This window comes from Heterodontus francisci, chromosome 9 (genome assembly GCF_036365525.1).
Source record: "Heterodontus francisci isolate sHetFra1 chromosome 9, sHetFra1.hap1, whole genome shotgun sequence".
In the NCBI taxonomy this organism is placed as follows: domain Eukaryota; kingdom Metazoa; phylum Chordata; class Chondrichthyes; order Heterodontiformes; family Heterodontidae; genus Heterodontus; species Heterodontus francisci.
The window spans coordinates 8,700,508-8,772,596 of record NC_090379.1 but is presented as its reverse complement, the minus strand read 5'-3'; the positions used below and the strand labels follow the sequence as shown (position 1 = coordinate 8,772,596).

General features: G+C 44.5%; 1 protein-coding gene across 2 annotated transcripts; it reads right to left on the bottom strand.

The window, feature by feature from the left end:
- Positions 1-16,176: 16,176 nt before the first annotated feature.
- LOC137373422 (protein TUNAR-like) lies at positions 16,177-49,855 on the bottom strand. 2 transcript variants are annotated; one of them, XM_068038243.1, is made up of 2 exons: positions 49,799-49,855; positions 16,177-17,675 (listed from the first exon to the last, which is right to left on the bottom strand). In XM_068038243.1, the coding sequence occupies exon 2, from the start codon at positions 17,633-17,635 to the stop codon at positions 17,486-17,488; it is 150 nt and encodes a 49-aa protein (XP_067894344.1). In that variant the 5' UTR covers positions 17,636-17,675; positions 49,799-49,855; the 3' UTR covers positions 16,177-17,485. The 2 variants fall into 2 exon arrangements, with proteins under 2 accessions (XP_067894344.1, XP_067894343.1); XM_068038242.1 differs by lacking the exon at positions 49,799-49,855 and adding an exon at positions 21,555-21,842.
- Positions 49,856-72,089: the final 22,234 nt, after the last annotated feature.

Sequence of the window (72,089 nt, the reverse complement as noted above, 5' to 3'; positions counted from 1 at the left end):
GGTGGAGAAAGATGAGCTGGATGTTTCTTTCATCAGGCTACAAACCCAACTGACTTTCAAAACAGTCCACAACACATCCAGAAAGTCAAAACCTCCTGACCACCATAAATCTTGACATGTCACTTCTCTGTAAAAACCTCCCCCAAGTCACCAAGGCTTCTGTTGTTTATTTAGCTTAAGGTATGTGACAGCCAGTAAAGGTTTGTTTTCAAACAAAAGCTCAAGTGTCTTGCCAGTGACCCTTGTAGAAAAAAATCACATCCATGGAATCTTTTCAGTTTTCCAAATGAACCAATGTCCACAATCTTTATCATAAGTCCTCAAAACATTTTAAGAATGGAGCACTTTCATAATACAGCATTGTAGAGTAACAAAGCCCTCCATTGCTCCTGCTGTGTCAACTTTGCCCCATCGAGATACAGGCCACTGCTGTCCTCAAACGAAATCCTCAAACTCTTCCAGCCATGCGGCCTATCGCGCACTCACTACTCTGGCTTCACCATTGGGATCAAATGGATTTACACCTCTAATTCCTGCAGATTCCAATCTACCAAAAGCCATATCCGACTGCAATGTCAGGAACCTAATCCAATATTTTAGACCTCATCGCCACTGTCAGATCCTCCAGTAATGACACTTAGCAAGTCTGAGATTTAACTTGCTTCACAGACTTTATTTAGCCATCTTCACTCTACAAATACAATCCTTCAACATGTGTTATATCTAATCTGAAAGTCCGCATAACACTTAGTTATCATCATGACAGGGAATGTCTATGAATGTTATCTATATGGACTTCCAGAAGGCATTTAATAAAGTCCTCGTAGGAGGCTGTTCACTAAAATTGAAGCCCATGGAATTGAAGACAAATTTTTGACCTGCTTAGAAAATTGGCTGAGTGGCAGGAGGCAGAGAGTATGGATAATTGGCAGGATGTGGCTAGTGGTGTCCCGCAAGGATCTGTGTTGGGGGTCTCAACTATTCACTATATTTATTAACGACTTAAATGATGGGATAGAAAACCACATATCCAAATTTTCTGTTGGCAAAAGGATAGGCCAGCATTGTAAGCAGTTGATGGAAGCATAAAATGACAAAAGTGAAGTCATCCAAACATGCACCGACACTCTTTGATTTGTTCTCGGCCCATCTACTCTACAAAACAGACATGAAAACCGCACTGACCCTGTTAGTCCACTTACCAGATTTAAGTATGGTGGCAGAAGAGCATGTGCTATTGGGCCTAGACAAACTCTTCTACCTCACCTCAATTCAGCTGCTCCTTGCTAATACCATGCCCTGAACTCCTGATTGCGTCTGTCCCCTGGCTGCCCTTTATGACAGACTGCCCTGTCTGATCCAATATGTTTTCACACTTTGCTGCTTGTTTTCACACTGCAAGGTCACCCCCATGAAACTATTGCAATCTCCCTGGGAAATCTAGCTGCTTTATATTAAAAGAGAGTTGTTCTGAAAGCACTTTGACACCTAACACAAATCGAATGCTACTGACTACACAGAGCAATAGAGACATGTGGGTTTTAATCACTTTAAATATTTTAATGGAATAATTAGATCTGATTTCTATTTAACTATTATTCTTCAACTGTCAACATCTTGAAGGTAGAATCTTAGACAGTAAAGATTAAAAGGGCCATTTTTTGTCAAACTGCTTCACCATTTCTAACTAATTTTTTAAAACATTACTTTGGACTCATTTCATCCTTGTTACATCTCCCTGAGCCAAATGCCGAACTCAGTTAAACATACTACCCAGTAACTTCCACTCCTGAACTCTGTGATAAACATGACAAATGAAATTTTCTATTGCTTTTTAAAATTTATTTTGTGAGCGGTGGGAGGCATACGAACATATGAATTAGGAGCAGGAGTAGGCCATTCGGCCCCTCGAGCCTGCTGCACTATTTGATAAGATCGTGGCTGATCTGATTGTGGTCTCAACTCTACTTTCCTGTCTACTTCCAAGAACCTTTGACTCCCTTGTCAATCAAGAATCTATCTAACTCCGCCTTAAATATATTCAATGACCCTGCCTCCATTGCTCTTTGGGGAAGAGAATTCCACAGCCTAGCAAACCTCTGAGAGAACAAATTTCTGCTCACCTCAGCCTTAAATGGGAGACCCCTTATTTTTAAACTGTGTCCCCTAGTTCTAGTCTCTCCCACAAGGGGAAACATCATCTCAGCATCCACCCTGTCAAATCCCCTTAGAATCTTATATGTTTCAATAAGATCACCCCTCATTCTTCTAAACTCTAATGGATACAGACCTAACCTGTCCAACCTTTCCTCATAAGATAAATTGAATCTCCTTCATTTGTGTGTATTGAGAACAAAGACTTGCATTTATATAACACCTTTCAGACCTCAGGACATCCCAAAGCGCTTTACAGCCAATGAAGCACTTTTGACGTGTGGTCACTGTTATATTGTAAGGAACATCGAGTGTTCCTGTTCCCAGACCCTGGGCTCTCCTACACCACTGGGCTTGTTTGGGGTCAATGGAGTGTCTGCCCCTTAGTAGGTTACACGGAGTCCATGATACAAGGCCAGGACCTGGTGGACTGGTCCCTGGGCTAACTCACGGCAGGTTCTGGCTCAAGTGTGCCAGAAGGTTGGCAACTCTGCTGTTTCGGAAATGTGCTCAGAGAAGGACAGGTATCTTCCTGAATGTTTGAAGTATTGATCTTGACCTTCCATCCCAATGGATTGGCCATTTTCTTCAATCCGTGAGGTATATTCAACTCAATGAAATTGCTTCAGTGGTGAATTGGAGCACACTCTGTCTAACTGGAGTGAAGACAGACCCCAAAGGAGGCTGATGAAAAACACAGAAGAGTATTGATTGGAAATAGCTAGTTGGAAAGTCTAAAGGGGGTAATTGTAACTTTGGGTGTTGGTGTAAGATCAATTCAGCCACCTGTTACAGCCAAAACAGCTCCTATCAAAGTCTCACATGACATCCTATTTGACTGTGACAAAAGTAAACTTTCCCTCCTCATCCTTCTCGACCTGCTTGCTGCCTTTGGCACGGTTGACCACACCATCCTTTTCCAACGCCTCTCCACTGTCGTCCAGCTGGGTGGGACTGCTCTCACCTGGTTCCATTCTTATTTATCTAATCAGAGCCAGAGAATCACTTGCAATGGCTTCTCTTCCTGCTCCCGTACCGTTACCTCTGGCGTCCCCCAAGGATCTATGCTTGGCCCCCTCCTATTTCTCATCTACATGCTGTCCCTGATGACATCATTCGAAAGCACGCCATTAGTTTTCATGTGTATGCTGATGACACCCAGTTCTACCTCAGCACCACCTCTCTTGACTCCTCCACTGTTGCTAAATTATCAGACTGCTTATCGGGCATCCAATACTGGATGAGCAGAAATTTCCTCCAATTAAATATTGGGAAGACTGTGCTACTGTTAGCAGCCCCACTCCAAACTCTGTTCCCTAGCTACTGACTCCATCCTTCTCCCTGGCAACAGTTTGAGATTAAGTCAGTTTGTTCGCAATCTTGGTGTCACATTTGACCCCGAGATGAGCTCCTGACTTCAAATTTGGACCATCACTAAGACTCCCTATTTTCACCTCCATAACATCATCCGACTTCACCCCTGTCTCAGCTCATCTGCTGCTGAAACCCTCATTCATGTCTTCGTTATCTCTAGACTTGACTATTCCAACACACTTCTGGCTGGTCTTCCGCATTCTACTCTCTGTAAAGTTGAGGTCACCCAAAACACTATTGTCCATGCTTTATGAATTGTAACATGATTATGTTTTATAGACTGTGACTTTTAATAGTTTAAGATGGAGTCAGAGAAGTCAGGTGACCTCAGATCCACTTTGCTTAACGACAAGACAAAAATCTTGGTTACCAAGATGACAGGGAACCCAGATCAAAGACCTATCTTTGGAAAACAGAGATTGCTAGGGTATAACACCTGAAGAACAATAGGTTTCACCTTTCCACGCTTCCGGATCGTAAACAAGGAGTCAGTGATTCTGAGGATGTAAATGTGCATGGTGGCTGCTAACAGCTGGAATCAATGGAATGCCTGGATGACTCTGCTGAAACCAGACTTGTGGACTTTGGAAAAGGACAATGAGCTATTGACTTTTGATTTCAGATAAGTCGGGGTAGGATGAAATTGATGTCACCTAACAGAATCATAGAATAGAATCATAGAATCACAGAATGGTTACAGTAAAGAAGGAGGCCATTCGGCCAGTTGAGCTTGTGCCAGCTCTCTGCAAGTCCCACTCCCCATTCCCCTTGAATACTGAGTAACTCTGCTTCTACAGTATCCCCTATTATAGACTCTACCCACCCTTTAAATCTCCTCTGTTAGCTCACGAACAAACTATCATGTATTCTACCCATGGATTTAATCTCCTTCCACAGCCATGTATGTGCTATCCCACTCGACGGTAACAATCCATCAGTACATTCAGAACAGTTCACGTACTAACCTTCTATCTAGGGCAGTTCCCTCCTCAGGAGATCCCTGGCTCATTCCGTTCCTATAAAAGGATAACGGAATTTTGATCCTGCTTCTAATTGGCTCCTCTGAAACCTCCTGGCTACATTAGCCAATGTAAATTTTAATGAACAAATAAAGCTGTCAGGAAATTGCTCAAATAACCTATTAACCTAGCATTTTAATATAAAAGTTGGCTCCTAGTCTGACTGTGCAAGAAACTTATCTCCACAGAGGCAGTATGGTGGCCTAGCACTGTTTTGCTGGGATGCCACCAGCGGCCTGTGGTGCAGTCCACTCCGCATGCCATTCTGAGAAGGGTGCCCACACGGAGGTCCCCAGTGTGGGCCCAACACCTGCGAAGCTGTGCGAACTTGACGTCACAAGGCCCAGGGATACCAAATTTGGGCCACGCAGGTCCAGACAACATAGTCACATAGTCACATAGGCAAGCTGCAAGATGGGCCCTGTACTCGAGTTCCTTAAAGGGCCAGGCACTTAAATTGCAGGTAAAGCAATTTTTAAGAACTTCTGTTATTGCAAAGTCTCTGGAAGTACTGTGGAGTGTTTTAGGGGGTGTTCCTGGATTTGCCAGGGAGTGTTGCTGCACCCTCACAGGGAGGGCAGATGATCTGGTGACCTGTCCACACAAAGGCTGCAATGGGTTTGGAGGAGGGCAGCAATAGCAGTGTGTCGGGGTCTGCAACATGTCAGGGAGATGGAGCAGAGGCTGCAGGGAGGGGAAGCTCTGCATGATGCCCTCTGCCAACTCGGTGCCAGACTCTTCCATGCTCCTTGACAGTACCAGGAAGCTGTCTGGCAGGCCAACCAATGCATCCAAGTTCTCAGTGTGCATCCTCATCAGCGTTCTCCTGTATGCTGCTTCATCAAGGTCCTCATTAGATTAGATTAGATTAGAGATACAGCACTGAAACAGGCCCTTCGGCCCACCGAGTCTGTGCCGACCATCAACCACCCAGTTATACTAATCCTACACTAATCCCATATTCCTACCCAACATCCCCACCTGACCCTATATTTCCCTACCACCTACCTATACTAGTGACAATTTATAAAGGCCAATTTACCTACCAACCTGCAAGTCTTTTGGCTTGTGGGAGGAAACCGGAGCACCCGGAGAAAACCCACGCAGACACAGGGAGAACTTGCAAACTCCACACAGGCAGTACCCAGAATCGAACCCGGGACCCTGGAGCTGTGAGGCGGCAGTGCTAACCACTGCGCCACTGTGCCGCCCAACTGACCCCCTGCAGCAGAACTCATCTGTGACCTCTCCCTCTTTTGAGCTGGCAAACATCTCAGCTTGCCCATCATGACAGGTAGCAGGAGGGTGATCTGGGAATTAAGGAGCATAAAGCAGAAACATACTGACATCCTCAATGCTCTCAGCAACACTGGATGACACAGCCTCTGACTTCAGCCCCATGATGCTGAGAGCCATCTCCTCCATCGGGCGCAGGAGATGCAGGAATCCTTGTCTCCCACTGGCTCTGCTCTGTTACCTTCCATTGTTTGCCATATTGTCCTACAAGAGAGGGCAGAATGCCAGTGATTGTGTAGCACTGTGTTTGGGTGTTGAACATGTCATTAGCCAAATGACTGGAGGTATGTGGAGACAGTGAGAGGTGGATGTGAGACATAGGTATGAGTCCTGGGTGCCAGGGAGTGGTGCTGGGTGAGTGGTTGGGATATGGTTCATTGAGCAATGTGTGAGGTCAGTGGTGTGGTAGGTTGGAGATGTCATGTGAAGATACATTCACTGACATTGACCGCCTGCATGAGCTTATTAGATATCGTGGCACTGCTTGGGTATTGATCTCCCTGGCTACCTGCTCCCACTTCTGCTCCCACTTCCCTCTGAGTGTTGTCCCTGAGGGCTCCTAGCCACTCTACATCCCATTCCCCCCCTCCACCCCACCCCACAGAACCATGAATAAAGCACCGCCTACATGACCCTGGAGCCCTCTCTCTGGCCAGGTGTCCCACATTCCATGTTTTAAATTCCATCAAAATTATTCAGTGCAACTTCCCGTTAAGAGGGACAGACTGCCTTTAAGAAGAGCAGGATGGCTGGACCATTTGCTCTCAGCACAACGCTACTCGGCCACTTGCTGAGCACGGAGGCAGATGGTGATACGAAGAAGACAGCAGCAGTGAGGAACCCGCTTGGCCCCAGGCCACAATCAGGAAAATGAGGTGGGATCACTGAGTTTCCATCCTGCCCACTTTCACCTGAACCAGTGGGGGCAGGTGCAAATCATAAACCCCATGCCCAAACAACAGGGGAGACTAATTTTATCAATGAGTTTTTCATTGGTGAGAATCATACTGTATGTATGAGGTTGCATATCAGATGGCTTGGTTGCAGTATGTGCAACCTGATCTACACTGAGGTGTTGGAGTGGGTTGGAATCAATAATATGATTGAGGCAGTGTTTTATACCAAACTTCCATGATATCAGCAGATTTCTCTCCACAAGCCACTGGATCACTCAATGAATGAAACAACCCTTAAGTTATGGGGACATCCTCCTCTGATCACTTGACTCAGACTTCAATGCTTGATTATTTCTTACTTAGGAACAACAGGAGGCCATTCAGCCCCTTGAGCCTGTTCTGCCATTCAATGAAACAATGGCTGATCTGAATCTTAACCACATTTACCTACTTTAGTTCTACATCCCTTACACGTTTGCAACCTTGGTGTCATGTCTGACCCCAAGGTAAGCTCCCCACCACATATCATCTCCAGTACCAAGACTGCCTACTTCCACTTCTGTAACATTGCTCCAGTCTACCCCTGCTTCTGCTCATCTGTTGCTGAAAACCTCATCTACATCCTTATGACTTGTAGACTTCACTTTCCCAATGTTCTCCTGGCCAGCCTCCCATTTTCCATCCTACATTAACTTGAGTACATCCAAAACTCTGTTGCCCACCTTCTTACTTACACCAAGGCCTGTTCACCAATCACCCCTGCGCTCGCTGACCTACATTGACTCTAGTCCAGAAACGCCTCAATTTTAAAATTCTCATGATTGTTTTCAAATCCCTCCATAGCCTCACACCCTCCCTATCTCTTTAATATTCCTGAAGCCCCATAGTGCTCCGAGATATTTGCACTCCTTCAATTTCACCCTCTTGAGTGTTCCCAATTTTAATCACTCCATCGTTGGTGTCCGTGCCTGGACCCTAAGCTCTGGCATTCTCTCCGCCTCTCTATCTCACTTTACTCCTTTTAGATGCTCCTTAAAACCTACCTCTATGACCAAGCTTTTGGCCACCTGTCGTTAGGTGGCAAACAAATTTTGTTTGTTACAGACAGGTTGTAAGTGGTATGAGTGGCTTCCACTTTTCACCTCACTACTGACCGCAGTGAGTGTTTTGTTAAAAATGAAGCGTTAGTTCCTGAGTGTTTTCTCATAGGTTAGAAAAAAACGTTATTTTTAAACAATTCCCAAAATGTTCGCAACCTCACACACAAGCATTCATACACACATGCGTACACAAGAGTAGATGGATAGAGAGAAAAGGGTAGGATGCAATTAAGGTCCAAATTAATATACAAGAGTTCATTGCTTAAAGAACCTTTAGAATTTCTTAAGGAGGAAATTTTATAATGGTGTTGCAGGCCTAAATTTTCCTTGCCTTGGAGTTGCTGCAGTGGTGTCATTTTCTATAGTCGAAACACAGCCCAAAGTTGGTGGTGTGAATCTGGTTTACTTTCAAAGATTGAGAGTCTTAAAGTCACCTTGCAATTTCTCTGCTGCAGTGGTTGTTCAAGTTGTTATTCAGCAGGGTTCTTCTGCTTAGCTGGATTGTATCTCACAGACCCTGGTTGGAGCTGGCTTTCTGTGGTCTTTTGTTGATCTCCCCTCTTTCTCCATCGGGGTACCTTTTAAGGTAAAAATACATCACATTTGAGTCTCTGTCAGGTGACAAAGGGCCCTCTCCTCTGGAGTGACCACACTATGGTCCAGGATATGGGAACCATTGCTATCTATTGACATCTGGATGGAGACCATTCTGTTCCAATGGTGCTATTTCATCTTGGTTTGGGCTGTGGAGTCAGTCTGTCTACAGAACCTTTGTTAGTTTATTCCTATAGATAGGAGTCATCAATATGTAATGGGCTCCTTTAAATTTCAATGGGTTATCTCCAGAGCAAATTCAGATGAGGTTAACAAGTTCATTCCTCAACAGATGGATGTGTTTATTGACAGGACAGGAGTGGTCACCTGACTTCTATTTCATTTTGTCTGTGGTACAAATGTGCCCATTTTCTTGTGGTTCAGTTCAACAGTTGACTTTTATTTCATATTTACTCCAGTTCATTGTTTAATTCATCCCTGCTCTTTCTAAGAATGACATGTTTGATAATGCTTCTGCGAAGCACCTTAGGATATTTTACAACATTAAAGGTGCTATGTGAAAGCAATTTGTTGGTCTCAATTTTGAAGTTTTCAACTGAGCTTTCCCCCACCAGCCTCAACATCCTTTTGGGGAATGAGTTCCATATTTCCACTAGCCCTTGTGTGAAGATATGCTTCCAGACTTCACGTTGTTTTGAGATCTCTTGGTGAGTTAGTTAATAAAAACATTTCCTGGGTTGACATTCTGTCCTAGCATGGCATGGAATTCTGGGAGAGACTTGGCAGAGAGTTTGGGATTTGGGAGTGGATCGCAAATTAGAGAGCTTGTTCACAATGTTGCAGGAAACATCAATGTGGTGAGTTGTTATGTTTTCTAATCCACTTATATCCTAGCAACACTTGATATGGCGTTGCACTGTAGCATAGCCTGTATAAGAGTGTCCTTGCAGGCACAGAGTGTTCAGGGCAAAGTATCTTTAGTTGGCAGTGTAGAGGGAACTTTATTTTGGATCTAACCCCGTACTGTACCTGTCCTGAGAGTGTTTGATGGGGACAGTGTAGAGGGAGCTTTGCTGTGTATCTAACTCCGTGCTGTACCTGTCCTGGGAGTGTTTGATGGGGACAGTGTAGAGGGAGCTTTGCTGTGTATCTAACTCCGTGCTGTACCTGTCCTGGGAGTGTTTGATGGGACAGTGTAGAGAGAGCTTTACTCTGTATCTAACCCCATTTTTTTTCCCTTTTTTTTAGAGGGAGATTTACTCTGCATCTAACCATATTCTTTTCTTTTGTAGAGGGAGTTTTACTCTGTATCTAACTCCTGTGCTGTACCTTTCCTGGGAGTGTTTGATGGGGACAGTGTAGAGGGAGCTTTACTCTGTTTCTAACCAGTGCTGTACCTGCCCTGGGAGTGTTTGATGGACATTGTAAAGGGAGCTTTACTCTGTATCTAATCCATGCAGTACCTGCCCTGGGAGTGTTTGATGGGACAGTGTAGAAGGAGCTTTACTCTGTATCTAATCCATGCAGTGCCTGCCCTGGGAGTGTTTGATGGGGACAGTGTAGAGGGAGCTTTACTCTGTATCTAACCAGTGCTGTACTTGCCCTGGGAGTGTTTGATGGGACAGTGTAGAGGGAGCTTTACTCTGTATCTAACCTGTTTCTTTTTTAACCCCATGTTGTACCTGTCCTGGGAGTGTTTGATGGGGACAGCGCAGAGGCAGCTTTACTCTGTATCTAACCTTGTTTTTTTTTCTTCTTTTTTTCTTCTTTTTTTTTTCATTTTTTTTTTGATGGGGACAGTGTAGAGGGAGCTTTACTCTGTATCTAACCCATGTTGTACTTGCCCTGGGAGTGTTTGATGGAACAGTATAGAGGGAACTTTACTCTGTATCTAACCCATGCTGTACCTGTCCAGGGAGTGTTTGATGGAACAGTATAGAGGGAACTTTACTCTGTATCTAACCCATGTTGTACCTGTCCAGGGAGTGTTTGATGAGATGCTGCATGGAATATTAGTGAAGTGATGTATTTCCAGCTGTGTGCTGAGCAGCTGTACTTTTACTGAGGAACTGCAATGGAATATGGGAGAAGGATCAGAATACTTGATATAATGTATGCCCCTGGTCTGAAGCTGTGGATATTGTAGCTCAGTTTCCTTTAAGGCAGACATTTGCAGATTCATCTAAAACTAAATGCAGGCTATGGAAATGTTTGCTGAATGGAGTTGGTGTGCTCTGTATTAGAGAGGAAGGGAAATAGCTTTTAACAACCTTCATACTTTAATAGTGTGATCTGAGACCAGTGAAGAAGGTTGGAGGCCATGAATCTGTTTTTCAGACCTGTTACACTGCAACACCCAGTACCTTATGATCCCTTTCTGTTAAAATCATCGTCTCCAAGTCAAGGTTATCCCACAAAGGTATCTTCTTTGCATGGAATAAAATAAACTTTGGGTTTTGTGAAATAATGTACTATTATCTAACGCTTTCTACTTTCCCTAATTTAACTCAAGTGGACTAGAATACAAAGGGTGGAAGTTATGCTAAACTTTTACAAAGCTCATGTCAGATCCCATCTGGAGTAACTGCGTTGAGTTCTGGGCACTGCACCACAGAAGTGGGTGCAATGCAGATACCCCAGAATGATACTGGGGCTAAAAGGGTTAAATTATGACAACAGATTGCATCGACTAGGCTTGTATTCCATTGAATATAGAAGATTAAGGGTAATCTAATTCAGTCGTTTAAGATGATTAAAGGACCTGAAATGATAATTAGAGAGAAACCATTTCCTCTGTTGAGAGGGGTCCAGTACAAGGGGACATAACCTTAAAATTAAAGAGCTAGGCCATTCAGGGGTGATGTCAGGAGCACTTCATCACACAAAGGGTCGTGGAAATCTGCAACTCTCTCCCTCAAAAAAGCTTTTGAGCCTGGGAGTCAATTGAAAATTTCAAAACTGAGATGGATAGATTATTGTTAGGCAAGGGTATTAAGGGAACCAAGGTCGGTTATTGGATTCAGCCGTGAAATAATTGAATGAGATTTGAGGGGCTGAATGGCCTTCTCCTGTTCCTATGTTACTGCTACTTCTCCATGGTCAGGATTAGTGATTAGCAGATCAACTGGCCAAGCGTTACGCTTACACATAGGAATTTCAAGAGTGCCACACTAAATATTAAATATTATCTTTACATCTGGCTTCTATTTTGGGATACAGGGTAGACTGGGGCTAATGGAGCTGAAGGTCATCTGTTCCCAGATCTGGAAGCACAGTGAAAGTTTGAGAATATGAAGAATGTCTATAGTGTTAGCTGTGGCGTTGTGAGTAGCACACAGCCAGACAGCTCTGAGTTTAAGTCCCACTCCAGAGTCTTGAGACTCAAACAAAAATGCAGGTTGACGAAGGGAGCACTGCACTGTTGGAGGTGCTGTCTTTCCAATGAGATGTTAAACTGAGGCCCTACCTTCCCTCTCAGGTCAGTGTGTGCAGCTGAAGCTGATCCCACAGCCTTCTGACTCAGAGGCACAAGTCTGATGAACTTCTTAGAAGTTCCAAACCCTCTGATTTAGAGGAACAAAGGTCTGACTTAAATAGTCGAAAAATTCATGAAGCAATTTCCATGCTGAGGAAATGACCAATCAAGTGACCATTTCAACCACACGGATCAATTCCAAAGCTGTCATTTGACTGAACAGCCGTGCCAGGCACTAATTGCCAAATTTAAATTAGTTTGGTGCACACTTTGCATTCCTTTGGTTTTCTCCATTGTCCAAAGCACTGGATAGAACACATTCCACTGGCAATAGCTCTGTCTGAAGGAACTGTTACATGTTCAAGGATATTAACCCATCAAACTGTCTTTGTTCTACGACTTAAATAGGGCCTTTAGTTAAACTTCAAAATATCAGAATGTGTGTCTGTCTTGTGGGTCCTACACTTTAATGATCCCTCCTTGCAATCTCTTGATACTTGCTTTGTCATCAAAGAAAACCCATTGAAATCCTTATTGATAGGACCACCTTAGGTCTCAGGGTCCATGGTGATTGCTATCCTAACACCTCACATCGGGAGACTCAGAAGCAAATGGGGGAAAGAACTTGAGCAGCTGTTGAGCAACAACAATTTTCATTTCAATAGCACCTTCACCACAGTAAAAGGAGCTTCACAAGAGCGTGATCAGACAACAACTGATACCGAGCCAAAGCATTAGCATGTGTGACCAAACAATTGGTCAAAGAGGTAGGTTTTCAAAGAGGAGAGAGAGGCAGGGAGGTTTAGGGAGGAAATTCCAGAACTTAGGGCTTTGGCAGCTGAAGGCACGGCCGACAATCGTGGAGTGAGGGGAGTTGATGATGTTCAAGAGGCCAGAGTTGAAAGAAGACAGAATTTCTCAGTGACTGTATTTTGAAAATACATTCTAATGAAAGGTCATCGACGTGAAACGTTAACTCTGTTTCTCTGTGTACAGACGCTGCCTGACCTGCTGAGTATTTCCAGCATTTTCAGTTTTCATTTCAGATTTCCAGCATCCGCGGTGTTTTGCTTTGGCTGTGTAGCACTTTGGGACATTCTAAAAAGCACTATATCCTTCCCTCCTTGATACTATAGTCTCCCTGCTTCAAGTTCCATCGAAAAAATAATTTTATTTCCTGATCCCTGCTGTTTGTAATAATTAGCTGACAATCCAAGCTACTGTAAACTAGCTCCTGTTTCGTGATGGGGTGATTATTGTGTCACCACTTTGAGTGCAGTTGTCTGGGTAATAGTCTCAGCTCAGCTGGAGGTCCCTGGATTTGCAATTGGGAGTACGTCTTCTGTAGCTTACTGTGTGCGTCAGCAATTAAATCCTAAAGAAGCAGTTGAGGGAATAGTGGAACAGTCCACATTTCATAAATATTGCATTTTATTTGCATGTGTTTTTCTAGTTTGCAGTCAGTAATGTCCCAGATGCTCGTTAATTATCCTACATGTCAGTATAAGTTCTCAAACTATCTTGGTTCAAGGACCCCTTTTGAAATTGATCAGTAATCACAGAGCCCCACCCATCTAAAATATAACACCTATAATATAAAGTAACGAGTACTTTAATAATGCTTTTAAGGACACAGGTATTTACTTATAGATGTTTACTTGAAGGTTACATCTAGATATAGCGACCGTCATGCTACTCTCAGCGTTCCTCCACGCGCCCTCCTCTCCGAGACAGACTGCCCACTCTGCACTGCATATGTAGCAGCTGCACATTCCTTCACCTCCAGGCTCACACCAAGCCTGCCTTTGGCTGTCCACAAGTAAGGGAAGCCCTGTTCAGTACACATTATTTGGTGGACCCCCTGGAAAGTCTCTACAGAACCCCATGGGTCTGCGAACTCCAGTTTGAGAACAACTGGTATAAGTGATGCTTATACTTTATATATATATATATAAAGTACTTGTTTGCAGTGGTGGTATATTTAGTGTGTTGTTTAACTGGTTTGTGTTAAATCCCTCTGTGAACTGTCTTAACGAATTGCTTTTCCATTTATCTTCAGATTTAGATATCGTTATTCACAGCGCACATGAACACGATGGCAATTACTCAATGCCTTTGCCCCACCATTGGCAGCTATGTCTTCAGCTGTTGACGCCCAAAGTTTGAAATTCCCTCCCTAAACCTCTCCGCCTCTCTAAATCTCCTCTCTCTTTGACCACATTTTTGATCACCTGTCCTAATATCTCCTTCTCTGGTTCTGTGTCAATTTTGGTCTGATTACACTCCTGTGAAGCACTTTAGGATGTTTTTTCTACCTTAAAGGCACTATATAAATGTAAATTGTTGTTGTTCAGTCAGTACTGCACTGTCAGAGGTGCCACCTTTCTAATGTGATCTTAAACCAAGGCTCCATCTGCCCTCTATGGTAAATATAAAGATCCCAAAGAACAAAGAACAGTACAGCACAGGAACAGGCCATTCAGCCCCCCCAAGCCTGCACCGATCTTGATGCCTGCCTAAACTAAAACCTTCTGCACTTCCAGGGACCGTATCCCTCTATTCCCATCCTATTCATGTATTTGTCAAGATACCTCTTAAACGTCGCTATCGTACCTGCTTCCACCACCTCCCCCGGCAGCACATTCCAGGCACTCACCATCCTCTGTGTAAAGAACTTGCCTCGCACATCCCCTCTAAACTTTGCCCCTCTCACCTTAAACCTATGTCCCCTAGTAACTGACTCTTCCACCCTGGGAAAAAGCTTCTGACTATCCACTCTGTCCATGCCACTCATAACTTTGTAAACCTCTATCATGTCGCCCCTCCACCTCCGTCGTTCCAGTGAAAACAATCCGAGTTTATCCAACCTCTCCTCATAGCTAATGCCCTCCAGACCAGGCAACATCCTGGTAAACCTCTTCTGTACCCTCTCCAAAGCCTCCACGTCCTTCTGGTAGTGTGGCAACCAGAATTACATGTAATATTCTAAGTGTGGCCTAACTAAAGTTCTGTACAGCTGCAGCATGCCTTGCCAATTTTTATACTCTATGCCCCGACCAATGAAGGCAAGCATGCCATATGCCTTCTTGACTACCTTATCCACCTGCGTGGACACTTTCAGTGACCTGTGAACCTGTACGCCCAGATCTCTCTGCCTGTCAATACTCCTAAGGGTTCTGCCATTTACTGTATACTTCCCACCTGCATTAGATCTTCCAAAATGCATTACCTCACATTTGTCCGGATTAAACTCCATCTGCCATTTCTCCACCCAAGTCTCCAACCGATCTATTTCCTGCTGTATCCTCTGACAATCCTCATTACTATCCGCAACTCCACCAACCTTTGTGTCGTCTGCAAACTTACTAATCAGATCAGCTACATTTTCCTCCAAATCATTTATATATAATACAAACAGCAAAGGTCCCAGCACTGATCCCTGCTGAACACCACTAGTCACAGCCCTCCATTCAGAAAAACACCCATCCACTGATACCCTCTGTCTTCTATGACCGAGCCAGTTCTGTATCCATCTTGCCAGCTCACCTCTGATGCTGTGTGACTTCACCTTTTGTGCCAGTCTGCCATGAGGGACCTTGTCAAAGGCTTTACTGAAGTCCATATAGATAACATCCACTGCCCTTCCTTCATCAATCATCTTTGTCACTTCCTCAAAAAACTCAATCAAGTTAGTGAGACACAACCTCCCCTTCACAAAACCATGCTGCCTCTCGCTAATAAGTTCATTTGTTTCCAAATGGGAGTAAATCCTGTCCTGAAGAATCCTCTCTAATAATTTCCCTACCACTGACGTAAGGCTCACCGGCCTATAATTTCCTGGATTATCCTTGCTACCCTTCTTAAACAAAGGAACAAAGGTACTGAGCCATAAATCTCGGGTTCAGTCTCTGGCAGTCATTCGCGAAAGCTAATTTAATTTGTATTAAGCAGACAAATCTAATTGTACGTGTTTACCATCAAGCACCTCTCATTGCCTCTCTCCTCGCCTTCAAGAGGGTCCTTAGAGACCGACCTCTTTGAGCATGTCACCTCCCATAATTCTTTCCCCATCTTTGCCCAGCTCTTGCCTCTGTGAAACATGTTGGGGCTTTTTAATGAAGATTAAGGCACTGGGATAAATGTAAGTAATTAATTACTCTCATATTTCAGAGAGGAGCTCAGTGTCATTATACCCGAGCTCAAACCAAATGGTTAGTGACTGCTTTCCATCGACAGAGTTTAGCAATATTAAATCACCTTTACTAGGAACAAAGGAAAGAGCATAAAGTTCACCTACTCAGAACAGCTGGTTTAATATTAAATATCTTTTTAATCCCAAGTAAATCCCAAGTATTTATCAAGCAAATACTCAAAATTTAAACTGTGTCCTTTTCTCCTTTTCTCACAAAATCCTTACATAATGCAAATGTAAGTTTTTATATATAATACAGACTGTAAAAGTGGGAAAGTCAGGTTCCTTATAAAATGTGCTTCCATTTCATCTCACATCAACTTGTTGTCATTGGGAGTCCCGGGTCAGTCACGTGGGTGAGTGTGGGGGTCACATGACCTGGTCCAGCCACATGACTGTTCCACATGTTTGATGGGGCGGGAGGCAGCATATAACCTGGTCCAGTCACAGGACAGGAGCCAGAGCTTTATGTAGCATTCACCAGGGGGTGGAGTTCAGTGTCAGGGTGGTCAGCGGGGAGGACAGGTCGATCCCAGGCATTCACTGAATTAGCAGACAGGTGGCAAAGTTGCATGACAGACAGGCTGGTCCATTCTCAATGGATCCACCAAGACACAATCAGCCAGATCAAGGTTCCAGACCAGGACAATGAAGGTGGGAGCTCCTGAAGTTCACTAGTTGGGTGATGCGAGAGAAAAAAATTATATGTTCAGAGGTGAATCAATCCAACCATTCTGGAATTGCAGACAGAATCTAGTGGGATGAGTTGCTGTGGTGCTCAGGACCTGTAATAAGTCCATCTCGATTGGTGGACATGCTGATTGTTTTTGTATCTAGGTTGTCCATTTCCTTAGTCCCTTCCCTGGTACATTTCACGAAGCCTTTTACGCAAAACCTTCAAGGTAGTCTTCCAGAGAATTGATCCAGACTTTAAGAGAATAAATTTAGAGGATTGTGCTGGAATGGAATGAGTGGTAAATCAGCCCCCCGTTCCTCAGTATGTATCTGCAGGGTAGATACAGGAAGTCAGTGGTGGTGGGTCTGGATACAGTTTCAGAGCCGTGTTGCACTGCCAGGGCCCAAACGTTTGGATGTTCTCCTCCCTCATTACTGTACCAGTCTGATGTTGGCAAAGCTGATTTTGGTTATTCTTCCTCATTGGAAAAAGTCTTTCAGTGCTGCACTTCAAAAAAGACTGATTCCAGCTCATTATTGGCATTCAATATGGTCTTCTACACAGAGGATGTGTGCCTAAAACAGTCCTTGCGTTCACTTTGCAACTTATATAATTATGGAATTCAGTAGGTTTGAATAGTCAAGGACATCAAGACTTTCCAAGTGTACATTGATATTCCATTGCCAGCATCATTGAAAGTCTCTCCCAACTGCAGTTAGTCCCCATTGACTGGTGTGGGCATTCCTGATTACAGTGTGGTATAAATATACACAAAGATGATGACTATAAGGTTGAGGATTGTCCCAATGATGCCCAAAATGGCCAGAATGGTCTCCTCCTTGCTTTCCTTTTCTTGGTTCGATGAATTGTCCTCTTCATTGGCTGCAGTGATTACCATTTTGGTAACAAGTTTCTGTGAAGCTGAGAGATGGGTCTACCTGGGGGAGCAAAGAGCAAAGGCGATCAGCAAAAGAACCAGAGGGGGAGATGAGGAGAAATAATTTTTCGTAGCGAGTTGTTGTGATCTGTAATGTGCTGCCTGAAAGGGCGGTGGAAACAGATTCAGTGGCAACTTTCAAAAGGGAATTGGATAAATATTTGAAAGGAAAAACAATTGTAGGGTTATGGGGAAAGAGTAGCAGGCAGTGGGACTAATTGGATAACTCTTTCAAAGAGCTGGCACAAGCACGATGAGCTGAATGGCCTCCTTATCCGCTGCATAATTCAATGAGAATGGGATCAGGTCTGTCAGCCTTTAATCAGGCTGTCAGCTTTATCGCAATCATCAGACACTGAGAATAGCCACCCTCACCCTCCAGTTTCTTTCCTCCTCTCTTCAAGGCATTGGCTATAAAATTCCCCCAGGTCCATTTTTGGGCCTAGTTTTGGCTCCACATTGAAAGAAAGATTTACATTTCTATAGCACTGTTCACAACCTCTGGATGTCCCAAAGTGTTTTTCAGTCAATGAAGTGCTTTTTGATGTGTAGTAATAGAGGGAACACAGCAGCCAATTTTCACACAGCAAGATCCCACCAACTGCAATGTGATAATGACCAAATCATCTGCTTTATTTGTGTGAGTTGAGAGATAAATATTGGGAAAGGCACTGGAGGAGATCGCTCTTGCTTGTCATTGAAATAATGGCTGTGGGATCATCTACACCCTCCAGAAAAGGGAGACAGCACCTCGGTTTAATGTTTCTGAAAGATGGCATCTCCAACAGTGCAGCACTCCCTCAGTACGGCATTGGAGTGTCAGCCTGAATTATATGCTCAAGTATTTGGGGTGAGCCCACAATCTTCTGAGAAAGATGCGAGAGTGTTACCCATTGAGCCACAGCTGACACCTGCATAGGCAGTGTGCACCCCTACCAGGAGTCCCGAGGCTCATTTTCAGTGAGCAGATGGCACCTATTGCAGCTCCAAGGGCAGCTCACCCATTTCAGGAGTTGAATTTGGGACCTCTTGCCTCACTGCCAGTGGTCCTGGAGTGAGTCTCGGGGGTGGGTGGGGAAGACGGGGAGGTCTGATTATGGGCAGCCAATGGCCCTCATGGGCCGCTGGACTCTATGCCAACCTTTCAAAAAGGTTGTACGTATATTTCTAGGCCGCGGCTGTTTGCTAGGCCACACCCACGGTCAGAAAACCTGAGCGGGTACAGACCCAACAGGCATTAGGCCGCTCACTTGTATATTCAATGGGCCTAATGCCTGCTTTAGGTGGCTATTTTAGATACCTGAATATCATCCTAAATCAGATGTTTAAAGCAACATTGGAACAGGCCATTCAGCCCCTCTAGCCTGTTCTATCATTCAATTAGATCATGTCTGATCTGCGCCTCCATCTTAACTCCATATCGCATCAGACCCTGACCTAACAAAAATCTATTATTCTCAGTCTTAGAAGTTCTAACTGGCCTCCAGCACTGGCACATTTTGTGGGGGAGAGAATATTCTCAGTTCCTCTAACTTTTTGTGAAAAATTGCTTCCTAAATTCACTCCTGAACAGCCTGACTCTAAGTTTAAGATTCTGCCCTCTTGTTCTAGAGTCCCCCCAACCACCAGAGGAAACAGTTTCTCTGTATCGACCCTATTGAATCCTCTTCTCATTTTAAACAACTTGACTGAGTAAACCTCAAACTTCTAAACTCAAGGGAATACAAACCAAGTTTATACAGCTTGTCCTCATAATGTAACCCTCTAAGCCCCAGTGTCACCATCATACATCCTTGGAGTTCAGGGCATAGGCAAGAAACAGATGCGATGCTAACCAATTTCTATCCCATTGGGTCTAGTTATGGTGGTGGGGACCCTCCAGTACCCCACCCTTTGCTAATGAGCCTCGAGTAAACCCCTAATCCCTCCATCTCTTATCCCTCCATCCCTAGGCCCTCTGTCTCTAATACCTTTTTTTATTTGTTTATGGGATGTGGGCATCACCGGTTAGGCCAGCATTTATTGCCTTTGATCTGAGTGGCTTGCTAGGCCATTTCAGAGTCAACCACATTGCTGTGGGTCTGGAGTCACATGTAGGCCAGACCAGGTAAGGACGGCAGATTTCCTTCCCTAAAGGACATCAGTGAACCAGATGGGTTTTTACAACAATTGACAATGGTTTCATGGTCACCATTAGACTAGCTTTTTACTTCCAGATTTATTAATTGAATTCAAATTTCACCATCTGCCTGGTGGAATTCGAACCTATGTCCCCAGAGCAGTAGCCCGGGCCTCTGGACTACTAGTCCAGTGACATTACCCTTACACCACCGCCTCCCCTAACACCTCTGACTCTAATCCCTCCATCCCTAATCCCTCTGTCTCTAGCTCCTCTCTCTCAAACCCCTCCGTCTCTAACCCCTTCGTCTCTAATCCCTCCGTCTCTAATCCCTCCATCTTTAACCCCTCTGTCTCGAACCGCCTGTCTCTAACCCCTCCATCTCTTATCCCTCCATCTCTAAGCCTTCCATCTCTAACCCCTCCATCCCTAATCCCTCTGCCTCAAGGCCCTCTCTCTCTAACCAGTCTATCTCTTAGCAGTGTCTTCTCAAGATACAATATTTAAACCCTACTAAATATTGCAGTCTGAGCAGATAATTTTCCCTGTTAATAAAATCAAGATTGCTTTGTATTATCACAGTCAGTGGTTTAGTAATAGCTGACAGCTCACTCCAGCGACTGTATTATCTCTGAAAATAAAGCACAAAAATTAACCCCTGATCCACTGCAACCAGCAGAGGGACCATTACTGATGGCACAACATGGGACGGTCTTGGTGGCGCAGTGGGTCTGGGCTGAATGGTCCCAAGTGCAGGGCAGCTGGCCTGTCGAGTTTTAGGTTAGACAGTCTGTCGTTGCCCACTCTAGGATACTCTTGACTGCCTCCTCGTGGCAGTTACAGAATAGTCTTGGCTGTGGCTGGGTGTTGGGCCCAGAGGAACTGTGCAGTGGGGGCAGGGAGGAGGATGAGACCACAGGCAGGGTTGTGGTGCTGGTGAAAATGGCGGGTAACAACCTACCACCTCATTGCTGCCATCACTGTGGTCACAGCAATGTCCAGTGGAAGCCGACCATAGTGAGTGGTGGGGGTGGAGGAGCCAGAGCACACCCCCTCAGAGTCAGGCTGTCGGCCCCTTTAAAACGGAAACGGGGGGGGGGGGGGGGTCCCATGATCGGACATCAGGCGGTGGACTGGACAAATTGCTCTCGAGAGGCGAGTCACACAGAATGTACAGCACCGAAACAGGCCATTCAGCCCAACATGTCCATACTGGTGTTTATGCTCCACACAAGCCTCCTCCAACCCAATGAAGTGCTCTCTTCATTATAGTGAGGTTGAGGTGGAGTGCTGCTGCCCTCACCCACCACACCTACCCAACCCCATTCCTTCCCCTCCTTCTCCCCTCTCTCCCTGACCCCGCCTCCGCATCCTTTTGTTTGATCTGGTGGGGGTCTGGAGCCAGTAAGCTGCCATGGGGGTTTGGAGGGGCGGGGAGGGGGCGGGGGGGTGGGGGCAGTCAGTTTCCAGCCACAACCCACCTAACAAGACCTGGTCCTCATAATGGGCACTGCCCACCACTGCAGGATAAGCATTTAGCTGTATTCTGCTCTGTGGACGTAGGCAAGAGCAGGAAAATCCCCCTCAGCAGGGTGAGGGGTGTGAGAAATAAAATGCCCCGTGCCAAAATGAAGGCTTGGCCAGGGTAGGGTGACCACAACAGAGTGAAGTGGCACTGGAACCCTTCGCAATGGCATTCAGAGACTCCAAAACTCAAACAAGCCAAAGTACATTGACTCATTCTTAGTAAAGAGCAGTTACCACAGGCGTGTAGGCTTCGCTGCTCCAGCAGTTCACTGTCTTGTCTCTCTCCAGGAGTTGTACTGTGGTAACCTCATGCTCAGGGCCCTTGTGTCAAGACTGATCATCTTTAAGAACTTGGCACCCGGTTTAAAAGGCATCCCGCTGAATTGATCAGTTGTGTCTTCATGGAGATTCCGCTTTCCTCGTTCAGTCTGAAATCCGGCTTCTGGAAAAGTGGGAAGTTTAGAAGGGGGCTGGGGGATAAACCCGTTTTCGAAGTTGTTTTATCTACAGGGTCTGTCGGTGTCTAAGCCCGGTGCAGCTCTGCTGGCTGCCCGAGATCCAGAGACTGGCAGCTGAGCGATCGGCACTCACGGCTCACTATTGTGGAGTTATTTATCACACAGACTGCTTCACAGTCCTTAGCGCTGGGCTGCAGTACTGTACCAGAAAGCTTCAAACATCTTCATCCTTCTTCACCGACAGCTACCAACATCTTTTCTGACACATAGAGTGCTGTAGGTCCAATTCAATCCCCACAAGCCCTTCACTGCCAGAACATTGACACATCCGAGCGAGGGCCTGCCCCTTTAATACTTTCCCTTAATTCCTTCACACCTTCCACTTAGTTCAGCATAATTTGTTCTCCTCGTCAGTCAGAATCCTGCAGTCATAAGAAATCTCTCTCACACCCTCTACCCCCCCCCCCCTCTCTATCTCACTCTCTCTTTCCCTCCCTATTTCACACCCTATCCCACATTCACTCTCCCTCCCTCTCTCCCGCTCACTCTTTCACTCCCTCCTTCCCTTTCTTTCACTTTCCCTCCCTCTCACTCCCTCTTTCACTTATCCTCTCCCTCACTCCCTGCTTATCACAGTCTCCTCCACCTCTCTCACTCTACCTTTCCCTCTCTCACTCTCACGCACTCTCTCCCTCCCACTGCCTAACCCCTCTTTCCCTCCTTCTCCCTTTTTTTCCTTCTCCCTCGCTCTGTCTCCCACACCCTCATTCCTGCCTCGTCGGGTTGCTTGGCAACCAGTTCGGGGGAGGCAGGGGATGCTTTATGAAAGAGAGTGTTTGTGACAAAGGCAATGTCAGTGAGAGCATTCTCCGAGGTCTGGTCTGCCCCAGCTACTGTGAGTGATGAACAATTCATTCTTCCCAAGTCTATCAGTGCCAGTAAACAGGCTCTGTAAACAGGCAGACTGACAGAGGCAAAACTGTCTGTTTAATAATGTCACTGTAAAGCTGTAGGGTTCTTCAGTTCATGTGTAGTTTAACTGATGGAGGAAGAAAGAGAGAGAGAAAGGGAGGAGAGAAAATCAGGAAGAGGAGAATGGAGGAGGGAAAAGAAGAGAGGAGAGAACAGGAGGAGAGTGAAAGAAGCATTATTGAAACATATAAGATTTTGAGGGGGCTTGACAGGGTAGATGCTGAGAGGATGTTTCCCCTCGTGGGGGAATCTAGAACTAGGGGACACAGGTTCTGAATAAGGGCTCTCCCATTTAAGACGGAGATGAGGAGGAATTTCTTCTCTCAGAGGGTTGTTAGTGTTTGAAATTCTCTTCCCCAGCGAGCAGTAGAGGCTGGGACATTGAATATATTCAAGGCTGAGTTAGACAGATTTTTGATCTTTGAGGGAGTCGAAGGTTATTGGGGGTAGGCAGGAAAGTGGAGTTAAGGCCACGATCAGATCAGCCATGATCTTATTGAATGGCAGAGCAGGCTCGAGGGGCTGAATGGCCTACTCCTGCTCCTATTTATTATGCAGGAAGAGAGGAGAGACAAAGAGAAAGGGAGGAGGGGAGAGTACAGGAGGAGAGAGACAAAGGAAGGAGAGAGAGTGAGACGAGAGAGAATAATGCTCCCTAGTTCTGGACTCACAAGTGAAAACGGTCTTTCCACATCCGCCCTATTGAATTTTAAGAACTCTATCAGGTCTAAACAGATGCTTTAGTCATTATCACATTGCTTGTGACATCTTGCTGTGTAAAAATTGACTGTCGTGTTTCCTACATTACAGCAGTGACTACACTTCTAAAGTACTTCATTGGCTGTTAAGCACTCTGGGACCAACTGAGGTCAGGAAAGGTGCTAAATAAATGCAAGACTTTCTTGTTTAAATTATTTCCTGCTCTGCTCTTCTGTTTCCTAATCCTTCCTTGCACAACCTCTCTTTCTCTGAGAACTTTTCCTAAACTTCACCTGTTCGGTCCTTCCCTCAAATCCTCCACACCCCATCCCTCTCGAATTCTCTCTTACTTGAACCATCTCTCCTTCGTAATCCTCTCTTGCTTTGTCTTTCTCTCTTCTATGTCCTCTAGCACTTGACTCATCTCTCTGTGAATTCTCACTCACTTTGTCTGCCTCTCTCCTCTGTTCTGTACCATTCCTTCAATCTCTCTTCTGGTGTTTGAGCAGTTTCTCGCCTGTGGGACCTTTTTATTAAAGGCGCTAACTAAAGGAATGTTTTTGTTTCTGATTCTCCTCTAGTTAGTGTTCCTCTGAACATTTCTCTCGTGTTTCCTACATGTTCTTACTCCTCTGTCTGAGGACCTCAAAACTGTGCAGAATTCCTCTCCTCCCTCATCCTCTTCTCCAATAATCAATAGGTTTTTCAAACCCATGCTTGGAGTCATCTGACCACCATTTCACATCACTGGCATTCACTTACTCTTTTCAGCTTGTTGGTTAACTCCACTCTGGACCTTGATTCTTGTGTTTAAATGATCAGGTTTAGTCAACAGAGACATACAACAAAAACAACTTGCATTTAGAGAGCAGATATACAGGTGAAGATGTTTAGGAAGGGAAATTCAGGATTATTCACCGTGCAACTGTGCAGAGTCACTGTTTATTCAGGGTCAGGATCACTCACCGTGCAACTGTGCAGAATCACTGTTTATTCAGCAGGGTGAGGATCACTCACTGTGCAACTGTACAGAGTCGCTGTTTATTCAGCAGGATGAGGATCACTCACCGTGCAACTGTGCAGAATCATTGTTTATTCAGCAGGGTGAGGATCACACACCGTGCAACTGTGCAGAGTCACTGTTTATTCAGCAGGGTGAGGATCACGCACCGTGCAACTGTCCAGAGTCACTGTTTATTCAGGGTCAGGATCACTCACCGTGCAACTGTGCAGAGTCACTGTTTATTCAGCAGGGTGAGGATCACGCACCGTGCAACTGTACAGAGTCACTGTTTATTCAGGGTCGGGATCACTCACTGTGCAACTGTGCAGAATCACTGTTTATTCAGCAGGGTGAGGATCACTCACCGTGCAACTGTGCAGAGTCGCTGTTTATTCTGCAGGATGAGGATCACTGACCGTGCAATTGTGCGGAGTTGCTTTTTATTCAGGGTAAGGATCACTCACTGTGCAACTGTACAGAGTCGCTGTTTATTCAGTAGGGTGAGGATCACTCACTGTGCGATTGTGCAGAGTTGCTGTTTATTCAGCAGCATAAGGGTTACCCACTGTCTAACTGTACAGAGTTACTGTTTATTCAGCAGGGTAAGCGTGTGAAACTGAACAGAATTACTGTTTATGCACAATATGGGTTACTCATTGTATAACTGTTGAGTCACTTACTCAGCGGGGTAAAGGTTACATGCTATGGGAATTTCCCATTACTCACTTGGTAAGTTTATATTGAGCTGGGTAAGGATCGCCAGCTGTGACTCTGTGCAGCAGAGCTGGACTTGAACCTAAGTTACAGAAGTGAAAGGCCAATATCTCACTTACTGTGCACCCAGCTCCCCCCACCCCTACCCCATCCCCCTCCCCGCCCAAAGTCATAGACTTTCCAATTTAGAAAATTCTTTCCAGCCACAGTGAGAGTTCAGAGAATGATATTCCCCTTCAGTGCTGTCTGCAGCCAGAATTTGTCTTATCTTCTAGATTAATTGCTGGCAATGGGATTGGATTATTAAATATTTGAGCCGAATCCTCTAATCACTCGGCAGAATGTAGTGATTATGTATTTTGATAATTTCTAAAATCAATTATACGCATGGATGCAACTGTTGCTGAAAGCAGAAAAATTATGCCCAATTCTCTCATGTAACAGGGTAAATCTCATTTTAGTTTATTAGTTCACTTGCCTGGTGATCCCTACTGTAATCAGATTGATTCAAGAGTTTGGCCATTCAACCATATTAGCCTGTTTACAAGAGACCAACTTATTACATTTCAGCAGTGATAGAGAAGGGTGGAGTTGAACACATTGGAAACAAATACTTTTGGATCCAGTTAATGTCCTTCCCGAATGCAATGGATAAACAAACTTCCCAATGCCATTTTCAAGGGATAGGTTCATAGAATCTTAGAGGCCATTTTGCCCATCGTGCCTGTGCTGGCTCTTAGAAAGATCAGTTGCATTTAGTCCCACACACCCAGTTTTTGTCTGTAACCCTGTAATTTTCTCATCCTCAAATACCTGTCCAACTCCCTTTTACAAGTAACATTCGCGCCACACAAGTGCCAGGCGATGACCATCTCCAACAAGAGAGAATCTAACCATCTCTCCTTGACATTCAATGGCATTACGATCGCTGAATCCCTCACTATCAACATCCTAGGCGCTTATTGACCAGAAACTGAACTGGAATAGCCATATAAATACCGTGGCTACAACAGCAGGTCAGAGTCTAGGAATCCTGCAGCAAGTAACTCACCTCCTGACTCCCCAATGCCTGTCCACCATCTACAAAGCACAAGTCAGGAGTGTGATGGAATACTCTCCACTTGCCTGGATGGGTGCAGCTCCAACAACACTCAAGAAGCTCGACACCATCCAGAACAAAGCAGCCTGCTTGATTGGCACCTCATCCACAAACATTCATTCCCTCCACCACCGACGCACAGTGGCAGCAGTCTGTACCATCTACAAGATGCACTGCAGCAACGCACCAAGGCTCCTTCGACAGCACCTTCCAAACCCGCGACCTCTACCAACTAGAAGGACAAGGGCAGCAAATACATGGGAACACCACCACCTGCAAGTTCCCCTCCAAGTCACACGCCATCCTGACTTGGAACGATATCACCGTTCCTTCATTGTTGCTGGGTCAAAATCCTGGAACTCCCTTCCTAACAGCATTGTGGGTGTACCCACACCACATGGACTGCAGCGGTTCAAGAAGGAAGCTCACCACCATCTTCCCAATGGCAATTAGGGATGGGCAATAAATGCTGGCCTGGCCAGTGACACCCACATCCCATGAATGAATTTTAAAAAAAGAATCAGCTTCTATCAACTTTTCAGAGTGTCAGGTCTCAGTGAAAAAAATTCCCCTCATCTCTCCTCTAGATAATTTGCCAATGTTTTTAAATCTATGACCTGTGGTTATTGACCCACTCGCCAGAGGGAAAATTTTTTCTCAATTTACTCTTATCAAAACCTCTCATTATCTCGATTCAGTCACCTCTTAACCTTTTCAGTTCCAAGGTGAACAGTCCAAACCTTTCCAACCTCTCCTCATAATTGAATCTGCTCATCTCTGGTAACTTCTTGGTAATCCTTAAAATAAAAACAAAATACTACAGATGCTGGAAATCTGAAATAAAAACAAGAAATGCTGCAAATACTCAGCAGGTCTGGCAGCATCTGTGGCGAGAGAAGCAGAGTTAACGTTTCAGGTCAGTGACCTTTCATCAGAACTAGGTAATCCTTGGTATTCTTGGTAATCCTTCTCTGTTCCCTGTCTAAGGCCTTTACATCTTTCCTGAAATGTGGTGTCCAGAATTGTCCACAATACCCCAGCTGAGGCCTAACTAGTGATTTATAAAGTTGCAGCATGGTCTCTGCATTTATTTTCTATTCCTCTATTTATAAACCCAGGTCACCCATACAACAACAACAACTTATATTGTTACGACCAGGTGAGCAATGTATCTAGGGGGTCTCTTGCTGTCTTCACCTGGTCTTATTGTAACAGGGTTTGATTTTAAAAACACTGTGCTCCCCTTTTGTGATTCCTTGCTCACAGTTTCCAATTATCAGGCAAATAACTGAGTACAAACAGGTTTTCTTTGGTTTAACGCAGAAAGATGAAATTTACTAAACCTTAAACTCTAATACGGTTCACACCTGCGGATATACGACACGCTCATGCCAGCATGCACATGCAATATAAACATGCAAAATAGGGACAGAAAAGAGCAGAAGAAAAGATAAGTAGAACAGTTTGAGGCAATATCTAGTTACTGTTTCTCGAGCTCACTGTAGTCCTTGATTGAAGCTATATTCTTGCCTTTCGTTGGGGCCCAGTAATCTTCTTGAAACTTTGGTCACGTGGCAAAACCCTTCTCTCTTTAAGTTTCACATGTCTTCAATGGTTTCATTTCCCTGACAGATGAGCAGGCAGACAGGCAGGAGAAGAGATGTTCTTGCTTCAGTTCCAGGAGCACACGACGTTCTCTCAGTTCAAATCCCGTTGTTTGGGAGTTCAAATACAAAAAGCTCCCAGGGTGTTCAGCACGTTAGTCATGTGACTAGCTCCTTATATGGAACAGTCTCTTCAACATCCTTGGTTGGACGTTCAAATTTCTCTGAAACAGCCAGTCAGCCATCTGACCAAAACGGGTGCGACCACTTCTGTGTATTGGAGGACAGGGATTGTCTCTCTTTGTTTCCACATTGTCTTGTATTATGCAAATGTCCTTCCAGTCAGAGATTGCAATTTTTAAGTTATAATGTTCATGTGGTGAAATAATGTGTGCCTCAATCATGGCAGGTGGGGTTTGCCTGAAAATATAAATATTATATAACACCTTTAACATAATAAAACGCCCCAAGGCACTTCACAGGAGCTATATAAAACAAAATATGGCACCAAGCCACATAAGGAGATATTAGGTCACATGACCAAAAGATTGGTCAAAGATGTAGGTTTTAAGGAATATCTTAAAAGAGGAAAGTGAGGCAGAGGTGGAGGGAGTGTTTTCCAGAGCTTGGGACCGAGGTAACTGTAGACATGGTGGAGCAATTAAAATTGGGGATGCACAAGAGTCCAGAATTAGAGGAGCACAGATACCTTGGAGAGTTGTGGGGCTGGAGGGGATTGCAGCGACAGGGAGCGGCGAGGCCATAGAGGGATTTGAAAACAAGGATGAGAATTTTAAAATCAAGACGATGCTTGACCGGGAGTAAACGAGGAATAAACGGGTCTTTTTCCGGGTGGCAAGCAGTGACTAGTGGGGTACCGCAGGGATCAGTGCTTGGGCCCCAGCTATTCACAATATATATTAATGACTTGGGTGAGGGAACTAAATGTAAATTTCCAAGTTTGCAGAAGACACAAAGCTGGGGGGAAATGTGAGCTGTGAGGAGGATGCAAAGAGGCTCCAATGTGATTTGGACGAGTTGGGTGATGGGCAAATGCATGGCAGATGCAGTATAACATGGATAAATATGAGGTTATCCACTTTAGTTGTAAAAACAGAAAGGCAGATTATTATCTGAATGGTGATAGATTGGGAAAGGGGGAGGTGCAACGAGACCTGGGTGTTCTTGTACACCAGTTGCTGAAAGCTAGCATTCAGGTGCAGCAAGCAGTTAGAAAGGCAAATGGTATGATGCCTTCATTGCAAGAGGATTTGAGTACAGGAGCAAGGATGTCTTACTGCAGTTATACAGGGCCTTGCTGAGACCACATCTGGAGTATTGTGTGCAGTTTTGATCTCCTTATTCTTGCCATGAAGTGAGTGCAAAGAAGATTTACTGGGATGATTCCTGGGATGGCAGGATTGACGTATGAGGAGAGATTGGCTCGACTAGGCCTATATTCACATGATTTAGAAGAATGAGGGGGGATCTCATAGAAACCTATAACATTCTAACAGGACTAGACAGGCTAGATGCAGGGAAGATGTTCCCGATGGTTGGGGAGACCTGAACCAGGGGTCACAGTCTCAGGATACAGGGTATGTCATTTAGAACTGAGATGAGGAGAAATTTCTTCACTCAGAGGGTGGTGAACCTGCGGAATTCTCTACCGCAGAAGGCCATGGAGGCCAAGTCATTAAATATATTCAAGAAGGAGATAAATATATTTCTTAATCCCAAAGGGATCAAGGGATATGGGGAGAAAGCGGGAACAGGGTACTGAATTAGACAATCAGCCATGATCTTTTTTGAATGGTGGAGCAGGCCCGAAGAGCCGAATGGCCTACTCCTGCTTCTATTTTTTCTATGTTTCTATGAGCCAATGTAGGTCAATGAGCACAGGGGTGATATGTGAACAGGACTTGGTGCAATTTAAGACATTGGTAGCAGAGTTTTGGATGACCTCAATTTTATGGAGGGTAGAATGTGGGAGACCAGCCAGGAGTGCATTTGAATAGTCAAGTCTAGAGGTAACAAAGGCAAAAATTAGGGTTTCAGCAGCAGATGAGCGGAGATAGGGGTGAAGTCGGGCAATGTTACAGAGGTGGAAATAGGTGGTCTTAGATGGCATGAATATGAGGTTAGAAACTCATCTTGAGGTCAAATTTTTTTTTAAAAATTCATTCATGGGATGTGGGCATCGCTGGCCAGGCCAGCATTTATTGCCCATCCCTAATTGCCCTTGAGAAGGTGGTGGTGAGCTGCCTTCTTGAACCGCTGCAGTCCATGTGAGGTAGGTACTCCCACAGTGCTGTTAGGAAGGGGGTTCCAGGATTTTGACCCAGCGACAGTGAAGGAATGGTGATATAACGGCCTGCTGCCTGACCCGAACCTGACGGGACCCGACAACATGTGTCAGGTTCGGGTTGGGTCGAGTTGCACATCCGGATCCAGCATTCGGACTCTAATGTTAATTTAGTTGTTGGACTTTAAAGGTGGTTTTGTTACAGTTATTTTAAGCTTGTGCAGGTAAGGAACAAAGTGAAAAACGGAAGGTAGGTTAACTGGTGGTCGGGTCGGGCGCGGGAAAAAATGGAAGAACTCGGGCCGGGTCGGGCTTGGGGTCAGATGGGGTTCTGTCGGGCTCGGGTCGGGTGTCATTTGCAGACTCGAGCCTTTATGGCAATGTAGTTCCAAGTCAGGATGGTGTGTGACTTGGAGGGGAACTTGCAGGTGGTGGTGTTCCCATGCATCTGCTGCCCTTGTCCTTCTAGTTGGTAGAGGTTGCGGGCTTGGACGGTGCTGTCTAAGGAGATAAATGGTGGTGAGGTAGTACTGAGTGTCGTCAACATTCATGTGAAAACTAATGCTGTGCTTTCGGGTAATATCATCAGGGCAGCATATCGATGAGAATTAGGAGGTGGCCAAGGATAGATCCTTGGGGAACACCAGAGGTGTGGGAGCAGGAAGAGAAGCCATTGCAAATTATACTCTGGCTATGATTAGACAGATAAGAATGGAACCAGGTGAGAGCAGTCCCACCCAGCTGGACGACAGTGGAGAGGTGTTGGCGGAGGATGGTGTGGTCAACCGTGTCAAAGACTGCAGACAGGTCGAGAAGGACAAGATGGGAAAGTTTATCTTTATCACAGTCACATAGGATGTCATTTGAGACTTTGATAAGAGCTGTTTCTGCACTGTGACAGGGGCGAAAACCTGATTGAAGGGATTCAAACATGAACTTTTAAATAAAATTTTTAACCACTTTATCAGCTTGTCCTGCCAGCTTTAAGGATTTGTGTACATGGAGACCAAGGACTTTCTCTCTGCTCATTTCAAAATTATTTGTAGTATACTGTCTTATCATATTAGTCTTCCCCAAGTACATCACCTTGGTTGATGGACTAATGTGTAAAGGCACTGCCTTGTGCTGTCGTGGGACATACAGATCCAAAAGGCTCCAAGTTTGCTCCCAGTCTGTGTTGATTTCAGCCAGGGCAGTAGTTGGGTGGTTTAATTGGGATTGTGCCCCTGGATTGGTGAGGGAGTAATTGTGTTGGGCCTCCAGCTCCTGATCACAATCCCCCGACCCCTGCTGAAAAGTCCAGCTGCGAGGAACAGGACCAAGATTATCTGGAATGTTCTGCCTGGTGTCTCTGCTCACTCACAAAAAATGGACACTTGAGTGCAGTACCAGAGGAATGCCAGTACCAGCAGAACCACTGCCAAAATGAATCAGCCCCAGAGAGAAAATTGGGTAAAAGAATGAATAGCATTTATTGTAAAACTGCGTAGAGCTTCTGTTCAGCAGGATAAGGATTACTAACTCTGTAATTGTATGGAGTTGCTGTTTATCCAGTAGGGTAAGGAATATTTCACTGTTTAATTGTATAGAGGTTCTGTTTATTCAGCAGAGTAAGGAGGGTAAAGATTGATTCCTGGGATGAGAGGATTGTCATATGAGGAAAGATTAGGAAGAATGGGCCTATATTCTCTGGAATTTAGAAGAATGAGTGGTGATTTCACTGAATTATGCAAGATTCTGAAGGGGCTGGATAGGGTAGACACTGAGAGATTGTTTCTGCTGGCTGGGGAATCTAAAACACAGGGGCACAGTCTCAGGATAAGAGGTCGATCATTTAGGACTGAGTTGAGGAGATATTTCTTCACTCAGCGGTTGTGAATCTTAGGAATTCTGTACCATAGAGGGCTGTGGGTTCTCAGTTGTTGAGTATATTCAAGACCGAGATCGATAGATTTTCAGATTCTAAGGGAATCGAGGGATGTGAGGAAAGTGGAGTTAAGATTGAGGATTGGCCATGATCTTATTGAATGGCAAAGCAGGCTTGAGAGGCTGTACTCCTGCTCCTATTTCTTACATTCTAAATCACTTTGTAATTGTATAGAGGTTCTATTTATTCAGCAAGGTAAAGATTACTCACTGTCTAATTACATACTGGTTCTGTTTATTCAGCAGGGTAAAGGTTACACATTGTGTGAAGACGATTTGCAACTCACAGACAGAAATGAGATGGAAGCACTCCAAAAATCACAGTAAAAACATTCTTCTGACTTCCAACCCTCCAATTCCAACCATAATGAGCCTGTTTCTGGGCATTCTGAGCGCCTGCCTGTCGTGAGGCAGAAGACCATTTCAATATACAAATAGAGTTTCTATAATGAGCAGTGGGCTCTGATTGTCATTTTAATGTGTCCTGGACAGATTTTCCTGATGGTGTAGCTGGCTGGGGGTAAAAATTGTAAGTTTAAATCATTTCTGCGGGATCGACACGTGCAGATGTGTTTCCCTGGGCTGCTTCTATCCCAGACTCCCTCCTCCCCCTACTTTGCTCAATTGCTCCCCTCCCCCACCCTTACCAATGTTGCCTGGCCAAATCTGCAGTCTAATAGTTAACATCTGCCCCTTTAGCTCTGCCGAGTTCCTAGTCAATCAACAGGATAACAGTTATTAACTGTGTAACTGTACAAGTTCATACAAATTCAGTACAATAAATGTGCAACTCAGTCAAGGGAAGCTTTATTCAGCAGGGTAAGTGAGCACCCAAGAATTCACTCTTAATCAGCAGGATAAGGATTATTCACTATGTGACTGCACAATGTTGGTTAGAGGGTCTTGTATGAATTGCACAGAAAACAGGAGAAAGAAAGGAAAGTCTTGCATTTATGTAATGTCTTTCATGACCTCAGAGCATCCCAAAGCGCTTTATAGCCAATGAAGTACTTTTGAAGTGTAGTCATGGTTATAATGTTGGAATCACAGCAGCCAATTTGCACACAGCAAGCTCCCACAAACAGCAATGTGATAATGACCAGATATTTTGTTTTTATGACGTTGATTGAAGGAAAAATATTGGCCAGGATACCAGGGAGAATTCCCCTGCTCTTCAAAATGGTACAGTGGTTTCTTTTATGTTCACTTGAGAGTGCAAGCAGGGCCTTATTTTAACATCTCACCCTAAAAAAGGGCACCACTGATAGTGCAGCACTCCCTCACTACTATACTGGGAGCATCAGCCTGGATTATGGTCCTTAAAGTCTCTGGAGTGGGACTTGAACCCACAACCTTCGGACTCAGAGGGGAAAGTGCTACCCACAGAGGCAAGGTTGACACCTATTTGAAAGGGAATTGAATTGAGTAGCTTTGATCAGGTAAGAGAGAGTGTACATGACCAGCCACCACTCATGATCCCACCCAGATCCTTTTCTTCCTCCACATTTGCCTGTGGACAACCATCTAGCTTTTGCAGTTACTGTCACAGTACATTTATCTGCATTAAAAGTTGTCCACCAATCCTTAACTAGCCTAGGCCTTTAAAACAACACTGAGATGTTAAGGAGTACGGGTGCTTAACATACTTCATAGAAATTACCTCGTGCATCATTTTACCAGCGGTACTAACCCATTTAAAATAAACCACTAAAATATCAGACAGATGGATTGCATGAGAACACATTAAGCCATTTTACATTAATATCTCAGAGTGACATCTTAATACTCTACTTCATTGGCCTTTACTTTTTGAAGTGATGTTTTTCTCTCTGATATTTGGCACTGGGCCACCTGATTAAGTATAACTGTCTGACTATTACACCAAATCTCTTGTGAGCTTTTTTTTAATAGTAGGCTGCCTAGGACTCAACTCAACATTGATTCCATTGACAAAGCTTTTCCCATTTAGCCACTACCTCCTACACCAATCAACTAATTTTCCATTGACCTTTGACCTTCTTTAAAAGTCCCTCATGTGGGATTTTTCTAAATGCCTTCTGAAAATCCAATTAAGTGATAACCACTAGCCAGTTCTCCCCACCTTCCCCACCCCACCCCCACTACTCATAAGCAAGCTCAAAGAATTTGAGCAGGTTATTAGAGGACGGCAAACTGCTTTTAAAGCCTTGTGGACTACTCATTAGGGGCCCCTGCGTGTGAGAACTCATCACATTCCATATAAAGGCCTTTTTCTTGTTTTTTTCCTCGGGATGTGGGTACACTATCAAAGCATTTACTGGCCCTCCCAGAAGGTGGTGGTGAGCTGCCTGCTTGAACCGCTGTAGTCCATGTGGTGAAGGTGCTTCAACAGTGCTGCAAGGAGGGGAGTTCCAGGATTTTGACCCAGCAACGATGAAAGAACAGCAATGTAGTTCCAGGTCAGTATGGTGTGTGACTTGGAGAGGAACTTGGAGATGATGTGCCTGCTGACCTCCAGCCTTGATTTTTCCAATCGTCTCTTGGCTGGCCTCCCACTTTGCACTCTCTGTAAACCTGAGCTCATCCAAAGCTCTGCTGCTGCAGCCAAGCTTGCACTAAATCCTGTTGACCCATTACCCTTGTGCTCGCTGACCTACTTTGGCCTACTGTTCTGGAAACACCTCAATTTTAAAATTCTCATCCTTGTTTTCAAATCTCTCCATGGCCTTGTTCCTCCCTATCTCTATATCCTTATTCAGCACTCTGAGATATCTGCACTCCTCCAACTCTGACCCTTTGTGTAATCCTGATTTTAACCACTCCACTATTGGGAGCCGTACCTTTAGCTGCCCGGGCTCTATGCTTTGAAATTCTCCTCCTAAACCTCTCTGCTTCTCTACTTATCACTTTTCTTCAAAACACACGATGGTGTCGTGGTATTGTCACTGGAGTAATAATCCTGAGGCCCAGGTTAATGCCCTGGGGACACGGGTTCAAATCCCACCATGGCAGCTGGTGGAATTTGAATTCAATTAGTTAATAAAAACCATCAAGCTAGCCTCAGTAATGGTGCCATGCAACGATCAATTGTTGTTAAAAACCCATCTGGTTTTAGGGAAGGAAATCCACTTTCATGGTCTGGCCTATGTGTGACTCCAGACTCACAGCAATGTGGTTGACTCTTAGCTGCCCTCTGAAATGGCCTAGAAAGCCATTCAGTTGTCAAGGGCAATTAGGGAGGGGCAACGAATGCTGGCCTTGCCAGTGATGCCCATATCTCATGAAAGAATAAAAAAAATTGTGCCCTTTAATCCCAAAGTGCTTTACAGCCTAAGAAATACCTTGAAAGTGTAGTCACTGTCCTTCTAGAGAAAATGCAATAGCTCATTTTCACACAACAAGCTCCCAAGAACAGCAACATGATAATGACCTGACCATCTGTTTTTAGTGACACTGGTTGAGTGATAAATATCGTCAAGGACACCAAGGGGAATTCCCTACTCTGCTTCAAAATAATGGCATAGGATCTTTTACTTCAATCTGAGAGAGCAGACAGAGGCTCCGTTTAACATTTCAATCAAACAACAGCATCTCTGACAGTGCAGCACTCCCTCATTAATGCATTGGATATGTTCTGAGTCCCGAGAGCAGAACTTGAACCTTCAATCTCCGAACTCAAAGGAGAAAGTGGTACCCACTGAGCCACACAAAGCTGGAGCTGGTGGTCCTTCACCCCCAGGGTGAAAGAGGGAAGGAAGTTTGGTATATAAAGCAAAACCAATTAGGCTCTAAGAAACAGGGAGAACAGAGAGCAAGGAGAGAGAGAGAGAGAGAAAGAGTTAAGTGTTGTCACAGTTGCTGACACACATCTTTGCAATTATTAAATATTCTGTATATATATATATATATATATATATATAAAATATACACATAAGCTGAAGCAGAAAAAGGGTGCATTTGACAGATGTCAGGTGGACAATACAATTGAGAACCAGGCTGAATATAGAAGGTTTAGAGGGCAAGTACACATACAAATAAAAGGAGCAAAGAGAGAGTATGAGAAGAAACTTGTGGCTAATATAAAATGGAACCTAAAAGTCTTCTATTGGCACAAAAATATTAAAAGGGTGACAAAAGGAGAAGTGGGGCCAGATAGGGTCCTAAACAGGGATTTACACATGGAGGCAGAGGGAATGGCTGAGGTGCTAAATGAGTAACTTACATCTGATTTTACCAAGGAAGAAGATGCTGCCCAAGTCATGTTGAAAGAGGAGGTAGTTGAGACACTGGAGGGGCTTAAAATTCTTAAAGATGGGGTATTAGATAGGCTGGCTATACTTAAAGTTGATAATCACCAGGACTGGATGAGATGCATCTGAGGAACCGTAGAGAAGTAAGGGTGGAAATTGTGGAGGCACTGGCCATAATCTTCCAATCCTCCTTAAATACAAGGGTGGAGCCAGATTTCAGAAAAGGGTTTAAGGACAGGCCCAGCAACTACAGGCCAGTCAGTTTACCCTCAGTAGTGGGAAAGCGTTTAGAAACGATAATTCAGAACGAAATAGAGAAAATGTCAGAAGCAATTATTAAAGACATGATAGCAGGGCACTTAGAAAAATTTAAGGTAATCAGGCAGAGTTTTGTAAAAGGGAAATCATGTTTAACCAATTTTTGGAGTTCTTTGAAGAAGTAACACATGTTGTGGATAAATGGGAACTGGTGGATGTATTGTACTTAGATTTCCAGAATGCATTTGATAAGGTGCCACATCAAAGGTTATTTCAGAAAATAAAAGCTCATGGTGTAGGGGGTAACATATTGGCATGGATAGAAGATTGGCGAGCGAACAGGAAACAGAAAGTGGGCATAAATGGGTCATTTTCTGGTTGGCAAGATGTAACGAGTGGTGTGCCACAGGAATGTGTGCTGGGGCCTCAACTTTTTACAATTTATTTAAATGACTTGGATGAACGGACCGAAGGTATTGTTGCTAAATTTGCTGATAACACAAAGATAGGTGGGAAAATAAGCTATGAAGAGGACATAAGGAGGCTACAAAGGGATATAGATAGGTTAAATGAGTGGATATTTTTAAGGCAGAGGTAGATAGACTCTTGATAAGCGAGAGGCCGAAAGGTTATTGGGGGTAGGGGGGAGTGTGGAGTTGAGGTTACAATCAGATCAGCCTTGATCTTGTTGAATTGTGGTGCAGGCTCAAGGGGCCGAGTGGCCTACTCCTGCTCCTAATTCGTATGTTCATATGTTCGTATTAACAGTCATCTTAACTTGGACAAATGTGGGTTAATTAAGGAAAGCCAGCATGGATTTGTTAAGGGAAAATCATGTTTAACTAACTTGATTGAGCTTTTTGATGAGGTAACAAGATGAAGGTAATGTGGCTAAAGTGGTGTACATGGACTTCCAAAAGGCATTTTATCAAGTGCCACATAACAGGCTTCTCAGCAAAGTCAGATACCATGGAATAAAAGGAACAGCAGTGTGGATATGAAATTGGCTGAGTAACAGGAAACAGAGGCCAGAAGTTTATGCACCCATAAAATCGAGTAGAAGGTGGAGGAGCTGTTTCCATCGCCTACCATTTTACCAGCAGCGGGGGAGGTTGAAAATGGCCCGCCTGCCACAGGCCAATTGAGGCCCTTAAGTGGCCAATTAATTGTCACTCAAGGGCTTCCTTCTGGCGCCACTGTAGCTTAGCAGCGGCCGGGCACTTGGCCACCTGGGGAGGCTGCCTAGTTAAACCAGGCGGCCTCCTTGGGGGCTGGGGTGGGAGGGACCCTCCTGATCAGGCACCCTGTCCCCCACGATAGGTCCCCTCCACAGCACAGGCCACCCCTGCTGGAGCACTTTCCCCTGCCCTCCTAATCAACCCTCACCCCCTCGCCAGGGCTCCGGCGAGTCCCGATACTCCACTCATCTTTCAGTGACAGCGTCCATCGTCCTCTTCTGGCTGAATGCAGTCCCAGCAGTGGTTATCACTCTCAATGGAGCTACTGGGACTGAGCAGCTGCCAGCCCTCTGATTACCTGGCAGCTCCTGAAGATGGGACGTCCTGCCTCAGTGGGGTAGAAGGCCTTACGAAGGCCAATTAAGGGCCCGGGTCACACACAATCGCTGCGTGGTTTCCAGGCCCGGTGGAAGCAGGCTCACCCCCGACATTTCAGCTGGTGGGCGGGGCCTTTGCCGCAATGTAAAATTCCAGCCAGACAGCAGATGTGAACAGTTGATAGATATAGAGGGGGGGTTCCCCAGGGGTTGGTGTTGGGACCCCTGGTTTTCTTGATCTATATTAATGACCTGGACTTGGGTGTACAGGGCACAATTTCAATATTTACAGATGACAATAAACTTGGAAGTATTGTGAACTGTGAGGAGGATAGTGATAGACTTCAAGAGGACATAGACAGGCTGGAGTGGACTGGGCAGACAAGTGGCAGGTGAAAATTAGTGCAGAAGAGTGTGAAGTGGTACACTTTGGTAGGAAAAACAAGGTGTTAAATATGTATATATATATATATATATATATGCAACTGTACAAGGCATTAGTGAGACTGCACCTGGAGTATTGCGTATAGTTTTGGTCCCCTTATTTGAGGAGGGATGTAGTCACATCGGAGGCAGTTCAGAGGATGTTCACTAGGTTGATTCCAGAGATGAGGGGTTTGTCTTATGAAGAGAGATTAAGCAGTTTAGGCCTTTACTTTCTAGAGTTTAGAAGAATGAGAGGAGATCTAATTGAGGTATATAAGACATAGAGAGGATGTTACCTGTGGTGGGGCAATCTAAAACGAGAGGTCATAGTTTTAGGATAAGGGGTAGCAGATCTCAAACAGAGATGAGGAGAAATTACTTCTCTCAAAGGGTCGTGAGTCTATGGAATTCACTACCCCAGAGTGCGGTGGATGCCGGGATATTGAGTAAATTTAAGGAGGAGATAGACAGATTTTTAATTATTAAAGGTTGAAGGGTTATGGAGAACGGGCAGGAAAGTGGAGTTGAGGCCGAGATGAGATCAGCCATGATTGTATTGAATGGCGGAGCAGCTCGAGGGGCTGAATTGCCTACTCCTGCTCCTAGTTCTTATGTTCTTATGTTCTTATATTGTTATACTATCTGTAAAGTGTTAGGAACTTATTAGTCAGGAGCTAGTTGTTGTATTTAAGTGTTCCAGTGGGGGACCTCATTCACGGCTGCACTGGGGAGTCATGTTATATGTAACACAGGAATCAGGTTCTACAGTACAAATCATGGTGCTGTAATAAACCAGACTGACTCCAACCTTTTCCAAAATTAAGGTGCGATTGTTTCCAACATCTGGGAACCAGAAACAACATAAAGATGAATCACAAGGAGAGGCAATATAAATTAAAGGATACCAGTCTAAAGGGGGTTCAGGAGCAGAGGGACCTGAGGGTATATGTGCACAAGTGATTGAAGGTTGCAGGGCAGATTGAGAATGTGGGATCCTGGGCTTTATAAATAGGGGCATAGTGTACAAAAACAAGAAGGTTATGGTAAACCTGTATAAAACAGTGGTTCAGCCTCAACTGAGTATTGTGACCAGGTCTGGGCACCACACTTTAGGAAGGATGTTAAGGCATTAGAAAGGGTACAGAAAAGATTCACAGAATGGTTCCAGGGATGAGGAAATTCAGTTACGTGGATAGGTTGCAGAAGCTGGGTCTGTTCCCCTTGCAGAAGAGAAGATTAAGAGGAGATTTGATAGAGGTGTTCAAAATGATTCTATATCCATGTGTGGAGTTCTGTCTGGAAGATTTCGGAGACATTGCTACATTGTCCTCATGTGAGTCTTCACACATGGCACCATTAGACTTTCCTCTTCCTTTTCTCAGGTTTAACATGTAACCTGGTATGTGTCCCCAATATGAGTTAAGACTTTCAATTTTCCTAGGTTCAGTTAGTGCTTTCTCATTCCAGCTTCCAGCAGAGTGCCGTTAGAGCTATGAATCCCAGGTACAGTATTCAACACACCCTGAGTATCAGTTTCACTACTTCTCTACTTAACGTTTCTCTACTTAACAACATTCTGTGCATTTCAAAGTTATCCATGGTAATGTGAAGCATGTCAAGAGGTTTCTCAGAGGTGTGACCAGGTGTCTTGTAAATGCAAGTCTTTCTTTTCTCCCAGGGAAGGAAGAGAGATCAGACCTGTCCTTGTGCACTTGTTCTGGGAGTGCATGGTTCACGAGTTGAAGCAGAGAGAGGAGTTTTGGTTCGGGATCGGCGTGTTACAAAAGAATTTAATCAACCAGCTGTCACCTTGCCTGCAAGTGGTTTCCCTCCCATAAGAAGCTGTTAGAATTGATAATAGCTGCTAGGACCAGACAATTAGTGTTCATTTATCACACGCTTCACATTAACCCAACAGGTCTATCAGACTGTCTAGCCACCCTGGAGAGTACAATTGTTTCACCATCTGGACAAATGGGAAGATTATACGGACCTGAAGTAGGAACGGCCAATTTGGCCTGTGCTTAAATAGTAAAGACCAGTCACCCCTCAAATGTTCATCAAATGTTCAGGTTGCTTTTCTTCCCCAGTAATGACAGTAACAAATATTCTGTCAATGCTGCGGGCTTAGAGCAATTAGTGTGTGTGTGTACATCTCTATGTCCATTTGATGGAGAATGCTAGCATAGTGGTAATGTTACTAGTCTAGTAATCCAGAGAGTGAAACTAATCCTCTGGAGACATGAGTTCAAATCCCAAAATGCCAGCTGGGCAAATTCAAATTCAGTTAATTAATACATCTGGAATAAAATGCTAGTTTCATTAATAATGATTATGAAATGATTGGATTGTCATAAAAACCCATCTGGTTCACGAATGCCCTTCAGGAGAGGAAATCTGTTGTACTTACTTGGTTTGGCCCATCTGTGACTCCAGACCCACACCACTGTGCTTGACCCTTAACTGCCCTCTGAAATGGTCTAGCAAGCCACTCAGTGGTAGGCAGCTTGCCACCACCTACTCAAGGGTAATTAGGGATGGGCAACAAATCCTGGCCTTGCCGGTGATGCTCACATCTCAAGAATGAATGAAAAAAAATGTCTGTATGCTGGCATGGTGATGTGTTTGAGAATGTGCCAGCCAGTCTATTGTGTGTATCTGAAGAGGAAGGAAGGCTGAAATCATTAATAGTTTCAATAGAGTAAATGATGAGAAACTGTTTCTGGTGGCAAAAGAGTTGGTAAGCAGAGGAAAGATTTTAAGTGATTGGAAAAGAAACCATGGTGACATGAGTTGAATCTGGAATGTACTATCTGAAAGGAATGTGGAAAGATAGGAAGAGGAGGAGATTATTCAGCCTGTTATACCATTTAATGAAATCATGCAATCTAATCTGTATCCCTTAATATCCTTGGCTAACAAATATCTATCAATCTCAGATTTAAAATTAACAACTGATCTAGCGCCGACTGCCATTTGCAGAAGAGAGTTCCAAACTGTGTCGATGCGTTTCGTTTCCTCATTTCACTCCTGAAAGGTCTGGCTCTAATTTTTAAAATGGCCTCCTTCTGTGCTGTACCATTCTACAATTCAAATATCACATTTATGATAAGTGCTTGTCTCAACTGCAATGCTGCTGCATAAAGAAGACAGGGGTTGTGTCTCAAGAGATGGTTCACCTTCCTTTGATAAAGCCAAACTGGCTGGCAAACCTAAATAGGTTACAGGCTGTTCTGGGGCACCAGTTTTTGCCAGGCAGGAGTCACCAATGTGGGGTGAAAGTTCACACCCAAAGCATTGGCCGCCATTTCACTTTACTGGTGCTGATTGACTTAAATCATAAAATCCTACAGCACAGAAGCAGACCATTTGGCCCATCGTGCCTGTGCCAGCTCTTTGAAAGAGCTGTCCAATTTAGCCTCATTCTCCATCTTTTTCACCATAACCCTGCAAATTAGTTCTCTTCAAGCCCATGTCCAATTCCTTTTGAAAGTTCCTCTGAAATCTGATTCCACCACCATTTCAGGTAGTGCATTCCAGATCTTAACAACTATCTGTGTGTGAGCGGCTGCAAGACATCCTTCTGGGGGAGGGTGAACAGCCAGAGGTCATGGTCCACATTGGTACCAATGGCATAGGTAGGAATAGGGATGAGGTTCTGAAAGCATATTTTAGGGAGTTAGGAAGGAATTTAAGAAGCAGGACGTCCAAAGCAGTAATCTCAGGATTACTCCCAGTGCCGCATGCTAGTGGGCATAGGAGTAGGAGGATTGATGGATTGAATACGTGGCTGGAGAATTGGTGTAGGAGGGAGGGCATCAGATTTCTGAGACATTGGGACTGGTTCTGGGACAGATGGGACCTGGGAAAATGCTACTAAATCTATTCTAAAGGATGTGATAAATGGACACATGGATAATAATGATCTGATTGGGTATAGTCAACATGGATTTATGAATGGGAAATCATGTTTGACGAACCTGTTTTTTTGGAATTTTTTGAGGATGTTACTAACAGAATTGATAAAGGGGAGTAGGTGAACATGGTATACTTGGCTTTTCAGAAAACTTTTGATAAAGTCCCCCGCAGGAGATTGGTTAGCAAAATTAGAGCACATGGGATAGGAGGTAATACACTAGCATGGATTAAGGATTGGTTAACAGGCAGAAAGCAGAGAGCAGGAATAAACGGGTCATTCTTGCATTGGCAGGTTGTGACTAGTGGGGTACTGCAAGGATCAGTACTTGGGCCCAGCTGTTCACAATATATATCAATGATTTGGATGTGGGGACCAAATATAGTATTTCCAAGTTCACAGATGATACAAAACTAGGTGGGAATGTGTATTGTGAGGAAGATGCAAGATGACTTCAAGGGGATTTGGACAGACTTAGTGAGTGGGCAAGAACGTGGTAGATAGAATATAATGTGGAAAAATGTGAGGTTATCCACTCTGGTAGGAGGAGTAGATCTGCAGAGTATTTCTTAAATGGTAAGAGATTAGAAAGTGTAGATGTACAAAGGGACCTGGGTGTCCTTGTCAACAAGTCACTGAAAGCTAACATGCAGGTGCAGCAAGCAATTAGGAATGTTAGCCTTTATCGCAAGAGGATTTGAGTACAGGAGTAGTGAAGTCTTGCTTCAATTGTATACAACCTTGGTTAGACAGCACTTGGAGTACTGTGTGCAGTTTTGGTCTCCTTACCTTAAGAAGGATATTATTGCCATAGAGGGAGTGCAACAAAGGTTCACCAGACTTGTTCCCGGGATGGTGGGACTGTCCTATGAAGAGAGATTGGGGAAACTGGGCCTGTATTCTCTAGAGTTTCAAAGAATGAGGGGTGATCTCATTGAAACCTACAAAATGCTTAAAGGGATAGACAGGGTAGATGCAGCTAAGATGTTTCCCCCGGTTGGGGATTCTAGAACCAGGGGACACAATTTCAAAATAAGGGGGAAGCCTTAGGACAGAGATGAAGAGAAATTTCTTTACTCAAAGGGTTGTGAATCTTTGGAATTCTCTACCCCAGAGGGCTGTGGAAGCTCAGTCATTGAGTATGTTTGAAGCAGAGATTGACAGATTTCTAAATACAAATGACATAAGGGGATATGAGGATAGTGTGGGAAAAAGGCATTGAAGTGGATGATCAGCCACGATCATACTGAATGGTGGGGCCGTCTCGATGGGCTGAATGGCCTGCTCCTGTTCCTATGTTCCTAAAACATTTCTCCTTGTTTCCTCTCTAGTTCTTTTACCAATTATTTTAAATCTGTGACCTTTGGTTACTGACCCACTTGCCAGGAAATAGTTTGTCCCTCATTGTTCTATTCGAACCTCTCATCATTTTGAATACCTCTGTTAGATCTTCCCGAACCTTCTCTGTTCCAAGGAGAACAGTTCCAGCTTGTCTAATTTCTCCACATAAGCTAAGTCCTTCATTCCTGGTATCATACTGGTAAATCTTCTCTGTATGCTCTCCAAGGCCTTAACATCTTTCCTAAAGAGTAATGCCCAGATTTGTATACAATACTATCAGGCCGGTTTACTAGAGCTGTTGGGTACAGTTTAAACTTACTAAGCAGGGGAATGAGAAGCTGAGCGTAGATTCAAAAGGGAGAAAAGCAGAGCTGGAAATGGAAGGCAGAAAATTAGCAAGAGAGTTTGGAAGGCAGAGCAAATAAGGGCTGGAAAATAGACAAAAAAGGAGTTTGTTTAAGGCAAATGAGCTAAGGGCACGGAGTGATTTTTATTTTGGATATTACTGAAACATGGCTTAGAGAGGGGCAGGAATGGCAGCTAAACATTCCTGGTTCTAGGGTATTCAGATGAGATAGAGAGGGGGATAAAAATGATCAGGTGGCAATATTGATCTAAAAAAACAGTTACAGCCGTGAGAAGGGATGATGGGCTGAATTTTACATGCATGTTGCGGAGCTGCGGCAATATTAAACGCGGCGGCTCATTTAAATGGCCATGGCGGATTGTCCACCCCCTCCCCAAGACGTGGAGGGAGCGGGTGGTCGATCCCCAGTAATGGTGTCGGGTGCCCATGCGCAGGTGCTGACACCATTTTGAAAGTCACTGAAAGAATAAATCTCGCCCACATCTCTGCCCCTTCCTGTCCTCCAGCAATCACAATTGTGCTGGCTCAGAAATATGAAAATGAAAAATTGAACACAGCTAATTAATCACCAAAAATAACTTTCACAAACAGACCAACCTGCACAATGGAGTTAATTTATAATGTTCTCCACTGGACATTGATCTGGTAAAGTGGACCAGAACAGAGCAAACATTGCATAGATACCAACAGGCGGGAAATCTGTTTGGCTAATTATCACCCAGAGGAAGACAGTGAAATTAAGCCCTCGAGGTCTTTAGTGAGGTGAAGATGGAAGGTGGAGGGTGGGTCGCTATCATCTGACACAGAGAGGGGAGCTTTCATTCAGGATTAGTGAGGGAGGGGCTGCCATTCAGGATTAGTGAGGGAGGGGCTGCCATTCAGGATTAGTGAAGGAGGGGCTGATAGTCAGGGCTTCGTGCCTGCTCCTACGTTTCTGTGTTTCTATGTTTCTATGTTAGTGGGTGAGGGGAGATATTCACGATTAATGGGGAAGGGGCTGTCATCCAGGGTTAGTGAGGGAGGGGCTGCCATTCAGGGTTAGTGGGGGAAGGGCTGCCATTCAGGGTTAGTGGGAGAGGGGCTGCTATTCAGGGTGGGAGAGGGGAGATATTCACGATTAGTAGGGGAGGAACTGTCATCCAGGGTTAGTTTTTAAAAATTCTTTCATGGGATACGGGCATCGCTGGCAAGGCCAGCATTTGTTGCCCATCCCTAATTGACAACTGAGTGGCTTGCTAAGCCATTTCAGAGGGCATTTAAGAGTCAACCACATTGCTGTACGTCTGGAGTCACATGTAGGCCAGACCAGGTAATGACAGCAGATTTCCTTCCCTAAAGGACATTAGTAAACTAGATGGGTTTTTATGACAATCGCTTATAGTTTCACAGCACCATTACTGAGACTAGCTTTCAATTCCAGATTTTAATTAATTATTTGAATTTAAATTCCACCAGCTGCCATGGTGGGATTGGAATCCATGTCCCCATGGCATTAGCCTGGGCTCTGGATGACTAGTCCAGTGACATTAACATTACGTCACCATCTAGTGGGGAAAGAGCTGCCATTCAGGGTGGAAGAGGAGAGATATTTGTGATTGGTGGGGAGGGGCTACCATTCTGGGTTAGTGGGGGAGGGGCTGTCATTCCGAATTAGTGAGGGAGGGAGCGCTATTCAGAGTTAGTGGCAGAAGAGAGATATTCACGATTAGTAGGGGAGGAGGTGTTATCCAGGGTTAATATGGGAGGTGCTGTCATTCCGAGTGAGTGAGGGAGTGGGTGCCATTCAGGGTTAGTGAGGGAAGCTTATGCCAGGCACCGAGAGCTCAATACTGCAGAAAAATCAAAAATCAAGCCTGGCACTGAGGGAGTGCTGCATTGTTGGACGTGCCTTCTTTTGGATGAGACATTAAACTGAGGCCCCAACTGCCCTTTCAGGTGGATGTAAAAGATCCAATGGCACTATTTCGAGAAGTGCAGGGGAATTATCCCCAGTGTTCCGGCCAATATTTATTCCTGTGTTAACATCACAAAAACAAATTATCTGGTCATTATCACATTGCTGTTTGTGGGATTTTGCTCTGTGCAAATTGGTTGCCATGTTTCATACATTACAACTGTGACTACACTTCAAAAGTATTTCATTGGCTGCAAAGTGCTTTGGGACATCCTGTGGCCGTGCAAGGTGCTTATAGAAATGCAGGACGTGGTGGCGTGCTGGTATTTGTCACTGGACCAGTAACCCAGAGACCCAGATATTGCTCTGGAGACGTGGGTTCGAATCCCACCACAGCAGAAGGTGGAATTTGAATTCAATTAATAAATCTGGAATTTAAAGCTAGTCTAATGATGGCCATGAAACCATTGTCGATTGTTGTAAAAACCCATCTGGTTCACGAATGTCCTTTAGGGAAGGAAATCTGCTGTCCTTACCTGGTCTGGCCTACATGTGACTCCAGATCCACAGCAATGTGGTTAACTCTTACATGCCCTCGAAATCGCCTAGGAAGCCACTCAGTTCAAGGGCAATTAGGGATGGGCAATAAATGCTGGCCTGGCCTGCGACGCCCACATCCCATGAAAGAATAAAAAAAAAAGAAAGCCTGGAGAATTATAGAAAGTGCAGGGATGAAACTAAAAAAGGAAATTATGAAAGCAAAGAGAGGGCATGAAAAAATATTGGCAAGAAAAATCCAAAGACGCTTTATAAATACATAAAGATCAGGAGGATAACTAAGGAAAGAGTAGGGCCAAATAGAGACCAAAAATGTAACTTGTGTGTGGAGGCGGACGACGTGGGTATGGTTCTTAATGAACATTTTGTATCTGTCTTCACAAAAGAAAGGGATGGTGCAGACATTTCAGTTAAGGAGGAGTGTGAAATAGTGGAGTAGATAAGCAATGTAAAAGAGGAACTATTAAAGGGTTTAGCATATTTGAGAGTAGATAAATCACCAGGCTGGGATGAAATCTATCCCAGGCTGCTGAGAAATGCAAGGGAGGAAATAGTGGAGGCTCTGACCAATATTAATTGGCAGCAACTATGATGCCAAAGGACTGCTAATGGGTTATACTGTTGTTTAAAATGGAATGAAGTGATTGTCTGAGTATATACAGGCCAGCCAGCCTAACCTCAGAGGTGGGCAAATTATTGGAAAAACTTCTGAGGGACAGTATTAAATTGTCATTTAGAAAGGCACCGATTAGTCAAGGGCAGTCCGCATGGTTTTGTTAAGGGAAGGTCGTTTTTGACTAACTTGATTGAATTTCTTGAGGAGGTAACAAGGAGGGTCAATGAGGGTAGTGCATTTGATATAGTCTACATGGATCTCAGCAAAAGCTTTTGACAAGGTCACACATGGCAGACTGATCAGAAAAGTAAGAGCCAATGGGATCCAAGAGAACATGGCAAGTTGGATCCAAAATGAGTGGCAGGAAGCAAAGGGTGATCCTCGACGGGTGTTTTTGTGACTGGAAGGCTGTTTCCAGTGGGATATTTGTGGTATATATATCAATGATTTGGACTTAATTGTGAGGGACATGATTAAGAAGTTTACAGATGATACAAAAATTGGCCATGTGCCTGAAAGTGAGAAAGAAAGCTGTAGAGTGCAGGAAGATATTAATGGACTAGTCAGGTGGGCAGAAAAGTGACAAATGGAATTTAGTCCTGAGAAATGTGAGGTAATGCACTTGGGGAGGGCAAACAAGGCAAGGGAATACACAATAAATAGTAGGATACTGAGAAGTGCGGAGGAACAGAGGGAGCTCGGAGTGTATGTGCCCTTGACATTCAGCGGAATTACCATTGCTGAACTCCCCATCATCAACATCCTGGGGGTTACCATTGATCAGAAACTTAACTGGACCAGCCATATAAATACTGTGGCTACAAGAGCAGATCAGAGGCTAGGTATTGTCTAGCAAGTCTTACGACCGAGGCGGGAGGAATGCACTGTTTATTCTATTTCCACTTCTCCACAGGTCACAACATATATGTAAATTTTTTCCCAATTACCGATACGGTCAATCATCAACTCTATTTTTATCCCAGAATAAAATCCACCAACCAGGTTTCTTTAATAAACAATAAAATTATCAGTTTTATTATAAAACAAGTTTTAACCAGTAACGATGCAAAGCATTAACACACAGATTGAAATATAAACGTTCCCTTTTTACCTTAGCCCCTCCAACACACACACACATATACATTGGTTAACTGAAAAATATAGAGATTTATTCTTAGAGCTCTATTGCAAAAAAATACAGACAAAAAGAATACTTTGGCCAAATACTTACTAATTCTTCAAGAAAATAGAGAAGATATGGAAAGATGTCAGATGTCCTTTGTTTTGGTTTGGCGTACCAAATACGCATAGATGGCTGTCACTGGAATCTTCCTAGAATAGATCTTGTCAGGTGACAGTGAAGATCAGTTTGGGTAGGCTTTCCATGAAAAATGCAGCAACAGGGATTTCAGGCAGTTTCTTACACTTGCTTCTTAAAGAGATGGAACAAGCTGAATTGGGGTTTGCTCCCTTGGCAAGTTTTCTCCAACTGTCTTTTCAAAGCATTGTCCATATCATCAACTCACTGTCCAAAGTGAAACCAAAAACAATGTCACAAGAGTCAAGCCTCCTGACCCCATAAATCTTGACCTGTCACTTCTTTGTAAACATCTTTCCCCAACTCAAAAAACCACTGCTGTGTAATTATCTGAAGACAGGTGCCTTCCAGTAAGGGCTTGTTTTTAGCACTCCTTGATTCCTCCATTATTAGTTTATTTTCAAACCAAGCTCAGTCCAAAAGACCTTCTGATGGCCTCTTTTTAAAACAACACAAAGTTCCAGCATCAGTTTTAAAACACAAGTCCTCAAAATCAAGAAAAAACGGAAGCACTCGTAACATCAGTAACTCACCTCTTGACTCCCCAAAGCCTGCCCATCATCTACAAGGCACAAGTCAGGAGTGTGATGGAATACTCTCCACTTGCCTGGATGGGTGCAGCTCCAACAACACTCAAGAAGCTCAATACAATCCAGGACAAAGCAGCCCGCTTGATCAGTACCCCATCCATCACCTTTAAACATTCACTCCCTCCACCACTGGCGCAGAGTGGCAGCAGTGTGTACCATCTACAAGATGCACTGCAACAACTCACCAAGGTTCCTTCAACAGCACCTTCCTAACTTGTGGCCTCTACCACCTAGAAGGACAAGGGCAGCAGACGCATGGGAACACCACGCGTTCCCCTCCAAATCACATACCATTCAGACTAGGAAATATATCTCTATTCCTTCACTATCACTGGATCAAAATCCTAGAAATCTCTCCCTAACAGCATTGTAGGGGTACCTACACCACATGGACTGCAGCAGTTCTCAACGGCAATTAGAGATGGACAATAAATGCTGGCCTTGCCAGTGATGCTCATATCCCATGAACAAATAAAAAAAAGTCCACATATCTCTGAAGGTAGCAGGACAGGTAGATAAGGTGGTTCGGAAAGATTTCGGGATACTTTCCTTTATTTGATGAGCTATAAGAGCATGGGGTTTATGCTGGAAATGTATAAAACACTGATATTCTGATGAAGGGTCACTGACCTGAAATGGTAACTCTGCTTCTCTCTCCACAGATGCTACCACAGCTGCTGAGTATTTCCAACATTTCTTGTTTGTGTGTAAAACACTAGTTTGGTTACACCTAGAGTTCAGTGTGCAGTTCTGGTCACTGCATTTCAAGAAGAATGTGATCTCATTAGGAGGTTGCAGAAGAGATTTATGAGGATGTTGCCAGGAATGGAAAATTTTAGCTATGAGAAAAGATTGTTTTCTTTGGAACAGAGGAGGCTGAGAGAAGATTTGATTGAGGTGTATAAAATTATCAGCGTCCTAGATAGAGTGGAAATGAAGGACATATTTCCCTTAGCAGAGAGGTCAAAACCAGGGGTCATGGATTTAAAGTAATTGTTAGAAGGATTAGGGATCTGGAACTCACTGGCTGAAAGGGTGGTAGATGCATAAACCTTCATCACATTAAAAAATACTTGGACATGCACTTGAAGTGCTGTAACCTACAGGGCTACGGGTCAAGGGCTGGAAAGTAGGATCAGGCTGGTTAACTCTTTTTTTGACCAGCACAGACATGATGAGCTAAATGGTCACCTTCTGTGCCGTACATTCTCTATATTTTTATATTTCTGGGTGGGGTATCCTATGAGTGTGTCAATATTTTCCAGGAGTCCTGTGAGTGTGTCAGTATTTGTCGGCAGTCCTGTGAGTGTGTCAGTATTTGTAGGCAGTCCTGTGAGTGTGTCAGTAGTTACAGGCAGTCCTGTGAGTGTGTCAGTATTCGTCGGCAGTCCTGTGAGTGTGTCAGTAGTTACAGGCAGTCCTGTGAGTGTGTCAGTATTTGTAGGCAGTCCTGTGAGTGTGTCAGTATTTGTAGGCAGCCTTGTGAGTGTGTCAGTAGTTACAGGGAGTCCTGTGAGTGTGTCAGTATTTGTCGGCAGTCCTGTGAGTGTGTCAGTAGTTACAGGGAGTCCTGTGAGTGTGTCAGTAGTTACAGGCAGTCCTGTGAGTGTGTCAGTATTTGTCGGCAGTCCTGTGACTGTGTCAGTAGTTACAGGCAGTCCTGTGAGTGTGTCAGTATTTGTCGGCAGTCCTGTGACTGTGTCAGTAGTTACAGGCAGTCCTGTGAGTGTGTCAGTATTTGTCGGCAGTCCTGTGACTGTGTCAGTAGTTACAGGCAGTCCTGTGAGTGTGTCAGTATTTGTCGGCAGTCCTGTGACTGTGTCAGTAGTTACAGGCAGTCCTGTGAGTGTGTCAGTCGTCACAGTGAGTCCTGTGAGTGTGTCAATTTATGGTTGGATCTGTAGCCTGGCAGTGTGACCTCAAATCTAATACAGGTAGAAGCCTTGAACATATATGCAAATTGATGTCAAATAATAACGTAATATGGACGCTACAGCCTGCTTCACCATTCAATAAGATCACGGCTGAACTTCTAAACCTTCCTGTCCAATCCCCTATTCCTCAATTCCCTTAATGTCCAAAAATCTATTGATCTCAGTCTTGAAAATACTCAATGACTGAGCATCCACAGCTGTCTGGGATAGAGAGTTCCAAAGATTAACAACCCTCTGAGTGAAGAAATTTCTTCTCATGTCAGTCCTAAATTGTCAAACCTTTATCCTGAGATTATGACCCTTGTTCTAGATTCTCCAACCTGGGGGAGCAGCCTTTCAGCATCTACCCTGTCAATGAGACCACCTGCTATTCTTCTTAACTCCTGAAAATATGGGCCCAAATATTGCTGTTATGACACCAACATTATTTTTTATCTCTGTGCTCCTTAGTAGCACCAGTTCCTACTTCTGGGTGATAAAACAGGGCTCTCAGCCATTTCCAGCCATAATTAAAGGAATCCTCAGCTGCCAATATACATAAATTGTCTGCTTCCCCAAAGTGTTGGCAACAGATACAACTCCCCTTTAAACTGCAGAAAGCCCTTCATTCCCATCTCTAGGTCAACGAGCCTTCAATCTAGGGTTGCCAACACTAGTTGAATATATTTGAAGAGATTATTTCACACAATCTCTCACCTCCAAATACCCAACCGCCACACTCCCGCCATTAGTCACCTGAGATGTCCATCTGCCGATTGGAAAGCAAGCAGACCCTTCATTACCCAATTGGATGAATCATGACTGTCAATCAGACAGCCTTTTTATCCATCTCCAATATTGTCAAAAGAAGCAAAGGTGTTCAAAGAGAATGAAAGAGAATGTACATTTTTTTTGAATGGCCCGTGTGATGCTCACAGCAGTGTCCAGGAGATAAATAAGTAGACCATACGGCCCATCAAACCTGTTCCGCCATTCAATATGATTATGGCTAATCTTCTACCTGAACTTCACTTTCCAGCCCACTCTCCGTATCCCTTGATTTCCTGAGACCCGAAAGACCAAAAACCGGCACATCGCAGCAATAATTATTTATTTATTTATTTAGAGATACAGCACTGAAACAGGCCCTTCGGCCCACCGAGTCTGTGCCGACCATCAACCACCCATTTATACTAATCCTACATTAATCCCATAATCCTACCACATCCCCACCTTCCCTATGTTCCCCTACCACCTACCTATACTAGGGGCAATTTATAATGGCCAATTTATCTATCAACCTGCAAGTCTTTGGCTGTGGGAGGGAACCGGAGCACCCGCTGGAAACCCACGCGGTCACAGGGAGAACTTGCAAACTCCGCACAGGCGGTACCCAGAATTGAACCTGGGTCGCTGGAGCTGTGAGGCTGCGGTGCTAACCACTGCGCCACTGTGCCACCCTAATATATTCAATGATGGAGCTCCCACAACCCTCTGGAGTACAGAATTCCAAAGATTCACAATCCTAGCTATGAAGAAATTTCTCCTCATCTCAGGCCTAAATGATCAACCCCATAACCTGAGTCTGTGCACCCACCCCCCACCCCCCACCCCCCCCCCCCCCCCACCACGCCCTGTGTTCTAGATTCCCCAGCTAGGGGAAACAACCTCTCAGTGTCTACCCTGTCAAGTTCCTTCAGAATCTTATATGCCTCAATGGGATCACTTCTCATTCTTCTGAATTCCCGACAGTATAGGCCCAATTTATTCAGCCTCTCATCATAGGACAGCCCTCTCATTCTAGGAACCAATCTAACGAATCTTCACTGTTCTGCCCCCAATACAAGCATATTCTTCTTTACATATGGAATCCAAAACTGCACACAATACTCCAGGTGTAGTCTCAACAAAGCCCTATACAATTCTAGCAAGACTTCATTATTCTTGTATTCCAATCCCCTAATAATAAAGGCCAGCATGCCATTTTCCTTCCTAATTGCTTATTGTACCTGCAGGCTAACTTTCTGTGTTCCTTGTACACCCAAGTCTCTCTGAACATCAACATTTAGAAGTTTCCTGCCTTTTAAAAAATACTCTGCTTTTCTATTCTTACTGCAAAGTGAGTAACCTCACACTTCCCCACATTATACTCCACCTGCCACCTTGTTGCCCACTCACTTAACCTGTCTGTGTTATCAGGCCTATACATAATTTCCATAAGCTACTCCTACCAGTGTTTCCTGACCCTTGTTATTCCTAATCTCCCTCCCATACTGATTCTACTTCCTGATCTTCTGAACCAAGATCCTTTCTTACTACAGTCCTTATTTCATCATTTACTATCAGGACAACTCCTCCTCCATTTCCATTCTGCCTGTCTTTTTGAAATGTTTTAGTATAGAATATTTATTTACCAACCTTGGTCACCTTGTAACCATGTCTCTGTAATGGCAATAAGATCTAAACCATTTATCTCTATTTGTGCCACTAGTTTGTTTATCTTATTACGAATGCTTCACACATTCAGATAAAGAGCCTTTAATTTTTTTTTAACCAATATTATTTGCATGGACCTTATTCACTGATGCACTATTACTGTCAAACTCTCTTTCCTTTCCTGCCCACTCTACTTGTCTTTAACCGAATCACTCCACTGCTTTATTATCTTTACATTTCTCTTTAGATTTCTAAATCTCCCTTCACCTTACCCCATCTAGAGCCCTAGTTATACGATCCACCAGGACACTGATTCCAGCCTGGTTTAAGTAGAGCCCATCCAAATGGAATAGCTCTCTCTTTCCCCAGTACTCGTGTTAGTGCCTCATGAATCAAAACCCCCTTCTTCCCACACCATTATTTGAACCACACATTTAATTCTCTAATTTGCTTGATCCTATGGCAATTGGTGCTTGGCTTAGGTAACAATCCAGAGATTATTACCTTTGCAGTTAAGCATTTTAATTTGGACTCTAACTCCACAAACTCTCTCAGCAGAACGTAATTCCTAGTTCTCCCTATGTCGTTGGTTCCTACGTGGACCATGATAACTGGATCCTGCCCCTCCCACTCCAAGTTCGTCTCCAGCAGCGGGGGAATGTCTTTAAACCTGGCACTGGGCAGGCAACCTTTGGAACTCCTGGTCGTGGCTGCAGAGAATAGTATCTTTCCCCCTGACTATATTGTCTCTTATCACTACCATACCTCTTTTTACTCTCCCACCCCCCACTTGAATGGCTTCCTGCACCATGCTGCCATGGACAGTTTGCCCTTCCACCCTTGGTCTGATCCCTCAGGTAGCACAAATCTCGTACCTGTTGGTCAAAGTCAAGGGCTGAGGCTCCTCCATCACTACACCCTGGATCCCTATACCTGCCTGGCTCACAGTCACACCCTCCTGTCTCTGAACATTGACTAACTCTAAAGTTCTACTAACCTAAGGGATGTGGCTGCCTCCTGGAACAGTGTCCATGTAACTCTTCCCATGCCTGATGCCCTGCAATGTCTGCAGCTCAGAATCCAGCTCAATAATTCTGAGCTGAAGTTCCTGGAGCTGAAGATATGGTTGTCTGGGATCGCAATGGTCTGCACAAATTTCCACATGGTGCAGTTATGGCACACCACCTGCCCTGCCATCTAACCTTATTTATTTATTTGATTAGTTAACTGGTTACAAATTTAGTAAAGTAATATCAAGTTAAAGTTTCCTAGCTCAGAGACAGAAGAAAAGCACTCACCAGCTACTGGAGGTAAAACAAAAGCTATAAAAAGCAGCACCTCCTTCCCCCACTGCATTGAATTAACACCTGTATCAAATTCCCAACTTTAGCATTCTGTTAACGAAGCACTCTATTCCCTGATCACCCTGCGCTCCACACTCAATACTTTAATTCCTGGAGACTGCAGGGCAATCCTGGAGGGTCGACAACCCTATGGCAATCAGTGTGGGTTCTTGGTGCTGGAAGCTCACTGGACGCATTGGATCGAGTGGCCAGGACCATCAGGTCTCTCGTTGACTCCTCAACCCACCAAAGTCACAAATGACATCCTATGTGACCATGCCAAATGTAATCCATCCCTCCTCAAGCTGTCAGCAGCCTTTGACATAGTTGACCACACCATCTTCTTCCAATGCCTCTCCATCATCGTCCGCAGGGTGGGATTGCACTTGCCTGTTATCATTCTCAATTATATGATCATAGCCAGAGTATCACCCGCAATGGCTTCTCTTCACACTCCCGCCCTGTTCCCTCTGGTATCCCACGTGGATCTTTCCTTGCACCCCTCTTATTTCTTGTCTACATGCTACCCCTCGGCAACATAATTGAAAACTGTATCAGTTTCCATATGTACACTGACGACACCCAGCTCTACCTCATCACACCTCTCTCAATCTCTCCACGTCTCTAAATTTTCAGACTGCTTATCTGACATCCAGTATTGGATGCGCAGAAATTTCCTCCAACTAAATATTCAAGAGATTGAAGCCATTGTCTTCATTCATCACCACAAACTCCATTCCTTAGCCACTGACCTCGTCCCTCTCCCTGGCAACTGTCTGAGCCTGAACCAGTCTGTTCGCAACCTTGGTGTCATATTTGACAGAGATGAGCTCCTGACCACATATTCAAGCTATCACGAGGAGCACCTATTTCCAACTCCATTGCCCGACTTTGCCCCTGCCTCAGCTCATCCGCTGCTGAAACTCTTATCCATGCCTTTGCTACCTTTAGACTTGACTATTCAAATGCACTCCTGGCCACTTCCCATGTTCTACCCTCCATAAACGTGAGGTCATTCAAAACTCTGCTGCCGACATTTCCTACATTACAACAGTGACTACATTTCAAAAGACTTCATTGGCTGTGGGAAGTCCTGAGGTCATGAAAGGCATCATATAAGTGTAAGTCCTCCTTTCTTTCTTCTATTTGCTTATGTCCTAACCTACACCTCCTCCAGTGGCTCCCTGTTGATTTTAAAATTCCCATCCATATTTTCAAACCCCTTCAACGTCTTGCCTTCCCACTATCCCTGTAACCTGCTCCAGCCCGACATTCCCTCTGCGCTCCTCCAATTCTGGCCAATTGAGCATCCCCGATTTTAATCGCTGTATCATTCTGCCTAGGCCCTGAACTCTGGAATTCCCTCCCCAAACGTCTCTGCCTCTCTTTCCTCCTTCAAGATGCTCTTTAAAACTCTTTTGGTCAAATGACCTATATCTCCTTACATGGCTCAGTGTCAAACTTTTGCTTTATAATGCTCCTGTGAAGCATTTTGGGACATTTTATGATGTTCAATGTGTTATATCAATATAAGTTATTGTTGTTGAGAAATGCACAACATCATAATCACTCCCACCGTCCCTAATTGTTGAGCTTTTTGAATGGCTCCTCCCAATACCCCAATTATGCCAGTCACAATGTTTCTATTCTGTGAACCCACATTCATGTCATCTTGCCGCTGTAGGGTGCTTATTGTTTAATCAAATCAGAAAGATTCATTACACCGATCTGTACACATTGACAGCAAATCGGCAAGACTTTCCTCTTTTCATCCAGATGGATGACCTCATGTTTCTTTTCAGAATTAACAAGGTTGAGGTTGTGAGTTGTCGGAGTTACAGGAATAACGAGGCAGCAAATGTGCCTGGCCCTAACAAATGACCAATTTGCAGCATTATTGATTAAATATCTCATTGATTGCACTGCTATTTTAATGCTATTAGCATCAGTTATCCCATTAGACTGAATGCTTCTTTGTGGGACATTACCAAGTCGAAAACCAAACAATCAGGAAAGAAGGATTGAAAGAAAGAAAGAAAGCTGACAGACTGCAGGACATCCCAAAGTGCTCTACAGTCAATGAAATACTTTTGAAGTGTAGTACTTTTGTAATGTAAGAAACACAGCAGCCAATTTGATCCCACAAACAGCAATCTGATAATGACCAGATAGTCTGAAGTTGGATGAGGGATCAATATTGTCCAGGACACCAGGGATAACTCCTCTCCTTTCCTTCAAAATAGTGTCATGGGATCTTGTAAGTACACCTAAGAGGGCAGATGGGGTCTCAGTTTAATGTCTGATTTGAAGGGTTATCTTTCATTGGGACATGCTATCCAAAATCCCATTGAAAAATTCTACCTGAGCTTATTTGTTGTTATCTATATTTCAAACATATCCTTCAGGGAAAGGAGTCATTCTGGTTAGATTTACTGAATTTCTGGCAGTTTAGTTACCTAATCGTGTAGGCTAGTTTCAAAATTACTCTCCAACTGTGAAAGGTCCAGAAATTGGAAGCCCCACCATTTCATATTTTTTGGTCACTCTTCTTCTCATCTGGTAGCCCTCTTTGCTGCAGGTGTTGCCTCATGCTGGAACACGGTCCCACACATTCCAGCAGGTCTCCAGCATCTCGTCCAAGGGCCCCGTTCTTACCCGAGGACCTTGCTAATGAGTGACCGCAGGCCGATAGCAGCCCTGTCCCCACCTGAAATCTACTGTGTAAAAGAAGGTCGGGGGTTTGAGACCCACTCCAGAGACATGAGCACCAAATCCAGGATGACACTCCCAGCACAGTACTGAGGGCATGCCGCACTGTCGGAGGTGTTTTTTTGGATGAGACATTAACTCAAGGCCTGTCTGCCATCTCAGGTGGATGTAAAAGATCCCATGGCACTATTTCAGTTCGAGCAGGGGAGGTCTCTCTGGTGTCCTAGAGTCATAAAGTCATAGAGTTATACAGCACAGAAGCAGGCCCTTTGGCCCATCGTGTCTGTGCCGGCCATCAAGCACCTAACTATTCTAATCTCATTTTCCAGCACTTGGCCCGTAGCCTTGTATGCTTTGGCATTTCAAGTGCTCATCTAAATACTTCTTAAATGTTGTGAGGGTTCCTGCCTCTACCGCCCCTTCAGGCAGTACGTTCCAGATTCCAACCACCCTCCGGGTGAAAAAATGTTTCCTCAAATCCCCTCTAAACCTCCTGCCCCTTACCTTAAATCTATGCCCCCTGGTTATTGACCCCTCCACTAAGGGAAAAAGTTTCTTCCTATCTAACCCAGCAATGCCCCTCATAATTTTGTATACCTCAATCATGTCCCCCCTCAGCCTTCTCTGCTCTAAGGAAAACAACCCTAGCCTTTTCAGTCTCTCTTCATAGCTGAAATGCTCCAGCCCAGGCAACATCCTGGTGAATCTCCTCTGCACCCTCTCCAGGGCAATCACATCCTTCCTATAGTGTGGTGTCCAGAACTGTACACAGTACTCCAGCTGTGGCCGAACTAGTGTTTTATACAGCTCCATCATAACCTCCCTGCTCTTATATTCTATGCCTTGGCTAATAAAGGCAAGTATCTCATATGCCTTCCTAACCACCTTATCTACCTGTGCTGCTGACTTCAGTGGTCTATGGATAAGCACACCAAGGTCCCTCTGACCCTTTGTACTTCCTAGGGTCCTATATTCCCTTGCCTTGTTAATTCTCCCAAAATGCAACACCTCACACTTCTCAGGATTAAATTCCATTTGCCACAGCTCCGTCCATCTTACCAGCCCATCTATATCGTCCTATAATCTAAGGCTTTCCTCCTCACTATTTACGACACCACAAATTTTCGTGTCATCTGCGAACTTACTGATTATACCTCCTATATTCACATCTAAATCATTAATGTACACTACAAACAGCAAGGGTTCCAGCACCGATCCCTGCGGTACACCACTGGTCACAGGTGTCCACTCGCAAAAACAACCTTCCCTCTGCCTCCTGCCACTAAGCCAATTTTGGATCCAATTTGCCAAATTGCCCTGGATCCCATGGGCTCTTTCCTTCTTGACCAATCTCCCATGTGGGCCCTTATCAAAAGCCTTACTGAAGTCCATGTAGACAACATCAACTTTACCCTCATCTACACATCTCGTCACCACCTCAAAAAATTCAATCAAGTTAGTTAGACACGATCGCCCCCTGACAAAGCCATGCTGACTCTCCTTGATTAACCCCTGCCTCTCCAAGTAGAGATTAATCCTGTCCCTCAGAATTTTTTCCAATATTTTCCCTACCACTGATGTTAGACTCACCGGCCTGTAATTACCTGGTTTATCCCTGCTACCCTTCTTGAACAATGGTACCACATTTGCTGCCCTCCAGTCCTCTGGTACCTCTCCTGTGGCCAGAGAGGATTTGTGTCCTGCCCAACACTCTTCCCTGAAATACATCATCAAGAAACAGATTATCTGACCAAACATTACAGTTTGTTGGACTCTGCAGTGAGCAACTGGAGTGCTGAGTTTGTCTACAAAAGTGCAGTACTCCATTAATTGCAAATCTTGTTGGGATGGCCTGGGGTTATGAAGAGACTCCATTGTTATGAATGCTGGACTATGTAGTATGTTTTTTTTTTAAACTGTGACCTTTAATGCAGTGTAAATTCTGCCATGAGACAAGCCAGAGATCTTGGTTGCCATGAGAATCAGGAACCCAGATCAAGGACCCTTTTGAAAGAAGGGTGCAAGTTTGTAACACCTAAAGGACAATGGGTTTCGGTCTCCCAAACTCTCAGATTGTAAACAGAGAGCCAGGGACTTGAAAATACAAATTCAAGCTGCAGTTGTCAACACCTGGCAACAAAGAAAGGCCCAGGTGGTTTTGCTATGGTTAGGCTTACGGGATAGAATTTTGGGCACCCACACCTGAACCCCGATAGCAGACTGGAGACATTGGTGGGGTGTAAAATCAAGTGGGACAGGGGAGGGTGCCAATTCCATCACCTATCTGTCGCCGCTGTGGGCTGGGGGTGGGGGGAACCCTCCTGATTGGGCACCCTGTGCCCCAGGGAAGGCCCCCCCACCTTGTGGTATAGGGCGCCCCCACTGGAGTGTCTCCCCCTGCCCTTCTAATTGACACCCATCCCCCCAGCTGGGACCCAGCCGATTTTCCCCGGCGAGGCTCGGAACGCCACTCACTTTTCAGTGCCGGCCTCCATCATCCTCTTCTGGCTGGGTGCAGTCCCAGCAGTGGCCACTGCCCCGCGGTAGCGCTGCTGGGACTGAGGAGCTGCAGGCCCTCTGATTGGTCAGCAGCTCCTGGAGGCGGGCCTTCCTGCCTCAGAGGGGCAGAAGCCCCGATGAAGGCAGATTAGGGGCCTGGACCACGTAAAATTGCTGCGTAACCTCAGGGCCCAGCGGAGGCGGGCTCGCCCCCGACTTTTTAGCCAGTGGGCGGGGCCTCCACCACCACGTAAAATTCCAGCCACGGTCTCTGAGAATTGTAAAAGGCAAATAACTATTGACTTTTAGATCAGGATAAATTCAACAGGCTTTCCTAGATTGGGAGGCAGGCTGAAAGAAAGGCCAGCAAGCAGAGCTGTGCAGCCTAGAGACAGAGAGAGAGAGAAAAACAGCTGCTCTCAGATCACTGATACAGCAAAAAGGCTGTCAAGACTTGAACCCGATCCGAAAGTTGCAGAGGTTAGTGAAGGAGAACAGACCAACAGGGTCATCAGAGATTACCATATTAATAGAAGCCTAGTCAAATGTGCTCGGGAGTGAGCGAAAAGGACATTGGCTTTGAGAAGCACTGGGAGATCCAACCCATTGCAGCTGGGAGGAGTTTAAGACTTTTAACTTTTACCTTTTCGATGAGAAAACTGTGTAACATAAATGTGGTGTGAAGTTTTCGAGTGTGTTAATAAGTTCATGGGAAATATCTTTCTCTCCAATGGAGTGTTTTAGTGATACTGCACTGAAACAGGCCCTTCGGCCCACCGAGTTTGTGCCGACCATCAACCACCCATTTATACTAATCCTACACTAATTCCATATTCCTACTACATCCCCACCTGTCCCTATATTTCCCTACCACCTACCTACACTAGGGGCAATTTATAATGGCCAATTAACCTATCAACCGGCAAGTCTTTGGCATGTGGGAGGAAACCGGAGCACCCGGAGGAAACCCACACAGACACAGGGAGAACTTACAAACTCCACACAGGCAGTACCCAGAATTGAACCCGGGTCGCTGGAGCTGTGAGGCTGCGGTGCTAACCACTGCGCCACTGTGCCGCCCCTACCTACTGTATTAGCTACCTACTAATGACTGTTTAGTTTATGTTGATTTTCAGTTTAGCTCTGATAGCAAATGTCTTAAAACATGAAATCTTGTATAATTCTTTAATCGGTCTGGAGAGTTCATTTGTGCTTTTGGCCGGGGCTGTTCATTATCCTGTCATTAACACCCTCTCTACACTAATGCTTTGTCTTTCAACTCACCATTAGCACACTCTCTTTGCCTTTGCCCCATAACCTCCTTGTCAGTTAATCTCTCCGGTCCTCTGCCCTATCACAGACATTTCCTTTTGTTCTCTCTCCCCCCCAACCCCCAACGCTTTATTTGCTTAAAATCTATTGCATTTGTAACCTTTGCCAGTTCTGATGAAAGGTCACTGACCTGAAACGTTAACTCTGCTTCTCTCTACACAGATGCTGCCAGACCTGCTGAGTATTTCCAGCATTTTGTTTTTATTTCAGATTTCCAGCATATGCAGTATTTTACTTTTATCATACTGGGGAGTTCCTATCTCTTGTTTTAAAGTCAACAGTCTCTACTGAGGTCATAACACCATATAAAAATATAAATTCTCTTTCCACCAAGGGATCACTGGACAACAATCGGGAACAGGAACTGTAAATAATTCTTGTCCTTTCTGCATGGAGTTACAGAGGAAGGATTCACAGGCTGGTTAACAGTCCGACAGGCCACAACATGCACATTCCTTCCATAGCTGTAACCATCTTTATACCAGCCAGTGGTTAGTCCTTTAATGTGGGAGAGCTCTATGGGCTCCCACAAATCATACGATGAATTGGAAGTTGGGGAAGTCACACACAACCATTGGGGGACAAGTATCCCAGTGGAATTCAGAACCAGCACTCCAGTGTCTACTTGCCAGGGCTCATTAGAGTGGGGTTTGAACCCTGTATCTTCTGGCTCAGAGGTGCAAATGTCAGAACTGAACCGAAGGCTGGCCTCAAGGTGGCAATTAAAATCGCTCATGTCATAGATGTAGCAGCGAGGCTCAGAGCTGTGAGTGCATTTGAAGAGCAATGGCAGAGCAGTTCTTAGCAGTTAACCCAGTTAACCCTACCCTGTGTGACTTCAGACTAAATTATCTCCATTGAAAATGGTGTTTTGTGATTTCTAATCTATCCCATCTACAGGCTGTCAGATTTTCCCAGGTAATTTACTCACCAGCAGTCCAGCTTGGGCTTGAGTTTTGTCAGGCAGTGATTGTACTCCACATGAACTCATTGCTACAATCAGCTGGCGGGTGAGTAACTCCCCGGTTATGTTTAATATCACTCTTCACACAGAATAGAGAGCTTAATGAAGCTCTGAACATCCTTAGATTATTTAAACTTGGTTTTGTGCAAGGGTGGTTTAACACAGGATTTAACAGAGATACCATGCAGAGGATGAATGAGAGAGACCTGCACTGTGCATTGCCCACTGAATTCTGGCAGATTGAAGGAGGAGAGTTAGGATGGTGCAGATCTGACCATTTTAAAACTCTTCTGCTGTTTAGCATGTATGACAATAGAATCATACAGCACAGAAAGAGGTCATTCAGCCCATTGTGCCTGTGTCAGCTCGTTGAAATAGCTATTCAATTAGTTCTGCTCCCGTTCTTTCCTCATAGCCCTACATATTTTTCCTTTTCAAGTATCTATCTAATTCAATTTTGAAAGTTACTATTAAATCTGCCTCCACTACTATTACAGACAGCACATTCCAGATCACAACAACTTACTGTGTAAAAACAAAATTCTCCTCATGTCATCGCTGATTGTTTTGCCATTTGTCTTAAATCTGTGACCTCCGGTTAGTGACCCTCCTGCCACTGAAAACAGTTTATTTACAGGAGTGCGTTAACACTGACCACACATACATTGCAGCCAGTCCATTGTGCAGCAGTTCAAAGGAAGGTACAATTTATTTGAAGGAGATGAAGATGTCCAGGCACTGGAATCCAACAAATCTCTGCATCCGATTTGAATTTTTTTTTTTAAGGATGTCCAATCAATAAGTTTGCAGATAATTCTGGGTTAATTGATTCCTTTAAATAGAGCTGGGTCGACAGCTATTGAGGAAGGGGATGGAGAGTTGTACAGAGATTAATGATCAATGTGATTCAGGTTGCTGATTAGGAAGAGAGTTTTGAGATCTTGGTCTAGAAATCTATCGGCAGCATGTTCCGTTTTGCAGGTGTAAAACAGGCACCTAAGCATTCAATATGGCAGCTGGTATGTGTGCGCGGGTGTGCTCTGCACTGGATTAGCACCACCTGCTATATTGGTAAAGGCTCTAGTTGGCATCCAAGGTCTGTGGCTATGCAAATAGGGGGCAAACCTTCTGTTTCAGGGGGCTGCCTTAAACATAGCCAGTGCCATGCCTGCTGGGGTTTAGGGTAACCAGCTCAACATACTGAAAAGGTCATAGGTGTACTGGAGAAAGTAAATGGGCGTCGGGATAGATTGAGCAAGCTGAGGCTCTTTTCTTTAGAAAAGAGAAGGCTTAGAGGTGACCAGATAGAAGTCTTTAAAATTATGAATGGGTTGAACAGGGTAGATATGGAGAGAATGTTTCCACTTGTGGGAGAATCCAAAACTAGTGGTGATGAATACAAGATAGTTACTAATAAATCCAGTAGGAAAATAAGGGGAAATTTCTGTACTCGAGGAGTGGTTAGCACGTGGAACTCGCTACCAGAGAAAGGCAAATAGCTTAGATGCTTTCAAAGGGCAACTAGACGAGTACATGAGAGAAAAGGAAATACAAAAGTATGTTGAAAGGCTGAGATGAGGTAGATGGAATGGGAGGAGACTGATGTGGAACACAGCATGAACTAGTTTGGCCGAATGGCCTTTTGTGTGCTGTATATTCTATGTAATATTCTATGACATGTGGCCTAACCAATGGTCCTCAGAGAACTGCCAGCAAAAAGGCATGCTTTTCTAAAAACACTCAACTGAATGTGGAGCCAAAAGGAACAAGAGCATTTCTTCCAGTTCCACAGCAGTTCCAAAGACCTGCTTGACCCCCTCCTGCACATCCCCCTTTCACTCCTCCACGACTGCTTCCCAACACCAACCTCAACCTACTCAGGACCAAACTGAGGCCTGATGTAGGGGAGGAGGGAGGCCCATCTTTGTCCTTGTGAATTCGACGGCTGCCTCTGGTCCCGATTAACGTCCACAACTTGCTGGCAATTTACCCCAATTTCAGATAATGCTTGGGCTGAGACGTATTTCCACTTCCTGAGATGCCCTTGACTGAGGCAGACATGCATAGGTTAGCAAGAAGGAACACATTTATATTTACTGGAATTGTTCCAATGTGTCTCAAATACACTTAGTCACTTTGAAGTGTAGTCACTGTGGTTATGTAGGCAAGCATGGCAGCCAATTTGTACACATCAAGGTCTCACCAGCAGCAATAATGCTATGAGAAACTCAGCATACAGAATGGGCAAACTGTGTCTAGGTTTAAAGTCTCATCCAAAAGACGTCATCTCCGACAGTGCAGCAATTCCAACTGCACTCGACTGGAGTGTCAATCTTCATTTGGAAAACTCATTTTTTATTCGTTCATGGGATGTAAGTGTCAATGGTAGGGCCAGCATTTATTGTCCATTCCTAATTGCCCTTGAGAAGGTGGTGGTGAGCTGCCTTTGTGAACTGCTGCAGTCCATGTTGGGGAGGTACACCCACAGTGCTGCTAGGAAGGGAATTCCAGGATTTTGAACCCAGTGATAGTGAAGGAACGACAATACAGTTCCAAGTCAGGATGGCGTGTGACTTGGAGACGACCTTGCAGGTGGTGGTGCTCCCATGCATCTGCTGCCTTTGTTCTTCTAGGTGGTAGGGGTCGTGGATTTAGAAGGTGCTGTTGAAGTGCCCCATGGTGAGTTGCTGCAGTGCATCTTGTATATGGCACACACTGCTGCCACTGTGTTCTAGTGTTGGAGGGAGTGAATGTTTAAGGTGGTTGATAGGGTGTCAATCAAATGGGCTACTTTGACCTGAACGGTGTCAAGCTTCTTCAGCGTAAATAGAGCAATGTGCTAAAGTCCTGGAATGGGGCTTGAATGAAGAATTAGCATGGTTCCCAGTTTGGCAACTCCTCCCCTTGGCAATTCAATCTATGGCCCTCTATTGCTGCTTCCTCTACCTTCTAGTCTCCTCTGCTCCTCTCCTTAACATCCTCTACCCATAATAGTGGATATATTGTAGCTAAATCTGCAGTTGCACATTAGGTATCTGCCTTGGATAGCACTTCTGTTTCACAGCCAGTGGGTTCAACTGCTATTCCAGTGACTTGGGCTGAAAGTCCAGGCTCACATTCCCACTGTGGTACTGAGGGAGTGCTGTGCTGTCAGTAGGTGCCATCTTTCGGATAAGACGTGAAACAGAGACACTGTCTGCTCCGTAAAGGCAGATGTAAAAGATCTGCCAGTGTTATTTTAAGAAAAGCAGGGAAGTTCTCCCACGGCCAATATTCATCCCTCAACCAAAACCACTGAAGCAGATCATCTGGTCACTGACCTGATTATTGTTTGTGGGATCTTACTATGCACAAACTGACTTCTGTGCTGGAACAAACTAACATACTTCACAACACAGCATGTAATACTGCACCTTATTTGGGTTTATGGAAAGGCTCTTAAACCTTGGGAGGTGAAGCGGTTAAAATATTATCACTTCGTTTGTTTCTGACTGCTTCCCTGTAATTATTCCACCTTAAACATTCTAATCAGCTGTGTGCTAATTTCAATGGAATTTGTCATACGTCTGCCTATTGTATTTACTCATAATTTTACTTATGTCCAGTCCATCTCGGCGGAGAATTATCTTATATTAAAACTGTCAAATCAAAGGAGACCAGGGTTTGTTAATCATGAGCCAGAAATCCTTGCACAATGACACCAAGGAGCTGTTGTTATTATAGACCTTTCTAGTTTCAATCACCCAAATTACAGCTGAATATAAATGCTGCCAGCTTCCTTCTGAAGCACATTAATTTTTTTCCTGAAACTCTGCCTCATGTCAGAAAACATTGTACAATGTGCTTACTCAGGATCTTTTCAAAGACTTCCTGACATTTTGATGGTTTCTGTTAGTTTTACTAATTATGCAGTCATTCGTGCTAACTAACAGAGGACTAGTAATCACTAGGCGAGTGCTAATTAACACAACACTAGTAATTGCTAGGCCTCTCCGTGCTAATATTATTGATAATCAGGAACTACTGGTTTCGCAGTGCGACCTACACATAAATCCAACATTTACTGGGTGTCTCAAACTAACAAAGGTCCCATGCCGCCAAGGATACTAGCACAGAATCGCAGAATTGTTACAGCGCAGAAGGAGGCCATTCAACCCATCTTGCTGGCTTTCTTTAATTAACCTGCATTTGTCCAGTGACAATTAATTTTGTCCCAAATTAATCTTTCCAGAAGTTTTTCCACCACCGATGTTAAATTGACTGGGCTGTAGTTGCTGGGGTTATGTTTACACCTTTTATTTACCAAGGGTGTAACATTTGCAATTCTCTAGTCCTCTGGCACCACCCCCGAGTTTAAGGAAGACTGAAAAATTATGGCCAGTGCCTCTGCAATTTCCACCCTCAATTCCCTCAGTATCCTTGGATGCATCTTATCCGGTTTTGGTGCTTTATCCGCTTTAAATACAGACAGCCTATCTAATACTTCCTCTTTATCAATTTTAAACCCTTCTAGTGTCTGACTTACTTTCTCTTTTACCACTGTCTGGGTTGCATCTTCTTCCTTGGTAAAGATCAATGCAAAGTATTCACTTCATACCTCAGCTCTGCCCTCTGCCTCCTTGTGCAAATCCCCTTGTTGGTCCCTAATCGGCCCCACTCCTGCTTTTACCAAACGTTTTCTATTCATATGTCTATAGAAAACTTCAGGACTGCTTTTTATGTTCGCTGTCTGTCTCTGTTCCTACTCTCTCTTTGCATCTCTTATTTGCTTTTTCACTTCCCCTCTGAACCTTCTACATTCAGCCTGGTTCTCAATAGTATTCTCGACTTGTCATCTCTCATAAGCACACTTTTTCTTCTTTATCTTAATCTCTATCTCTTTTGTCATCCAGGGAGTTCTGGATTTGTTTACCTTACCTTTCCCCTTTGAGGGAACATACCTTGACTGAACTATCTCTTCTTTGAAGGTAGCCTATTGTTCAACTACCATTTTTCCTGCTAGTCTTTGACTCCGATTTATTCATTCCAGAACTGGACACAGTGCTCAGGGTGGGTCTGACCGGAACTGGACACAGTGTTCAAGGTGGGTCTGACCAGAACTGACACAGTGTTCAAGGTGGGTCTGACCAGAACTGGACACAGTGCTCAGGGTGGGTCTGATCGGAACTGGACACAGTGTTCAAGGTGGGTCTGACCTAAACTGGACACAGTGCTCAGGGTGGGTCTGACCAGAACTGACACAGTGTTCAAGGTGGGTCTGACCAGAACTGGACACAGTGTTCAAGGTGGGTCTGACCAGAACTGGACACAGTGCTCAAGGTGGGTCTGACTAGAACTGGACACAGTGCTCAAGGTGGGTCTGACTAGAACTGGACACAGTGCTCAGGGTGGGTCTGACTAGAACTGGACACAGTGCTCAAGGTGGGTCTGACTAGAACTGGACACAGTGCTCAGGGTGGGTCTGACTAGAACTGGACACAGTGCTCAGGGTGGGTCTGACTAGAACTGGACACAGTGCTCAGGGTGGGTCTGACCAGAACTGGACACAGTGCTCAAGGTGGGTCTGACTAGAACTGGACACAGTGTTCAGGGTGGGTCTGACCAGAACTGACACAGTGCTCAGGGTGGGTCTGACCAGAACTGGACACAGTGCTCAAGGTGGGTCTGACTAGAACTGGACACAGTGCTCAAGGTGGGTCTGACTAGAACTGGACACAGTGCTCAGGGTGGGTCTGACTAGAACTGGACACAGTGCTCAGGGTGGGTCTGACCGGAACTGGACACAGTGTTCAAGGTGGGTCTGACCAGAACTGGACACAGTGCTCAAGGTGGGTCTGACTAGAACTGGACACAGTGTTCAGGGTGGGTCTGACTAGAACTGGACACAGTGCTCAGGGTGGGTCTGACCGGAACTGGACACAGTGTTCAAGGTGGGTCTGACCAGAACTGGACACAGTGCTCAAGGTGGGTCTGACTAGAACTGGACACAGTGCTCAAGGTGGGTCTGACTAGAACTGGACACAGTGTTCAGGGTGGGTCTGACCGGAACTGGACACAGTGTTCAAGGTGGGTCTGACTAGAACTGGACACAGTGCTCAAGGTGGGTGTGACCAGAACTGGACACAGTGCTCAAGGTGGGGCTAACTAGAACTGGACACAGTGCTCAGGGTGGGTCTGACCAGAACTGGACACAGTGCTCAAGGTGGGTCTGACCAGAACTGGACACAGTGCTCAAGGTGGGCGTGACCAGAACTGGACACAGTGCTCAAGGTGGGTCTGACCAGAACTGGACACAGTGCTCAAGGTGGGGCTAACTAGAACTGGACACAGTGCTCAAGGTGGGTCTGACCAGAACTGGACACAGTGTTCAAGGTGGGTCTGACCAGAACTGGACACAGTGTTCAAGGTGGGTGTGACCAGAACTGGACACAGTGTTCAAGGTGGGTCTGACCAGAACTGGACACAGTGCTCAAGGTGGGTGTGACCAGAACTGGACACAGTGCTCAAGGTGGGTCTAACCAGAGCTGGACAGAGTATTCAAGGTATGCTCTACACAATTTCTTTTGGCTTTGTTGATTGTTCGTGTCTATATTGGTTTGATGTGTTCAGTCTCACTCTCCAGCACCTTTATGGGTATAAAATTCACTATAAATTAAATTTAAAAAGTTATTCTAGATGAACAGAATTGAAAAGCAGAGAGGTTATGGTTATATACAAGGCAAAGGAATACACACTTAATGGGAGGATACTGAGAGGAAGCGAGGGACCTTGGAGTGAATGTCCACAGATCCCTGAAGGTAGCAGGACAGGTCAATAAGGTGGTTAAGAAGGCATATGGAATCCTTTCCTTTATTAGCCAAGGTATAGAATATAAGAGCAGGGAGATTATGCTGGAACTGTATCACTCATTGGTTAGGCCACAACTTGAATACTGTGTGCAGTTCTGATCACCTCATTACAGAAAGGATGTAATTGCACTAGAGAGGATACAGAGGAGATTTACAAGGATGTTGCCAGGACTGGAAAATTGCAGCTATGAGGAAAGATTGGATAGGCTGGGGTTGTTCTCCTTGGAACAGAGGATGCTGAAGGGAGATTTGATTGAGATGTACAAAATAGTGAGGGGCCTGGATAGAGTGGATGTGAAGGGTCTATTCACCTTAGCAGAGAGGTCAGTGACGAGGGAGCATAGATTTAAAGTGATTGGTGGAAGGATTAGAAGGGAGATGAGGAAAATCTTTTTCACCCGGAGGGTGTCAGGGGTCTGAAACTCACTTCCTGAAAGGGTAGTAGTGGAAGAAACCCTCAACTCATTTAAAAGGTGCCTGGATGTGCTCCTGAAGTGCTGTAACCTGCAGGACTACAGACCAAATGCTGGAAGGTGGGATTAGGCTGGGTGGCTCGTTCCTTTCAGCCAGTGCAGACATGGTGGACCAGGTGACCTCTTTCTGTGCTGTAAACTTTCTATGATCCTATGATTATGCTAAACTTGCATCAATGTAGTTCAGACCATATTTAAGAATTCTGTGAACAGTTCTGGTCTCCATATTCCCAAAGGAATATAGACCATTGAGCAAGGTGCAAAAAAGATTAACAAGGTTAATACCAGAACTGAGAGGTTATATAAATCAAGAAAAAACTGAACAGTTGGGTTTCTTTTCTCTGAAAAAGAGAAGATTTAGAGGATGACCTGATAGAGATCTTTAAAACTATGAGAAGATTTGAAAAGGTAAATGTAGAGAAGCTGTTTTCAATTGTAGGGCCAAAATTAGGGGGCACAAATATGAGATTGTCAATAATAAATCCAATAGGATATTCAGGAGAAACTCCTTTACCCAGAGACTGGTGAGAATGTGGAACTCGATACCACCAGGCGTATTTGAGGTGAATAGTATCGATGCATTTAATGGGAAGCTACATATATACACGAAGAAGAAAGAAATCGGGGAATACCTTGATGCGGTGAGATGAAATCAGATGGGATGAGACTCATGTAGAGCATAAGCACTGGCAAAGAGGTGTTGGGCCGAATGGCCTGTTCCTGTGCAGTACGTTCTATGTAAAAAAAAATGACATCAAGGTATCAGTGTGTTTATGAAGGGCCTGCGAGCTCATTTCTTTACACGCCACTTCTTGGGTTCGGAAGTTCTTTCATAGCCAGGAGTTCCTCATCATCCAGTCCATTTGAATCATGCTGCATCTGATATTCTATACCCACTGCACTCTGGCAGCTGTCAAAAGATTTCCCCACCATTTATTTAGACTGACAGCCAAGTCATTAAATATTAAGTCTTCTCCTCATTAAATATTAAACCTTGTTCCCCTGCTGGGACAGATCCTTTTTTTTAATTCATTCTGAAAACAGGCTGACATTTATTGCCCTTCCCTCGTTGCCACAGACTGTAAGTCTTGCCAGGCTATTTAGGAGGAAAATTAAGAATCAACCACATTGCTGTGGCATTGGAGTCACATTTAGGCCAGACTGAGTAATGACAGCAGATTTCCTTCCTGAAAGAAGATTAGTGAACTACCTGGTCCGTGCGGCTGTGTTAGGCTCCGCGTTAAATATTTTTAAGGCTGAGTTAGACAGATTCTTGGTTGACAAGGGAGTCAAAGGTTATAGGGGATAGACAGAAAAGTAGAGTTGAGGCCACAATCAGATCAACCTCGATCTGATCAAATGACGGAGCAGGCTCGAGGGGCTGAATGGTCTACTCCTGCTCCTAATTCGTATGCCCGTATGCTTTCAACCTACTTTGACACAACCATCAGCATAACCTTCTAGTTCTTTCTCTCTCATGTGTGTTTACCCAGTTTCTCCCTTAAATGCATCTATGCTATTTGTCTCAATTACTCCAACAAACCTTAGTTACTTGAGATAATTAGTTTATTAGGACTCAAGTTCAGGCCACCAAGTATCAGAAATATTCTCAACATTTTTTCCCACTATCCTGGGTATCAAAATCAATCTAATTCAGCCGTCTCTTCCACTGAATTAACCTCAGTGAATAAGGTCATCCTGAGTTCTTTCAGCACCATGTCAGGCTCTATAATCTGAAGGAGACTTGATTGAAATGATTTGAGAGAATAGACTTTCCCATCTATTCTCAAAACTATAGGGGCCAAAGTTCCATGGGATGAGGCTCATGTAGAGCATAAACACTGGCAAAGAGGTGTTGGGCTGAATGGCCTGTTCCTGTGCAGTACGTTCTATGTAAAAAAAAATGACATCAAGGTATCAGTGTGTTTACGGAAGGGCCTGCGAGCTCATTTCTTTACACGCCACTTATTGGGTTTGGAAGTTCTTTCATAACCAGGAGTTCCTCATCATCCAGTCCATTTGAATCATGCTGCATCTGATATTCTAAACCCACTTGCACCAACCCTGGGAGTGTTTGATTGGAAAGTGTAGAGGGAGCTTTACTTTGTATCTAACCCCATGCTGTTCCTGCCCTGGGAGTGTTTAATGGGACAGTGTAGAAGGAGCTTTACTCCGTATCTAACCCATGTCGTACCTGCTCTGGGAGTGTTGAATGGGATAGTGCAGAGAGAGCTTTTCTCTGTATCTAACTAGTGCTGTATCTGGCATTCTTTACCGCAGAACTGTTGATGCTCAATCGTCGAGTATATTCAAGTTAGAGATTGATATTTTTGGATACTAAGGGAATTAAGAGATATGGAGATAATGCAGGAGGTGTAGCTGAGGTAGAAGGTCAGCCATGATC

Coding starts and splice junctions, on each gene's coding strand:
- LOC137373422 (XM_068038243.1), bottom strand. CDS start 17,635: ATGGTAATCACTGCAGCCAATGAAGAGGACAATTCATCGAACCAAGAA.